Source organism: Lineus longissimus, chromosome 14 (assembly GCF_910592395.1).
Source record: "Lineus longissimus chromosome 14, tnLinLong1.2, whole genome shotgun sequence".
NCBI lineage: Eukaryota > Metazoa > Nemertea > Pilidiophora > Heteronemertea > Lineidae > Lineus > Lineus longissimus.
The window spans coordinates 8201734-8273822 of record NC_088321.1 but is presented as its reverse complement, the minus strand read 5'-3'; the positions used below and the strand labels follow the sequence as shown (position 1 = coordinate 8273822).

Sequence of the window (72089 nt, the reverse complement as noted above, 5' to 3'; positions counted from 1 at the left end):
AAACCGCATTTCTAGGATCGGTAAACGTGGAATCTGAGGACGACGATTTTAACTTATGGTCGAGTCGTGTAAAAATTTCTGGTCATGAGCTTGATTGGAAAATCGATACAGGCGCTGAAGTAACATGCCTGCCGCTACGCGATTATCGTGAGAGTTTCGGAAAACTTCACAAGTCCAATAAAGTCTTAGTTGGAGCTGGCAGTAACAAGCTTGATGTTCTTGGAATGTTTCATGCTAAGCTTGCTAAAGGGCAGCACACTACATTGGCAGAGGTGTATGTTGTGCGCGGCCTAGCAAAACCGTTGCTAGGAGATAAAGCGATTCGTAAGCTAAATCTTGTGTCAGTAGTCCGCGCCGTTTGTAAAAGTCAACTCACCAAATGGAAAAAACAGTTCCCAGAACTTTTCGCAAATCTTGGGAAAATGACTGGTGAGTACGAGATCAAGTTGGAAGACAGTGCGAATCCGTACGCAATTTCATCACCACGTAGGGTTCCCATACCGCTCTATAATAAAGTGAAAGCCGAACTGTTACGTATGGAAAAATTAGGGGTGATCTCAAGAATAACTGAGCCTACCAATTGGTGCGCGGGAATAGTCGTTGTTCCAAAATCCAATGGAACTGTCAGGATCTGTGTGGACCTAACCAAGTTAAATGAAAGTGTAAAACGTGAGAATTACATTCTGCCATCAGTTGACTCTACACTAGCGCGGCTCAGTGGAGCCAAAGTTTTCTCTAAGCTAGATGCAAATTCTGGCTTTTGGCAAATTCCTCTTAGCAAGGAGTCGTCCCGTCTTTGCTGTTTCATAACGCCATTCGGGAGATTTGTTTTCAACCGCCTTCCTTTCGGGATTTCATCAGCTCCTGAAATCTTCCAGCGCAGGATGCAGGAGATGTTAGATGGTCTGGAAGGGGTAGTGTGCCACATGGACGATATTCTAGTGTTTGGGGCTGATCAGGCAGAACATGATGAGAGACTCAAAGCTGTTCTTCAGAGACTTAAAGATGCTGGTGTCACACTTAATGAGGCCAAGTGTGAGTTTTCAGTTGACAGGGTTAAGTATCTTGGGTACTTGATCACAGCCGAAGGAATATTTCCAGATAGTGACAAGATAAACGCTATCCAGAAAATGGCAAAACCGCAAAATGTGTCAGACATTAGGCGTTTCCTTGGCATGGTAAATCAGTTGGGAAAGTTTATTCCTAATTTAGCGGACAAAACCGAGCCTCTTAGGTCTCTTCTCAGCAAGAAGAATCAATGGTGTTGGGGGTCATCTCAGGACCATGCTTTCCAGGATTTGAAAGCATGTTTGTCTTCTACAACGGTACTCGGAATGTACGACCCAAGCTGGGACACTGTTGTTTCTGCGGATTCATCCTCTTTCGGGTTAGGTGCCGTGATAAAACAGAAGCAGGAGGACGATATGTGGAAGCCTATTGCATATGCGTCGCGATCATTATCGGACACTGAGAAAAGGTATGCGCAGGTGGAAAAGGAAGCATTGGCGTCAGCCTGGGCCTGCGACCGATTCCAAGTGTATCTTCTGGGTAAGCGCTTTACCCTAGAAACGGACCATAAACCGCTTGTTGCGCTACTAGGTTCGAAGAGTGTCGATGAATTGCCTGCGAGAGTTCAACGTTTTAAACTGCGTATGATGCGTTTCTCATATGACATCGTACATGTTCCGGGGAAAGAACTTTATACTGCAGATACGTTGTCCAGGGCACCTATATCTTCGCCATTGTCTACTGTCGAGGAAGGATTTGCGCAGGATGTAAAAGCGTATGTTGACATGGTTGTTGAACACTTACCTGCGACGGAGAAAAGGCTCGAGGAAATCCGTCAAAAACAGGAAGAAGACGAAGTTTGCCGTCAGGTTGTCAAGTATTGTCAAGATGGATGGCCGGACAGACCATTTGTTAAAGGGGCAATACTGCCATATTACCAGGTTGCCGGTGAACTGACTGTTATGGATGGACTATTGATGAAGGGAACCAGAATAGTCATTCCTACATGTATGCGCTTAGAACTGTTGGACAAAATCCATGAGGGCCACCAAGGTATCACTAAATGCAGAAGGCGAGCCCAAGAATCAATTTGGTGGCCGGGACTCAGTTCACAAATAGAGTCACTAGTCCAGAACTGTAACATTTGTGCTCGAGAGCGGGTAGTTAGGCATGAACCAAATATTACCACCGAATTCCCTAAGAGACCATGGCAGGTTGTTGGCACTGACTTGTTCGAGTTTAAAAAGCGCCATTATCTAGTAGTGGTGGACTATTTTTCTCGCTATATCGAAATTGCTAAGCTGACCGAGCTCTCGTCGGGGGCTGCTATCAATCATCTTAAATCGATCTTTGCTAGACATGGTGTGCCAGAACGGGTACGTTCTGACAATGGCCCTCAGTATTCAGCGCAGGACTTCGCAGACTTTGCCGATGTGTACACATTTCAACATGTTACAAGTTCCCCGCTTTACCCGCAAGGGAATGCAGAAGTTGAACGCGCTGTAAAAACTGTTAAAGAACTAGTGAAGAAAGGCAAGGATCCATATTTAGCTTTGCTGACTTACAGAGCTACACCACTGTACCATGGGTACAGTCCCGCCGAACTTTTGTTTGGGAGACGTCTTCGTACGAACTTACCGCAACATCCAAATATGCTGGCGCCAGCATGGCCAGATCTAAACAATCTTGTACAAACAGAACAGGATTATCGCATGAAAATGGCAAAAAACGCAGACAGGCGTGATGGTGTACAGGTGTTGTCAGATCTTTGCGAAGGAGAGAAAGTTTGGGTGTGCGATAAAAACATTCCCGCCATAATCACGGGAAATGCTGAAACACCGCGGTCGTATACTCTGGAGACTGAATCTCCAGGACAATCCAGCTGATGAATCAGTGCAGGAGAACATTTTGCCTCCCCCAGAGAGACAGAGTATTGTGTTGCCAAATGCTGGACAATCTTCTGAGAATGGCCAGAATAAGTTTCAATCAGATCAAAGTGTCTCTAGCACGACTGTGAATAATTCTCCAGGACGATCTGCTAGTTGTTCTGATCAATATGTAACCAGGTCAGGCAGGGTTTCAAAATCTGTCATTAAACTAGATCTTTAGGGTGTGAGAGTGACCGAGGGTTAATCTGAAATTTCAGTGACATTTCATAGAGAAATCTAAGTAATGATTTTCAAATAGTGCTTTTGTGGTATTCTCTCTATACTTGAGGAGCATGTGATTTCATATTCGGATTAGTTGGAAGTTATCGAGTTAAAATGTTTATGTTTAGAGTTTCAATATCTTTAACATAAGTAGTGTTTACTCTCCAACGTATTTTGGACTTTCGTTTGTCTTAAGTATAGACAGGAGTCAGTAGTAGCCGAGTAGGATTTGAGATATATTTCCACAGCATTTTAGTTTTGACTTAGTTAAGCTAATTTTCTACGTGTTTGTATGTTTGTACACATAGTTTGCCTAGACCAGACTTTAGGTTGTGATGCATCCTGGGTTATTGGAAATTGGACTTTCAAAGGACTGAAAGGGGGATGTAGTGTAATCTGAATAAATGGGTCATAGAGTTTGAGGTGCTGCCACCTCGTGATAGATTAGGGTACTGTACAAAATGGCTGTCATGTTCTAGAAATATACTTCAAGTGTTCAGAGTTTAAATCCATCGTTATCTTCTTTCGGAACGCCCATCGGCAACTGAACAGTTGACAACGGAAATTTTTTGATAATCGACAAATTGGACAGACATTGATATTTCCACTCTTTTCAGCCAACTGGCAGAACAATCTCAAAACAGGCCCCCTATTGCCGAATTAGCAGAATTTAAAATTAATATTTTCATCGAATAATTTCTTTATATCTGTATGTAGACTTGCCACAGCAAATATTTTTTCAATACCTCTCCAAGTCCAAATATGTACTTGGTAGTTGATAAAGCTTGGAATCAGTGAAACCATGTAATCAGTGATAAACCTTGGAATAGTCAGTACTAAACCGTGGAATCACTGTGCAAGTACCGCGTGAAATCGGGCGCGTTCCTTCCATGATTTATACCCTCCCAACTGCCAATCTCGTCCCAGCTGACTTTATTGATAAGCCCCCCTTTAGGAGGGGCTCTTAAGATACACGTGTGTGTGGGAGTATATACTGATTTGATGAGAAATAAAGAGAGTAAATATTGTATATCCTACAAACAATTTTTTTTGGTATTTTTCTGAATTAACTCCGTTGAGTTTACCGATTTCTCCGCGATCTTCCGGTGGTGGTTGCTATCCCATTGATTGAAATTAATTTAAATTAATTTAAATCTTCATGGGAATTCGCTACATCATATGCCTAAGAAATTGGCCAATTATATTAATATTTTTATTAGAGAAATATCCGTCCTAAATAATGACAGAAAAGGGTGGTTTATTTCAATTTTGTGTCGACATGATCGAGGTCACGTGACATAAAAACAAAACAATCGCACACACCCGTCCAAAAAAGGCACTTTAAGAAAAACAAATACGTTTTTCCAGCTTAAAACCACACTGACGACTAAGTTATATTGGTCTTCTGCCCAAATCTGAAGTATCAAAATGAATCACAAACTAAAACTAGCTCTATTTAGCAAAAGTTGCGTGAAAAATTCGGGTGAGCGACATTCTGCACCCTAGCGGCCAATAATTAAACTACTTTCAGCCGTCTGCTCCGGTCTCGTTAGGGAGTTTTTCCCAAATGTACGCGATGATGACGTGCCCCATTAACAGGACGTAACATCTATTTTAAAATGCGTTTCCAAAGTGAATGCATGAGGACAACCTATTTGTGTCGTATATCACTGGAAACGCCCGATTCCCGTGAATAAGGACAATCACAATGTATTACATTACCAAAACAAAAATGTGTCGCAAGGAACTATATAGATGGTCCCATCGCACCGCCCCCCCCCCCTCCAGCAGTATGACACAGAAGGGCTAGTTGACTGTCCACCGGGGGGGGGGGAGCTTCCCCCCAACGCACTGGTAAAAACCTATGTCGACGGAGGGGGGGTTTGGGGGTGTCCCCCCATTGTAACAGCTGTAGTTGTTAAGACCCCCTTTAGGAGGGGCTCTTAAGATACACGTGTGTGCGGGAGTATATAATGTAAATGAAGTGAAATAAAGAGAGTAAATATTGTATATCCAACAAACAATTTTTTTTGGTTTTTCAAAATGGCGCTGAATAAATAAATCAGACCAGTTGTAGCGCTGAATTATAAATCAGACCAGTTGTAACAGGTTACGAGAACATCTAATTTAAATCTTCATGGGAATTCGTTACATATGCCTTAAAAATTGGTCAATTACATTAATATTTTTATTAGAGAAATATCCGTCCTAAATAATGACAGAAAAGGGTGGTTTAGGCCCTATTTCAATTTTGTGTCGACATGGTCGAGGTCACGTGAGTCGTGACATAAACAAAACAATCGCACAGACCCGTCCAAAAAAGGCACTTTAAGAAAAACAAATACGTTTTTCCTGCTTAAAACCACACTGACGACTAAGTTATTTTAGTCTACTACCCAAATCTGAAGTATCAAAATGAATTACAAACTAGAACTAGCTCTATTTAGCAAAAGTTGCGTGAAAAATTGATCAGGGTTCGCCAGTCTACCTCTCTGGCTGGGCACCACCTCCACAGCTGGGAACCTCTCTGACCAGGCACCACGGATGCGCATGCTCCGTTTGGATCTATTGCGTTTCCGTTTTGATCACTTCCGGTAACGCAGGCACATTGAAGTTGAGGAAAATATAGTGGTGCCTGGCTGTGGAGGTAACCTGCTCTCGACCATTTCAAGAGAAAAGACTATGAAATGTTCTGTAATTAACACAGTTTGCCCAATATTGAACAGATTGGGTTATTGATCAGTTTGGAAGAAACTTCTTTGAAATATTCAATATTGGGTGGATTGTGGTAATAACATTTTACTTAAAAAGTCAAGAGTGGTATTCATTGATTGTAGTCACAGTGTAAAATGTTCAATTCTCATCAGGAGGTTTTTATTAATTGATATGCGAATGTGTCCACTGAACAAAATTGTTGTAATTCAAATGATGTCTATTGATTGATTAATAAATACATCTTTAAAACTAAATCGTGTGGTCATTTCATTACTTGGACCCTTCAGCCTGGAAATTCTTCTTCTTTGTGTTCATTTCCATCTAACAGACTCTCCAGACTTACTAGTAATCAGAAGCGGAGTTGGTGTTCGTCAGCCGGTCAAGTCTCCCTCCTCAACGCTGCAAGCGTTGGGCATCTTCCCAGGATGTGCTCTACAGTCATTGGCTCGATCTGGGGGGTGTCGCTATCTCCTTACTCCTAGACAGAAGCCTGGAACAAGCTGGACATCGGGCAGCAAACCCAATATTAATGTGCTCAGAACACTTCTCAAGTAATTAGTGTTTCAGAGTGATCTATAGCCTATACCTAATACAATAGTGATGGTTTCGGGCAGGGCTTAGATGAGGCTTAGAGTAACGAGACTAGTATATAGCAGGCCCGGGAAAGCAGGGGCGTAGGTAGCAGAGGGGGGGGGGGCAAATGCCCCCTCCCCCGAGGTCACCAAAATATGTGTTTTTGGCCAAAAGATTTCATAAAGGGTCATTTTGTCCCCGTGAGAGCCTTTTGCCCCCCCCCCGCCAGACCAAAAAGCTAGCTACGCCCCTGGCCCTGTAGGTGTATAGTATAATTTACTCTAAGTAAGGGCAGGGCAATAAGGAAAGGTGCTATGCTGCATGTAGGCCCTATTATATTCTATAACAAAGAAACCCAACATATGATTTAAAGGTGCCGGTGTAATAGAATCAGATGCCCCCTGATATTAAATGCCCTCAACAATAGAACACCGGCACCATTCAATAGGACTCTGAGGCCAAGACCCTTCATCCGAAGAAGAACAATACAGGCGGGCATCAGGAAAGGAAGGGCATTTGATTCTATCACAGCGGAACAAAATATCTCCCTTTTCCCACAAGAACTAATATTCCTCACAAAGGAATTCTAGACTGGACTTAGATTCATGGGGACCAGCATTTCATTTACACCCGCACGCGGAGCATGAGCTGAGCTACTAATCAACCAACAGCACCGCCATTTCTTCAAACGGTTGGAAGTGATACTACCAGTCACGTGTGGTTCCTGGTCAGAGAGGTTCCTAGCTGTGGAGGTGGTGCCCAGCCAGAGAGGTAGGCTGGCGGAGGGTGTTGGAAAAATTCGGGTGAGCGACATTCTGAACCCTAGCGGCCAATAATTAAACTACTTTCAGCCGTCTGCTCCGGTCTCGTTAGGGAGTTTTTCCCAAATGTACGCGATGATGAAGTGCCCCATTAACAGGACGTAACATCTATTTTAAAATGCGTTTCCAAAGTGAATGCATGAGGACAATCCATTTAAGTGTCGTATATCACTGGAAACGCCCGATTCCCGTGAATAAGGACAATCGCAATGTATTACATTACCAAAACAAAAATGTGTCGGAAGGAACTATAATTACTATATGGATGGTCCCATCGCACCCCCCCCCCCCCTCCAGCAGTATGACACAGAAGGGCTAGTTGACTGTCCACCGGGGGGGTTTGGGGGGAGCTTCCCCCCAACGCACTGGTAAAAACCTATGTCGACGGAGGGGGGTTTGGGGGGTGTCCCCCCATTGTAACAGCTGTAGTTGTTAGAGCTTGCACTTAACATATGCTCGTAGGGGGGTTCGGGGGAGCTCCCCCGACCTAAAGGGGGGCTCACTAAGTCCTTGACTTTACATATTAGAGCTTGCACTTAACATATGCTCGTAGGGGGGTTCGGGGGAGCTCCCCCGACCTAAAGGGGGGCTCACTAAGTCCTTGACTTTACATATTAAGACCCCCTTTAGGAGGGGCTCTTAAGATACACGTGTGTGCGGGAGTATATAATGTAAATGAAGTGAAATAAAGAGAGTAAATATTGTATATCCAACAAACAATTTTTTTTGGTTTTTCAAAATGGCGCTGAATAAATAAATCAGACCAGTTGTAGCGCTGAATTATAAATCAGACCAGTTGTAACAGGTTACGAGAACATCTAATTTAAATCTTCATGGGAATTCGCTACATATGCCTAAGAAATTGGCCAATTATATTAATATTTTTATTAGAGAAATATCCGTCATAAATAATGACAGAAAAGGTGGTTTTATATCAATTTTGTGTCGACATGGTCGAGGTCACGTGACATAAACAAAACAATCGCACACACCCGTCCAAAAAAGGCACTTTAAGAAAAACAAATACGTTTTCCCTGCTTAAAACCACACTGACGACTAAGTTATATTGGTCTACTGCCCAAATCTGAAGTATCAAATTGAATCACAAACTAGAACTAGCTCTATTCAGCTATAGTTGCGTGAAAAATTCGGGTGAGCGGCGTACATTCTGCACCCTAGCGGCCAATAAATAAACTACTTTCAGCCGGCTGCTCCGGTCTCGTTAGGGAGTTTTTCCCAAATGTACGCGATGATGACGTGCCCCATTAACAGGACGTAACATCTATTTTAAAATGCGTTTCCAAAGTGAATGCATGAGGACAATCCATTTAAGTGTCGTATATCACTGGAAACGCCCGATTCCCGTGAATAAGGACAATCGCAATGTATTACATTACCAAAACAAAAATGTGTCGGAAGGAACTATAATTACTATATGGATGGTCCCATCGCACCCCCCCCCCCCTCCAGCAGTATGACACAGAAGGGCTAGTTGACTGTCCACCGGGGGGGTTTGGGGGGAGCTTCCCCCCAACGCACTGGTAAAAACCTATGTCGACGGAGGGGGGTTTGGGGGGTGTCCCCCCATTGTAACAGCTGTAGTTGTTAGAGCTTGCACTTAACATATGCTCGTAGGGGGGTTCGGGGGAGCTCCCCCGACCTAAAGGGGGGCTCACTAAGTCCTTGACTTTACATATTAGAGCTTGCACTTAACATATGCTCGTAGGGGGGTTCGGGGGAGCTCCCCCGACCTAAAGGGGGGCTCACTAAGTCCTTGACTTTACATATTAAGACCCCCTTTAGGAGGGGCTCTTAAGATACACGTGTGTGCGGGAGTATATAATGTAAATGAAGTGAAATAAAGAGAGTAAATATTGTATATCCAACAAACAATTTTTTTTGGTTTTTCAAAATGGCGCTGAATAAATAAATCAGACCAGTTGTAGCGCTGAATTATAAATCAGACCAGTTGTAACAGGTTACGAGAACATCTAATTTAAATCTTCATGGGAATTCGCTACATATGCCTAAGAAATTGGCCAATTATATTAATATTTTTATTAGAGAAATATCCGTCATAAATAATGACAGAAAAGGTGGTTTTATATCAATTTTGTGTCGACATGGTCGAGGTCACGTGACATAAACAAAACAATCGCACACACCCGTCCAAAAAAGGCACTTTAAGAAAAACAAATACGTTTTCCCTGCTTAAAACCACACTGACGACTAAGTTATATTGGTCTACTGCCCAAATCTGAAGTATCAAATTGAATCACAAACTAGAACTAGCTCTATTCAGCTATAGTTGCGTGAAAAATTCGGGTGAGCGGCGTACATTCTGCACCCTAGCGGCCAATAAATAAACTACTTTCAGCCGGCTGCTCCGGTCTCGTTAGGGAGTTTTTCCCAAATGTACGCGATGATGACGTGCCCCATTAACAGGACGTAACATCTATTTTAAAATGCGTTTCCAAAGTGAATGCATGAGGACAATCCATTTAAGTGTCGTATATCACTGGAAACGCCCGATTCCCGTGAATAAGGACAATCACAATGTATTACATTACCAAAACAAAAATGTGTCGGAAGGAACTATAATTACTATATGGATGGTCCCATCGCATCCCCCCCCTCCAGCAGTATGACACAGAAGGGCTAGTTGACTGTCCACCGGGGGGGGTTTGGGGGGAGCTTCCCCCCAACGCACTGGTAAAAACCTATGTCGACGGAGGGGGGTTTGGGGGGTGTCCCCCCATTGTAACAGCTGTAGTTGTTAAGCCCCCCTTTAGGAGGGGCTCTTAAGATACACGTGTGTGTGGGAGTATATACTGATTTGATGAGAAATAAAGAGAGTAAATATTGTATATCCTACAAACAATTTTTTTTGGTATTTTTCTGAATTAACTCCGTTGAGTTTACCGATTTCTCCGCGATCTTCCGGTGGTGGTTGCTATCCCATTGATTGAAATTAATTTAAATTAATTTAAATCTTCATGGGAATTCGCTACATCATATGCCTAAGAAATTGGCCAATTATATTAATATTTTTATTAGAGAAATATCCGTCCTAAATAATGACAGAAAAGGGTGGTTTATTTCAATTTTGTGTCGACATGATCGAGGTCACGTGACATAAAAACAAAACAATCGCACACACCCGTCCAAAAAAGGCACTTTAAGAAAAACAAATACGTTTTTCCAGCTTAAAACCACACTGACGACTAAGTTATATTGGTTTTCTGCCCAAATCTGAAGTATCAAAATGAATCACAAACTAGAACTAGCTCTATTTAGCAAAAGTTGCGTGAAAAATTCGGGTGAGCGACATTCTGCACCCTAGCGGCCAATAATTAAACTACTTTCAGCCGTCTGCTCCGGTCTCGTTAGGGAGTTTTTCCCAAATGTACGCGATGATGACGTGCCCCATTAACAGGACGTAACATCTATTTTAAAATGCGTTTCCAAAGTGAATGCATGAGGACAATCCATTTAAGTGTCGTATATCACTGGAAACGCCCGATTCCCGTGAATAAGGACAATCACAATGTATTACATTACCAAAACAAAAATGTGTCGGAAGGAACTATAATTACTATATGGATGGTCCCATCGCACCCCCCCCCTCCAGCAGTATGACACAGAAGGGCTAGTTGACTGTCCACCGGGGGGGGGGGGGGGGTTTGGGGGGTGCTTCCCCCAACGCACTGGTAAAAACCTATGTCGACGGAGGGGGGTTTGGGGGTGTCCCCCCATTGTAACAGCTGTAGTTGTTAGAGCTTGCACTTAACATATGCTCGTAGGGGGGTTCGGGGGAGCTCCCCCGACCTAAAGGGGGGCTCACTAAGTCCTTGACTTTACATATTAAGACCCCCTTTAGGAGGGGCTCTTAAGATACACGTGTGTGCGGGAGTATATAATGTAAATGAAGTGAAATAAAGAGAGTAAATATTGTATATCCAACAAACAATTTTTTTTGGTTTTTCAAAATGGCGCTGAATAAATAAATCAGACCAGTTGTAGCGCTGAATTATAAATCAGACCAGTTGTAACAGGTTACGAGAACATCTAATTTAAATCTTCATGGGAATTCGCTACATATGCCTAAGAAATTGGCCAATTATATTGATATTTTTATTAGAGAAATATCCGTCATAAATAATGACAGAAAAGGTGGTTTTATATCAATTTTGTGTCGACATGGTCGAGGTCACGTGACATAAACAAAACAATCGCACACACCCGTCCAAAAAAGGCACTTTAAGAAAAACAAATACGTTTCCCTGCTTAAAACCACACTGACGACTAAGTTATATTGGTCTACTGCCCAAATCTGAAGTATCAAAATGAATCACAAACTAGAACTAGCTCTATTCAGCTATAGTTGCGTGAAAAATTCGGGTGAGCGACATTCTGAACCCTAGCGGCCAATAAGTAAACTACTTTCAGCCGTCTGCTCCGGTCTCGTTAGGGAGTTTTTCCCAAATGTACGCGATGATGACGTGCCCCATTAACAGGACGTAACATCTATTTTAAAATGCGTTTCCAAAGTGAATGCATGAGGACAATCCATTTAATAAGTGTCGTATATCACTGGAAACGCCCGATTCCCGTGAATAAGGACAATCACAATGTATTACATTACCAAAACAAAAATGTGTCGGAAGGAACTATATGGATGGTCCCATCGCACCCCCCCCCCCCTCCAGCAGTATGACACAGAAGGGCTAGTTGACTGTCCACCAGGGGGGGGGGGGTTGGGGGGAGCTTCCCCCCAACGCACTGGTAAAAACCTATGTCGACGGAGGGGGGTTTGGGGGGTGTCCCCCCATTGTAACAGCTGTAGTTGTTAGAGCTTGCACTTAACATATGCTCGTAGGGGGGTTCGGGGGAGCTCCCCCGACCTAAAGGGGGGCTCACTAAGTCCTTGACTTTACATATTAGCAATTTGCCAGTAGTTCCAGAATCAACCTTTTTGTGGAGGATGACGTCATCATTGAATGCATTGGAAATGTGTTGTTGTCGTTAAAAAATAAACTTATATTCATGACGGGCCGCCATTTGCAAATATATAATTATTGCTCTTCGATGAAAGCAAAAGTAAGCTTTTGTGATTGTTTTGTATTCCATATACTAAAATAAAACGTTTTTATTAGAAGAATCATTTGTATATATAATGCTCTGATAATGCTCAGTAGATATGACAAACATGCACACGGGAATCACTAAAAAATGTGTCCGCTTAGAACTGGTTACATCACGAAAATATCTCTACATCCCTCGATGTGTACATGAATATGTACGAAATCGCTCACAGCGAAGGGATTTATTCACATTTTTCATCTCCAAACCCGGCTAAAACCTTCGGTGATAAACCTTCATCTACGTTTCTGCGGATAAGTGCCAGCCGGTACTGCATGATGTAGTCAATCTTCTCTGTATCACCCTGTATGATCACACCGCTCCGTAGTTCAAATAGGCCCCGTTTGGTGGCGCAGTAAGCGGAGCGCTGATTGGTCCATATAATGGGTGTGTGGTGGGCGTGTCGTGACGTGCATGCCTATATTTGGGAGATCAGTAATGTACACTGGAGGCGAGGTATGACTGGGTTGTTCTAAAATATAGATTATTTAATCGGATATGCGACTGATTTCTAAACTACCGTCAAATTCCGATCTGATCATGTAAAAATAAGCTCCAAATATTGATTCGTAACCACCTTAGGTTCAAATGGCATTATTTCATGTTTTTATGCATTTTTAGGACTGATTCCAAGGTTTATCACTGGTTTCAAGGTTTCACTGGTTCCAAGCTTTATCACCTACCGTACTTGATAGTTAAAAACACCCTCGCGTCTAATTGATAGGTTTGGACCTATGAATATTCATTGATGGCATTGTCTCGTATCTTTGCGTACCCTGAGAGAGGTATACTCAATTTTGCAATAATTTGATGAGCCACAAAATCTGTTGTCATGTAGAAACAGTGGGGACATGTAACGACCAAATACATGAGTCATGGGTCATAATTGCCCACATGTGATCGTTGCGCATGTAGGCGATGGTGTAAAGATGTTTCCAGGAGCTACGCACGGCCATTTTAAATTTGTTTGAAGTAGTCTACAGATGAAGAGGTTGAAAGTGCAAGAAACGAAAACATTCGTAGTATCCTGATAATGACCATTTATAGTAGACCTATAGATGTTGGCAGCCATAGCTTGAAAAGCAATTTGTACCTCGTAATTGGTGTCACCAGAGTTAAACGGGCAGGTGTCTGGTCATTCTTTTTTACGACACTTTACTCTCCTGTTGGTTTCTAACTATTATTGTTTGGGCTACGAGAGGTGGTTGGCCTTACGACATCCGGTCGTTGGGAAGGACTACCTCCTGTAGATCCACCGTTTAAGCCGGTGTGAAGTCAGATTATCCTTCATTAAGGCTGGCTACTGCAACATATAGCTAGTTTAATCGCCCAGGCCATGTTTTGGAGTTTGACTGCAAGCTGCATTCGTAGGGCATTGGAGTATTTTATGGACAAAGAGATATCGTCCTTTTTGCCACCCCGGCATGAGTATTTTCTGGTATGGGCACAGTTGACATGGAAATGTCAAGTTGTGCAGGAGTGAGTGGAAGCGTGACTCTAGTGTTATTTCGACCTGGCGTGAGAGCGTTTGTATTCAATACCTTTCTCCTTTGACAAGGATTCCGGTTATTTCTTATCTTTTTCAAGATGGTCCTTAAAATTAGTAAAGTCTGTTCCCAATCGAATGTCATTAAACACCAAACTCAGCTTCTGACAATGAGGAAATAGCTGTTCCGTTGATGGGCCGCTATCTCTTCTTGTTAGAGAGACTTATTTCGCATTGCTACTTGGCCTCTGAATGATTATTCGACGTCTGATCACAATGAAACAGGACAATCTTGAAGGAACATAAGAATCAATATGAATCCTTGTCAATGGGGAACGAAATATAATGAGGGGGGAGGGGGCATACGTTCTGCACGGCCATTTGCCCCTGTTAATTTCTATTATGACGTTGTGTGTATGCGTTTGTGTGTTGCATTTCCTCTGTCGATTAACCCGATACATTTTAACGACTAAACCGTGATGAAACAACCAGTCGTTTAACACTTTGGCATGTCCAATAATGGGCGCCCCAAGTTTGGATGTTTTTCATTTCGAATTCTAATATCGTGATTAACATTTGTTTATGAAAAGCCTAGGGCATTCAATATTGATAACATGACATTTGAGCTAATGCTGTCAACATCTATAATGCCAATAAATAATGCTACACACATTCTACATCACATGCCTACTACATGTATTTCTAAACCACAATTTCACCAGAGTCAACTCGTTTGTTGGGTGAAGTTTAAAAATAGTGATAAGTGATGATTTTTGCACACACGCGATTCGGGATAGCTCATTAAGCATGTTAAAGCAACATGGCTCAGCAAAAACAAGATTAAATACTTTTTGTTCTAGTATATGTAAACGTCAACGAAAAAAAGATGCATGTTTACATGTCGGAAGAGAAACACAACATGGTCGCCATACAGTTTCCATCAAAATTTAAATTTGGAAATAATGGAATAATAGGAAATTGTTATGGAATTAATTGTAAGATTATTTATACACAGCAGTTTGTTATTTTGGATGCGGTAATATATGCCTGATGGATCGTATCAAATTGCGTTGTGGCGACATCAATTGGTATGTGAAGAGCACGTGATAAAACAAGTACAAAGTATCCTGGCGAGAGGTATACTTTACTGAGAGGGGAAATAATCAACCATTGCAATAGGATATGATCAGAATTATTTCTGATCTCCCGGTGAAAAACGAAAATCTATCCTGTGATAAAGGAGCCTCAAAGAATTGTGGTTAACACTGCTGGCTATCACGCAATAGGGCCCAGGGTGGTTCGATCCCGGGGATCGAGAACCTAGGATTCACTTCCTTGATAAACCTGACTGGCTTTATAGGAACTGAAATTCCAGGCTCTTCACAACACGTAAAATGCATAAAATACTTGAGAGTCTGTCGGATAGGACTACAAGTTGTGGTCCCTTGTACGAAAGTGTCTAATGTATGCCAGGACAGGTAAAATATCCTACATATAGGTGGACTGTAGTCAATAGGGGACTCCAAAACAATGCCAAAAATCCAACAGGTTTACGACCCTGGTAAATTAAATGATGATGTGATATGATAGAGTGACCCGTCAATAAGAACATTGAAGCCATACCCCTTCAAGCACACGCCCTTATTTACCTTGAAGAAAACAGGATTCGTTTCGGATTCATCTTTTCATTGCACCAGTTCGGTCGGACTCACTAAACAGGCATTATACTCACACCGGTGTAAAAGAAATGCAAGTCCCCCCGGAATCTAAGTCTGGTCCTTCTGTTAAAGTGAATAGAGTCGCCGAATTCCTCTGTTGAAGATTATGTAGCTAACCCTAACCAATCCATTAACCACATTCGTTGACAATACACTTGTATGGGGATCTGCATTCCTAGGACGTCCATTCCTTTTACACCTGTCAAGATTCAGTGGACATCCATAAAACAAAGGCAATTATTATTCGCCCGACTGTCGTGTCTTGACTGAAGATTTTCTGCGTTATTGACCCGACTAGAATATAATGTATTTGCTGGTCGACAGTCGTGTCTCGAGTCAAGATTAAAAGATTCCCCGCGCTATTTGCCCGACTACAATATAATTTTGATTGAAATTGGGCAAAATTGGTGACTTTTTGTCCAACCGACAGGCCCGCTTAACCTACATCCGCCGCCATTGTTTCCCCTAAGGGGCAGTATCATGCCCCTAGCGGAGAGTTGGGTAACCTTGTCAGCAGACTTGCGCCGGACGGCCGGGTGAATATTACCAAATTTCTTCACTCGAGATACGACGGCGTCAGGTCTGGAGCGAAAAATTTCAGTATTGGTCACCCGACCGTCGTGTACACAGGACCGATTTCCTTCACTCGAGATCCGACGGTCGGGTCAACAAGATCGATTTCCTTCAATGTAGATCCGACGGTCGGGTAAATAATACCGGTCTAAAACAAAATGAACGTTACGTTATGCCGACGAGGTTGCTGTCAATCTGAAGAAAAATGAAGTTGACTACTACACCTCTCTGGATGCTCCCTGGCTTGATAGCATGAAAAAAATGCACATCAGTTCTTTGCCCTGATAACGGTATGACTTTGACAGGACTTATTCATGATCATCGATCAGGCTTAATAAGGCACAACAAATGATGAACGCTTGAATTCCAACTAACGTCCTCATTCCCGTCTACTTCAGACGGACATGGCGTAATAATTATATGGTTCAGTTTTCATCTAACATGCCTCTGTTATTCCTGTCATATAGATAAGAGATAGGGGGAGGGGGTGTTCTGACAATCAGTCACATTATTAATCTCTCGTGTAGTAAGCGCCGTGGGTCTCTCTGATCTAGACATGCTAGAAGTTTACCCCAATTCGTCTTCGAGAGGGATGGTCACCTGTTGTCGGGGAGGGGGGGGGGGGGATCTCCGAAGGCTGATTTGCGTACCGGCACCAATCGTCTAAGGCGTACATACTTGATCTAAGAGACGCTGATCATTCGCTGCAGGGCTACTGTTGAAGAAATACATTCTGTACGATCAGGCCAGTTGCTTCAAGGTGACGATTACGACTTGAGCGTATTCCTATATCAAGTGCGTGTTTCATCCATCACCAACTAAAATATGAACTGTTTTCTAGAGCTTGTTGTATGCACCAGTTAAAGAATACTTTTCAAGCTACTCACTATGCTGCAAATGTGCAGAGATAATCATGCTATCCTCACTCTCACCCTATTTTCAGATCACATTATTTTCTTATTTACCGATTGATCTACTTCAGATTGATAAACCGCTGAAGTACGCACAGATTGCCAAAGAAGCTTCTGAAGTTCCAAGGATGGAGAATATCCGAGACAGATTAAGGGTGAATATAACAGGACCTTAATATCGATACAAAACCTAGCGTTTTGTTTTAGACGATACTGTATTTAGATTAACCAGAGTCTTTCAAATAAGGAGTCGGGTCACGGCAAGTTTCCTTTGATCCCACAGCTCTCTCGGGCAATTAACTGGAAGCCATGATGATCATGAAGTCATTTTTAATTCAGCTACAAAAACTGAGCTGAGGTGCAAAACAATGATGGAACGACCAAAATTCCACGAAAAGTGTTTACTCTGTATATGATTACACATATGATTTATCGGGTTACAAATACATACAAATTTAAATTTAATTGATGAGAACGATCTTTAAAAAATTGGCAGATGTGTTGATCAGCTGCTAATTGCCAAAGATAACAATGATCAAACCACAATTAAGCTGCATGCACTCTCATCTCTTTGCAATTTTTTTTTTTTTAGATAATTAGGTTGTAGTCTATGGCAACATATTTTTTATACTGTAAATTGTTTCTGATGAGGTGACTCAAAAATTGATGTACACATCATAAATGTTTGTAAGGTCTCAGCCAAATTGCCTGTTCAATAATATTGGAACGGTATACCTCACACCACTTTGTGCTTATATGTGCCAAAACAAGCTCAATAAACTAGACGCTGGGCTTCAAAATTGCAAAACTATCAAAGATCCCATTAAATAACAGTTATATTAAATTAGAAAAAAATTCATTGACATGAAATGGGATTTCTAAACTTGTGAACATCTAACCACAAAAAACGAGACGTTTTGCATTTTTTCATGTTTTTTTTCTCGTTTTTTACCGCGAACGCGAAATTAAACCTGCTATAAAACTAGTTGTAGACGGTCAAAATTAATAAGAAATGAATATACTAAACTGCTAACCACAAAAATATGTGATGATGTGCAGTAGAAAAACGCATTTCGAAAAGTATTTTCAAACCAGTGCCATCACTTCTCATCAATCAGTCGAAAAGCAAAATGCGAAACATATCGTTTTTGATATAAATGTTATCGTTGACATTATATCTAAATAGTTTTATAGAGATGAGTGACTTTGAAGCAGGCGTTTGCTTTAAAACGGGGTGTTTGTAACGGCCATGTTCAGCTGATCGTAATTGTTCAAAGTCCAGTTGTGCGGAATTGGCTTGGGTGTACCACGTGACCCATGTCCAAACGCGCGCCTTTCGGAACGGGCGGTGGCTTTGATATTGAAGCCATACGGTCCCTAGTTGCCTGATTCTTTATTTGAAAGACTCTGGATTAACTTTATCATGGCGGGTAAGGTATTGGTTTGGTTTATGCCTGTTTCGCCTATTCCTGTTTCGCCTATTCCTGTTTCGCCTATTCCTGTTTCGCCTACAAAATTCCTGTTTCGCCTATTCCTGTTTCGCCTATTCCTGTTTCGCCTACTTTCCAGTACCCCTACAATAAATCGACTCTCCCAGGGGGAACCTTAGGGATGCATGTCCATTTTATGGGGAAAACGTGAGGGGACAATTGGATGATGTTAACGATGTGATGACAATTTGACTAATCAAATGCCATCAACTTTGTTAACAAACCATGCCATGACCGTTTTGAAAGAGTCACCTTGAAAGCGGGGACAGTCCGGGACTTATTTGACCATATGACCATACTGACACACAGTAAAAACTAATAGATTAAGTAGAGTAAAGCAGTCGCTTATTTTATAAAAACAGGAATTCATGACTTTTTGATAAAAATACATAATACTGTACATTCTCAAAATTATTTGATCAAAATCAGCTGTAAAACCCATGTCATAGTAAAGAACAATGTAGCTATAGGTATTCTTTCTATTACGAAGCCAGTTACTGACTAAGACAAAAGAAAGAGAATCAACAATATAAAATGCAGGCCTAAGAAACCTTTCTCAAATCTGATGAAAGGGTAAAATTTTCTTACTATTTTATTTCTTGCCTTTTAAAAAAAGCTAAAACATAAGCCGATGTAAGCTATGTATAATTTTCCAAAGTTATTCCGAATAATACTGAAATAATTGACATGTCGCTAAATCCATTATTTCAGACTTTATTCTTAATGATAGCCTTTAACACTATAATAAGGGACGATTCATATTCCTACGTCTGTGGGGAGGTTAGCAATACATTTGAATAGGCGAAACAGGAATAGGCGAAACAGGAATTAGGCGAAACAGGAATAGGCGGAACAGGAATAGGCGAAACAGGAATACACCATTGGTTTACCTTTGCAACACAATAGAAACAAGGCCCTCCAATTACAGTGTCGGAGGGGTACAATCAGATAAAAATAATAGATGCGGGCCTTACGCCCCTCAAAATGAACTAACCTTTTGTGTATTTCATTTTTATCGTCATTTCCTCTCTGAGTAAGAATGTATTATCCTTGGTCAAACCGATACCTTCAGCCACCGTGCTTATGATGAAAATCGTATAGAAGCAATGATTAGAAGAAATGATTCATGAAACACTCACCTCTATTAACGTTTCGTGTTTAGTTGAGTTATTTTGGCATGTACGCAACGGTTTACTTGGTTTACAAAAGGCTTCGAAATACTCACACAACCCACTTAAGGAATTTCAAAAATGCCTTCGAGGATTTGGCAACAATGCAATGCCATCATTGATATTTCTTTCGAAAAAGTGCGGTTTAGTCAGAAACCACCGCGAATTTGACGAATACAAGGTTACTTATACACACCACGACAGCAATCTTGGAAGGCGTTACCATGAACATTTCAACAATGTTGCAATAAAAAACTGCATGATACATACCTTACAATTTAAAATATTAAGATTCATCAAGTAAGCGGCACCGTGATGAGCCAACAGGCTTACCTTCTACTTATTTCGAAACTGGTGCATTTCTAAAATGGTCAAATAAATACCATTTGTTTACTTTCATGGGTGACGTTCAAAGCATTTTGAAGTAATCCGATATTATTACTAGTATTCACACGTTTTACATGTGCGTATAAACTATTTCTCATCACGTGGTTTGGCAGTCGACTAGTGTAATAAGTGTCCTTCCAATGTGTTAGTATAGGCTTCACATGTTATAACTCTCGCTTCTTACTCTTTCAGGGACTTCTAATGGTAAGGACACAGCATACAGCTTTGTAACAGGATTTAGAGATTATTTTCTTAGTGAAAGGCGTTTTCATGATCACTATAATCGTTGTCATAAAACCACAGAGTGTGTATGGTCTCATTGGAAATGTTAGTAAACATTACAGTTGGTAATGGTTCCCGGAATGAAAAATAAAAATAATTCAATAAATAATGAATGCACTGGTGTCCGATATACTAGGTGTACCATGAACATAAAAATTACTTTGATGGATAAGGCCTGAACTCACGGTGCAAGCAATCATGGATCGTAGTTGAAGTGAATTCAAAAGTGATTTAAAATGTCAACGATGAGTTCACCGGAGAAAAAAATAAAACAGCAGATTGCAAATACCCTCCCTCCAAGTTTGAAAAACCAAACCTTTGTTAAGAGTTGAAATGCAATAACAAACGGACAATATTTACCTTTTAAACTCTTTGACAAGCACTATACATATACTCATCCGTGCAGTCAATTATTTTCAAAAATAAATACCTCATGGTCGTGTTTAACTTCAAAATATTTCGGAACATCGTCCTTGTGTTAGAATTTCGTACCCATGACCACCCAATATGATCAATATCATATTCTTTGTGGCATATCAAATAATGCGCTGTTGGCAACCACTATGAGCGGCACAACGTGCAAAATCTTCATCCCCTGATGGAGAAATTGATGATCAACGTGAAAAACTAAATGATCAAGTCAACTTACCAATACCACATCCATGATATGACGAACCTGTCTGGCTAATCAACTCATGTCTTGGTTAGAGGTGGGAACGGCCAGATCACCGGTTTGAATGCTCGCAGATGTAAGTTGCGATCCACGTAAATAACTGGCCGCGGAATTCCGTTTAAAAAATCGGACAAATCAGCCATTTGTATCAGCTTCTTTGTGCTCCCGAACCCATTGTTTCGCCGTTAGCCGATCGCCTAGTGGAAAACTATGCCTACTTCATAATGCAATGGTCTGCATGACTCGATTTGCTATGGTCACACATCCGTCTATCTTTGGTTTATGCGGTGTTCAACCGCGAAGTTTCTTTACAGAAGTTCGTGAACATGAACCATTTTGCCGATTAGCAGAGCTCGCCTATATGATAATATTAATCATGAGACCCACTTTTGGCAACCGTTCTTGGAATCTATCCTCACTTTATTATTTGAGATCACCGTGGATGCACCTGATTCAGGATATGTTAATCGTAACGAAGCGTTTTCTGTTAGGGTTCGTCTCTCTGTATGAAGCGCTCAGGATACGTATCTTCATATCCCAAGATATTTTGTTGAACATTTGTTAACGATGCTTCACTACATGAATGTATGCACCTGCGTATATCTCGGCCGCGGAGATATATTGTTAGCTCTTAAACCGTCTCGCCATATCTCGTCATGATTTTTATTGACTGCATGGTGGGCCACTGGGCGATGCGTGGTCCTCCCATCATTCGGGTCCATATTTTTTGTCATATTTTTTTCATGGGACAAGGGCATGATCTCTGGGAGTGGTTGACACCAAGACAAAACCATTAATCTGCAGGACAAATACGTTTCTCGGTCGGTGATGCCTGAGGTCAGTCCCCCACCACCTATCTAGTAAATACGGCCCTGTTTTTAACCCGGAATATAAAATTAGTTTCTGCATTGCCCATGTCCTACATAGGCATCGGGATCAAGGCTAATGCCGCCAGCCCCTGCCCCCGCCACCCCCCCCCCCCCCCCGGGCCCCATCCCCGCCTCCGCCCCCTACTAGCCTTTTCAGTGTGTGTTGCCGCTGTTGACCTGGCGCTACCCCTTAGTAGTAGCGTCAATAATCAATTATTTATTCCAGTAACAGATGGAACGCTCCATGGACTTGCTGTTCTTTTGCCCGGCTTCAACCCTTATATTGTGTCCTTAGACAAACCGGAATCACCACCCCGATCATACGTATACAGCCGCACCCTGATCCATTATAGGCCAGATGTACGAACCCTCCGGAACGGGGCTGTAGGTGAGGAGTGATGGGGTGGGGTGGGGGGGGAGGTGGTAGTGGTAGAGAAAGTGGTCTTGTACAACATATGCTCCTTCCAGTTACTGGATACCACAGTGGCCACCCCTCCCCCGAAAGCTAGCTACATTGACCACAAGCACGACGTGTAGTTAATAAGAGCTGAACAGCCCCCAATAGCCTGACATCTCCCCCCCCTTCCCGCCCACTGACAACACAAAAATAATGGTGTTGACAGTGGGTGATTTGGGGTGCGATTAAGCACTTCGTCCGGGGCGTCCGGGTACGTTTACCGACCCGACTGTAACAACGATGTACAATTTCTATTGAAGAAGATACCACAGATTTTCTGCCAACCTCCTGGCGAATGAACGGAACTATTTTTTATACTGAATGTCTCTTGCGAGGCATAGTTTCGTAAGTCACTGATTTCATTCCTTAAATTTTGGCAGTATTCTGTGCGAGTTTGGTTTTAAAGATTGTATACTTTCAATTCATTTTAATGGTAATAATTCCTTCTTTGATTATTTTCGAGCACGTGGATTACCTTCCTGATCATCGCGCACTAGCGGGTTGCGCAATACCAAAATTATCATCAAACCGAAAACGAGGTTTATGCTTCAATACTTTTCGCAAATCCCGCTTTTTTACCGTGTATTTACCTGTGTTTTTACTCCTGCACTCTACTTCGTAAGTTTTTATTCCATACCTGGCCTATTACTAAAGAAACCAAAATGTCCAAAAGTTCGTTTCGATCTGTAGAACGGAACGACTGTGACATAATATTGGTCCACGTGGTACACTGGTAGCACTAGCGTACATTTTTAATGTTTGTACAGTAGTAGGCCTATGTGCATGTGTGTGTTGTGTATACTGTTGACCACCCACCATATAAGGCATCCCAAAGCATTCCCTTTGCCAGGAAGGATTCTATTGATCAAAGATACCGAAGAGTTGACATTGCATAAAAGTTGTCGTGAAGTTAAATCGCATAACCTAGGCCTATTTGCTCTGCATGGTAGGCCCAGGAGATGCGGCATTTTGTGAGGGAGACGCCCTCTATATACACTCTAGGCTATATTATATGTCATGTCATGACTCTTGATTTTCTTGGTTTCTTCAAACTTAAGCAGTTTAAAATGAGATAAATAGGCTATAACATGTTAAGAGGGAATAACGTTATCCCCCTGAACATGTTCGATCATGCAATTAAGTACCAAAAATCATTGCCAACAGCAGCGGTAGCCTTCAGTCAACTTTCAAGATCCATTTTGTGACAATATTAGGAATTGCCTACTAAACCTAGCTATAATTATTATTTCTGTGTTCTTCCCAGGCCCTGGTGAACCCAGACACCCAGTATCGTTAACCATTAGAAGTTACAACACCTTTCTTCTTAATTGCTCCTTTCCACTGTTTTGTAATCTCTATCTGTGAAGCTGTTAAGCTGACGGTGACCCCTTTTATGAACTTCCTGATAAGCAGCTAGTTACTAGGCCCCTGCCCTAGGCCCTGGTAATCTTGTATTGATAAAGCTGTGTGCTGATTGGTTGTTTCTTTAATTACTGAGTGCTAGTTGGCTCAGAGCCTGATATTTGGGCTGGGCTATTTACCCATTAGGGGTGTGTGTAATTAGGTATAAATGATGATGTTTAGATGTTTTGAGTAAGTCCTGGCAGATCCAGAAATCCATCCTCCGCACTTCATAGCTAAACAAGATGTTCTCTTGAAAAGTGCCAGAGCATTTTAGATCACGATTAGTTGACTTCACAGCCTTAATCTCATAGTATGGTAAGATTCTTTCATATCAACTCTTGTTGATACTTTGTTGTGCACATAATTTTATAATGTTTCAGTGTCGGTTGTAGATAAGAAGTTAGAGTGACGTGGGTAATAAATAATGTAAAAAGATATATTCGTTGGTTTAGTCTTTGGGTTTGAGGTCAGAGTTGCGACGTTTATACGGTGACAAATATATAAGCCCTTTACCGCTACACATTTCTTCATTTCAGAATATGTCTTCCTAATCTCGAGTAAAATTCACAGATCATCAGCGAAAGAAATTAATTCAGTATTACAAAGATGGTTTGAAAACTACCAAAAATATAATCATAGCAAAATTGAAGAGGTTGCGAAAGAATTGGGTTTGGTGTACAAGAATGTGAAGGTATGTTTCATATTGAATCAGAATAGTTTTTGAAGATTTAGGATTTAGTTAAATCAAAATAATGTGAGGGCTGTCTCTGAAAATATCACTTCTGTGGGATTGCTGAGACCTGTTTGTCCTAGAAATATTTGACATTCTTTTTCATCTGGATATCTAATCTCCACTCTCAATGATACTCTTGGCACTATTTAAATATGATAACCATATATTGTTGATGATTGCTTTCACTACAAAAACAATTTCTTGTACCAGAAATCTGCAATTCTACACTTTTCAGGGGTACAATTGAAGACTGCAGAATAACATGCGCAATGATTTGTTTTATTTCATCAATTTCAGTACTTCATTTAAAAATAAGATAGGCCCTCCACCTCAAAGACACCTGTTTGCCTCGGCACGATAAAGAAGAGAAAACCAAGCGCATACAACATATTTATCGAAGATAAAATAGAAACCATGAAAGGTGAATATTTCTCCTCATTTCAGGAAATTAGTGTTCAATTGTTTAAAAGTAGTATTCCATGACCAGCAACAGTTGTCTGGTGCTGGAAAAGACGTAGGATAACTTGTGAACCTGTCAATCTTCTATCCATCTGGTAAACCTCCTGGTGAACAATTTCGGGCTTGGGCCAAGGAGTGGAATGCCCTTTCTGCCACGGCCAAAAAAGGCTACCAAGATAAAGGGAACTATTGGACGTACGACCAACGAATGGAAGGGAGAGGATGGCCAGGGTAGAATTTCTTTGGAGAAAATTGGATGAAGCTCTAAGTACTGCTATTTTACTTCAAATACATTTTAAGCCAATTGCTTACCCAGTATGGCACCCAATTGTGTAGTACTTTAAGATGTGTTGATGTGTTCACCATTGAAATTGTGAGTAAGATATTGGTGGCAGTGCTCTCAATGCAACTTAATGCAGCCTTGTGCCACAACCTTTGTGTGCCATCAGATTTCTGCTCCTGATCTCTCTGTTGCAGTCAGTGAACAATACTTATTAATATTATTGCATAATTCTGAAACCCAAAAATATTCTCAGATTGTCTAAAATACTCAGTTGCATGAACAATTAGGCATATTGTGAAAAGTTTACATGACCTGTTTAAGTTCTACCCTGCTTCTTTTCAGAGCTTTTTCTTTTATTTCTCAATCCTGGCTGTTTTCAATTTTGAAGTGTCAAGAACTGGGGACTTACGGAACGGATGTCTTCCTCCTTAGTTGAGACGTGAAGTCGGGGAAAGATGTGGCCCTGGGCAATGGAAAAGGAAAAGTCTTCCTGGGAGAGTGCCCCAGTAATGTGACAAATTTCCGTCTCAACTATAGATCTGGTAAGCACTGTCTAAAGTTTGTTCACTAATCATTGCTAGTCGATTTCTAATTGCACCTATGCGTCATTGAAAAGGAAATGGTTTGCTTTGTGTAGAGGAGCTCGTATGGTACTTATTAACCTTATTGCACAATGATTGTGTTCAGGCACACATGCTAACTAGGTCTTGAACCTATCAGTTTATTCCTATTTTTAAAGCTTATGGTTTGTCTTCTTAAGTTTTATTGCTGCCATATTCTAAAATCTTACAAATTATTGTCGTCCTTAACTTTCAGATGTATTGTATACCCAGGCTGCAGTTGGAACCAGCACTTTGGGTGAAACTGAAGACCTTGAAAAGAAGGTTCGAGAGGCCCTTATATTGCATATTGACGCACCATGTTCATGCTACTTCAGTATTTCTATTTTTCCCAAAGTATGTCACATTTCTATTTATTTTATAAAAAAATCTTCCATTGTGAATTTTATGTGAATTCCGGTAATTTATTTCATAAAAAAGCTAAGTAGGTAAATTGGTAAAGATTGCTTGTCACTACCTTTGATATTTTGGTTGTAACGATGTCATCAGTGACAAATTGAATCAAAGATGAATTGATTTGCATCACTTGTTGAATCCTATTCATTGTCAATTTAAATTCATATATTTTGTATAACTGGACAGGCGCTTCCACTGGTAGGGCTCGTTTCCCTTACAGCGATCACCACAAAGGGCTCTATGGGGAGCACGGGGAAGGCAAAGATGGCAGAACTCCTGGCAGTGATTACGTATTTAAAGTTTGTGTTAAACATGTAAGTTCAATTTTCCAAAGTCATGTCAGTTTTGAGGAACTTTCACAAGGCGTGGTTGTGTGCGAGACCATTGCTGGATCCTTGGGCTTTAATTACCAAAAAACTAAGCAACCGATGTACCTCTGTGCTTTTACATGCACTCTTCATATCTAGTACCTTACCTGAACAACCACATGATGCTGCTGAAGAAATGTCATCCGACACCTCTGTAACGACCAGCAGTCATTTTTATATTTGGCACCTTGAGTGCTCTTTTGTTTTAGGGATTGTTTATGGCGTCACTGGTTTTGGTGGTCACCAACCATTAGCTTTTTGGAGAAATTGACACAGACTAGTTTTTGTATGGACAAAGCTTGTAATTTTGGACAGCTAACTGCTACTTAGGGTCCATATATAGGAGGTAAGAGTTAAGTTAAATAATTCTATAAGTGTGGTTTTGAAAACCTATTGACTCATATAGTATGATAAATAATTACTTTGAAAGTAAGGCGTGGTCCAGTACTCAGTTTGGCATGGTCACGTGATGTACAGGGCTGAAGTCTTGATTGTTTTCATTCTGTTTAAACCTAAACCTTGTAAGACAGGCCTATTTTGTATCATTTTACCATATTCTCAGTACTGAATGTGTTGGCTAACTTGTAAGTGTGTTGGAGGCCTATAATTTGAAGAAATACCTGTCATACTGTAACTGATCCAGCTTAGTGTAGATGGCAGCACCATCTGGTCAAGACCAAAACGTTCGAAGACAGTGGATGTGACTTGAATGTGACAATTTATTTTATAACCTTTTCTCTATTGCACTAGTAGTCCACGTTGTAACGATTGTATTTTCAGGTTACATGACTAAAGAGACAGAGAGACAATAAACAAGAGCTGAGATCAACTTGATGAGCTGTCGTTGTCGTTGGTCTTTCGTTATGACCTCTAGGTGAGGGTCCATGTTAACTACATTTGCTAGTAGTAGATTGTAGAAGCATTATCACACTGACCTGATCTTCAATGGTGACAGATACTTCCGTCTATGTGATAAATATCATAACACAAATGTCATTAAAAGGGCAATGTCCACCTAATTGCGGTGCCCTTTGTTAAATTCGAGGCCAGTAAACATTTATTTACTACAAAAACTGAGAAAATGGGCACCAATATTTGCCTAAAAAACCCAATGATTTTAAGCTGGTATCATGCGACATTGACATCTTTGCTTATTAGCCTCTTCTTCATTAAGGGTTGAAGTACTTGGTTCGTGCATTTATGTAAAACAATGACACTGTGTTACATGTGCAGTATGCCACAGGTACCGGTGATGGATGATGAAGACACCCTCAGCATAGATGAAGAAGAATCTCTACCATTGACAAACACCAGTGAAGTTCAACCCAGTGGCAGTGCTACAGGTAAGCATTTATATTGAGGTGTTATTTGAAAACGTTCGGTTTTGTAGTGCAATGGTCACCACTCCGCCGTCCCAGTAACGTCAGAGCATTGCTTACAATTCTTTCTTAACTATTTTTATCCAGCTATGCTCAATCACTTTGCGGGAGGTGGGGTTGGAGTTGCTCCAGTTTTACCCTTGCATGTACTACGACCAGCAGTATTTTCAAGGAAATCTTCCATTCAGGTAAGTATATTATCTGTACCTTTACAACATATTATCACCAGGAGCAATTTTGAAAAAAGATCTGTTGGTCAGATACTGTAACATCTTTACATTTTTTGTCTGACTAGCTGTGACAATGTGACCTTAGCCCACTGTGTCATTTCCTCATTCATTCATACATGTACATGTGCACTTTTGTGTTTTCGCATAATCTGGAAGTAGAAGAATTAACTATGGCATGTTCTGTTTTTCTTGCTCTGTTTTTTAATAACCTTCATCTAGAAAAAGACACAATTCATCTTCATAATCTGTTCAATGCAATCAGAGTCTTGGTGAACCATTGAAATTGTACTTTGGGCAATTCACAAAATGCAGCATACTTCGAAGATACTTTTGTTTACATACTGATATACCGATCATTTTACAATGTCTTTCAGGATAACGAGGGCAGTACGTTCAAGAAGTCGGTGAACCCAAGTAAGTACAATGTGCTGTGTGGAAAAATATCAACATTGTTTCCTTTATGTGTTGTCATCAAGCGAGATGCCGCAGAAAACTACAACACTGCCCCTTCTAAACTTGTCAGTTGTTATATTTCTGTCTGGAACCAGGTGGTGGAAATCTTATACCAATAGTTATCACTTTTCAGGTACTGCTCTCTATTTAGGAAACTTAATTGGACTGAGGGTAAATATTCAAGACATACATAAAACAGTATCAGATTTCAATAGGCGGGTAAATGTCCGCATATCAAAGTTTTATTTTTGCAATTTTGAAACAAAAATCAAACTTTTTTACTCATATTGCATGTCACTCTATGGTACAGTCCTGTGGGATTTAAATACTAAAGTAGTAAGCGAATTATATACAGCATGGAGAAAAGCGGTGCGGAAATTATGTAGACTTCACCCTCGGACTCATTGTGCCCTTTTGCCACTAATATGAGATACCTCTTCAATAAAAACATTGTTACAAAACAACTGTTATCGTAAGGCTGTAAACAATTCCAATTTCTATGTTAATCTTGCGAGTACGCTTTCTTTGAATGGCAGTGGCTCCAATGTATCAAATACACTCTCACACTTGGCTAGTGAGTCAGATATACCCAGGAACCACGTTCCTCTAACTTTCAAGGTACCTTTAAAGGAGGAGTTTTATAGACTGCAGCAAACTGCTGCTGTTATCAGATATTTTTTAATGTATAGACACACTTTTGAGGATAGATATCGATAATATGAATGTAATTCTTGGGGTACTCTGTACTGGGTAGCCCTGTTTAAATGTCTATGCCTTATATGTAGGGATTGGGAGGGTCTTTCATTTCTTTGTCATCACTTTTTGTACTTTTGTTGCACTTGCACTTTTGCACATTTGTAGTGTAATTTAATTTACATGAATAAATATGATTATATATATTAACTGGTGAGAGACATCTATTAGTTTAGGTACAGTGGTACCATGATTGGTACTGGCTGACAGTTATTTTCATGATAAAGGCAACTTTTGAATAGCACTTTTACCATGTGAAGTAACCATTATTGGGCTCATCATTATTTTTCTCATCTTTAGGAGTCAGCTGGGAGGAGGAATTGGGAGTTCGGATGAAGAACACAAAATCCAGGGTTGGCATGAGAAAGAAGAAGTCAGCGAAATTGGTAGGTGCAGAAGTATTTTCTAAATTATCCTTATTCATGTTTAAAACATTGATTTGATCATTGTTTTTAAATCTCTTCATTAAATAGTTACATTATATTGATCGCAATTTGTTGCTCTTCTTTCTAACCTCACTACAAACATTGAAACATTTTATTCAAACCATTTCTATTCACTCTTCTAGGATGCGGATGAGCAATTAAGCGAAGATGTAGCCAAACTTACAGCTTCGACCTCAAGGTACATTTTAGGATTCTTATTCCTAGAGTCCAACCAATGGTAGATTATTCCATGCATCCAATCTTAATCCAGTATGCACGAAGTGTTTGTGAAATGGTTTAAATCACATATTTGGCCTAAAAAATTATCCCTTTTTTGCAATAATAAGCATCAAAAGTCATTTTACCAGTACAATATATGACAAAGAATTATGAATTCCTTCAATGAAATAGTGATATACAGGCAGCTTCAATATTGTAGCAAAAACATATTGTTGTGGTTGCTGCAAGAAAGGTCTTAGGGGATTTGGCAAATACAGCAGAACTCATCATTAAATGTCAATGAATGCAATTTTTGTTCTGGTATCTCTTAACAACTTTTTCCAAACATATTTCAGGTATAGTCAAGAAGATCTACAAGCACCGAAAAAATAAGGGTGTTCTCGAATATCGAGTGAAGTGGGTTGGCTATGACGGTCCACAAGATGATACATGGGAACCACTCCGCCACCTCACGAGTGAACACTCACAAGCAATGCTGAGAGATTATCGGACTTCTTCAAGTGCCAAATAAGCCAGTAGACATGCAGACATGATGAGTTGTTTAATTATGCGACAATGTTACTACACAAAATCGCTTTTCAAAATCATTTGTGACAATGACATGTACATGTAATGTTGTTTTCTGTAAATAAAGCAAGATTTATTTTTCAATGATTTCTTCGTGATATTTTTGTCATGGTCTCTGTCAACATTGATTAGTTTTATGTATGCATTGCTGTACTTGAGGCAACTGTCAGTGGAGAAAAGAGCTTTTAGTGCACAACTTCGAAATAGTTGGCTCAACAGTTCATGGGAGAACGTCACAACATGAAATAATTTCCTTGTCAGGAAAAGGATACCTGTGTGTACATTTAAGGTCTGTTTAGACTCCTGGTGCAATGTAAGAACCAAAATCAAACAGTGCTGAATACTGTCTGCCACTGTCTACAGTCAATGTTTGTGATTGGTCTAGGGCTCTTCATATTCAAAGCAACTCGGACTTCACTACATTTTAACAGCTTTTTTGCTCATTGCTGTCAAAATATTTCACATGAGCAGGTGCCAATGTGAAAGTGTCAGTTGAGGGTGTTTCCACTAAAATCCACTTGTGTAGACGCATCACTTGTGCACATCTAGGCTTTTCTCCTACAGACACACCCTCCTCTGTAAAATTTTCCACAAGCTGACTGGAGACAAAATTTACAGTGTAATTTGCCAAATAATTGGTACAATGTTTCGGAAGTAGAAGACTTCTTCCAAAGCCAGACAGACTGTGGACTAGTCTCAACCTTGTCCCGATTGTCCTCCAAAATGCACATTGTCACCTAAAAAATCTGTTGTAATTTCCGGTTTTTGGTCACAGTGTGGTAGCAAGTGAACACAGAAAGATTCTCTTCTTTGATTTGGCATGCCATTCTCCTTGTAGCTCTGGTCTGTGTTGGTTTCCACTGTAGGCTATAATTGAAAGTATCAATACTCGCCACTGTGTAATAAAATTCAAAGGAAAACACAACATATGACTCAAGTGAATTCAAGTGTTTTTATTGAACAGAACACTTCGAACTAGACAAGTCACTATGACAACTTGTGACCAACTAGGAAGGCCAGACATATTGATAATAACAACATACAACTAGTATTCATTGGTAAAAAGATATCCATCGTCTACATGTCAATTCAGCAATAAAACCACACCCTGGAAATTTTTGTAGGTGTTTTAATTTCGCAATTCTCATGGTCCAACTTGACCAACAAATGTGACATGTGCAAACCATAACTTCATATCAACCCATTCATGTATTCATGTACAGGAGACTGCCGGGTTGTGTTTTTCGATCGATATTAGGTTGGATTATCGTACATTTGGGTTTCTTTATGGAGTTTTTTGATTAGGTAGGAACTTCTTATGATTCTGTTGTTTACTACAGGGCCTTTTTATGAATTTTCACTAAATTGCTGAGAGGGTTAATCCTGTCGATACCAGGGGGTTAAAATGAAAATGAAATCATATTGTAGGTATGATTGTTAGCTTCAAAATAACTTGTAGTACTTCATTCTCAACTTTTTGTATCTCTTTTGCCAAAAGTCTATACACTATAGGAATACCTGGAAATCTTCAGGGAGATGCTGGAAAAGATTTGTAGACTCGCAGGAACTAAAGGGTTAAGACCCAAACTCGTCATACAGTTTGTAAATTGTATGTGACCTTACAGGCCAAGTATTCTCAGTCAAGATAGAACCTCCAGGTGGAAAACAAAGTTCTCCAAAATACCATCCGCCAATGTCAGAGGGATACATGTACTGTCTTTTCAGTTAGAGTCACACATTATTATATGTCAAATGATTCGAGGTATTCGTCAAACAGCTCAACATCTGGCCTTGCTGCAGATCTTGGACTCACACATTTCAGACAGAATCTTTCCAGAGCTGGTAAATTGTAATCCGTGATTTCATATGCCCTACAATATTTCACAACCAAGATTCCAAGACAACCGAATGCATAAATGTTACTTGCAATTGAAAATGGCTTCTCTCTGCGCAAAACCTCTGGGACAACAATATTGTCCGGCAAGCTTTTTTGTTTGCTTCTCTGTGAGAATTCGGGCAGATTCGATTCTACAAGAATTTTTCCAACTGCACAGAATGACATCTATGCCCTTCTCATTTGCATCCAGCACAACATTATCAGCCTTCAAGTTGTTATGCAAAAACCGTCTTTCGAAGAGGTGACTGAGGTGAAAGCCAAATGTGACCGTTGCTTTCACCCATCCCCTCCCACTTAAATGGGAAGGAAAATCCAAAAAACAGTCATTTAAGCTATATACAGTCGCCGTAATGTGGTGGACTGAAGTCACCAATGCCGGTTTGTTATCCTTATAGTATACTCCAATTGGGAATGGGGTAAATGTAGCCGTCAAGGCCAGAAAAGTTCACACGACCCGTAATTCCTTTTTAATGTTCGGTAAACTGTAAGAAAACCATTTATTTGTTAATCATTAACAGGTATAATGTACAGGTATTGGCTAAGAAAAAACTGAACAGAATATAATTTGAGAAAAACAAGTTTAAATAACTCACCAATTCGTGGCTAGTTTACTGGGTAAAAAATACACCGCTCCAAGGGCATGGCAGAAGACTAACTAAAATAGGTTCCCTCATGTGCACCCACAGCTCAGGCCCAGGTTAATTATATAAGCTATCTCATTAGGCCTACTATTATTACAGCAAGTCAGAAAGTCCACAAGGGCCTGAGCCATAACTGCAACAAAAGGGGACCAAATGTAAAATATAAAAAAGGTAACTTAAAGAAAAAGTAATTTGAATAAAAATTGAATGAAAACCTTCACAGCCACCCCCCTGACAGCGTTGTCTGACAACGGTGTCTGAACAACTCCAAACGTTAAGTACTTCAAACTTATATACATACCGGTATTAAACTATATACAACACGTGTTTATCATATGATTACTGTTTGACATTCTATAATTCAAACAATATTATCCTGTTCTACCAATCAAACTATCATTTAGAACAGTGTTACATGTAACACCAACATTTGATGAAACTTTCTAAATCTTTGTCTTCGCTTGTTCAAGGAGACATAGCCTTGCTACAGGTCGCATCAAAATTCCATCTTTTGTTTTCACTTTCACAACTCTAACTCGTCCATCTGCGCTAGGACAGATTTCAACAACTCTGGCAAGGGGCCAATTTCCACGAGGTTCATTATTGTCATTTAGCATAACTACATCGTCAACACTGAGGTTGGGAACATCATCAGTCCACTTTGGAGTAACAGTCAATGTAGGCAGGTATTCTTTTTTCCAACGACGCCAAAAATGGTCTAAGAGAACTTGTGTTTGGCGCCATCTTTTTCTACTACACATATCTGAATCTGAGGACTCCACAATTTGTGAAGTGTTGTTTGGAATGCCAAGTAAGAAGTGAGCAGGAGTTAAGGGTTCCAAATCATCAGGACTAGAACTAACATGAGTCAAGGGACGGCTATTCAAAATAGCCTCAACTTCACAAAGAAACGTGTGGAGGGTATCTTCAAAGACACAGTGATTTGTCAGGACAGCATCAAGCGAACGCTTGACTGAGCGTACTAATCGCTCCCATACGCCACCCATATGTGGCGCCTTTGGTGGAATGAAATGCCACTCAATACTTCTTTCAGCGAGACTCTTGTGGACTTTGTCCGAATCAATACTAGCTATTGCCTCCTTAAGCTCCCTGTTTGCTCCCACGAAGTTTGTACCGTTGTCGCTATAGATATGCCTCGGTGAGCCACGACGAGCGATGAACCTTCTAAGTGCTAAAATGAATGCATCAGCATTCAGTGAGGATGCTAATTCTAGGTGGACAGCACGAACTGACAAACTAGTGAGGAGACAAACCCAACGTTTCTCTCGACCACGGCTCCGCTTCACCATGATTGGTCCAAAGTAATCACAACCTGTATTATACCAGACAGAATTCATTTCAAAGCGAGCCAACGGAAGCTGAGCCATCTTTGGAACCCTAGATATTATGCGACGCCTATGACAGATGCGACAAGCCTGAGTTACACTTTTCACACGTGCACGAGCGCACGTGATCCAGTATGTTTCGCGTAACCTAGCAATAGTGTGCTCAGCGCCTGCGTGATTTACGCCGATGTGTATTTTCAGAATCAACAAAGTGGCTATTGGATGCTTGCCAGGGACAATGATTTGATGCTTACTTTCATATGGAAAGGGAGCATTGGTCAAGCGACCACCGATCCTCAGAACACCATCAACCATTACCGGAGTCAGTGATTTCAACGAACTGTCACGTGGTAATTCTTTACCCGTGGAGAGTGCCGAAATTTCATTCTCATAGTATTCGGACTGTGCACATTTGATCCAATAAGTTGTCGCTGCCTCTAGTTCAGAAACTACCAAATTACCACTGCGACGAACTTGGTTTCTCAAATTATGACAAAAGCGCATGCACCAAGCAGTCACACGCAACAATCGAGGCAAGTTTGAGAAGCTGGATACATCAGCAAGAGGAGTCTCGTGAACAACCAGAGCGACAGAGACTTGCTTCAATTCACTGTCATTCGATTCCAACACGGGAACATACAGCTGTTCCGGCCACTCATTTAACCAAAGAAACTCTGGACCACGAAACCAACGGTGATCAACACTCAAGTGATGCAACTGAAGACCTCTTGAACAATCATCAGCTGGGTTCAAGACACCCGGTACAAACCGCCATTGAGTTTTTTCTGATTTGGATCTTATCTCAGACACGCGGTTTGCAACAAATGTCCTGAGCCTTTTGGATTCACTGTAAATGTATTGAAGCACAATTAATGAATCTGTCCAAAGGAACGAACTTCTGATATCAAGATCCAGCTCTCTCAGAACAGTTTCATGCAACCTCACAGCCAACACAGCACCTTGGAGTTCAAGACGTGGCAACGTAAGACATCGGTCCTTCAGAGGAGCAACCTTAGTTTTTGACATGACAAGAGATCCGTACAATTCACCACTTTCTGATGATACAAACAAGTATGAGCAGGCCGCGAACGCAGACTCAGACGCATCACAGAAGGTATGCAACACGAACGTTTCCGGTACAAACTCACATGGCCAGTAACATCGAGGGATATGAAGACCCGGGAGCTCACTTAGCTCTTCACACCATCGGGTCCAATCACTGGAGTCCGCATCACTTACAATGTCATCCCAACCGTAACCTTTCTCCCAGAGACTCTTCATTATCAACTTTGCCCTGAGAACGAACGGTGACAACAAGCCCAAAGGGTCAAATACGGAACTGATTTTGCTCATGATTCCTCGTTTGGTGCAGACATTTTGAATCACAATTGACTCGAAGCAAAACACATCCGATTTCATATCACAATTGATACCAAGTGTTCTGCGAGAGTGCGTACCATCCAGGTTCAAATCTACAACCGTTGAGATTCCCAGGCTATCATCCAGATCTTTCAAAGCGCTCAAAATTTCTGGACAATTTGAAGCCCAAGCTGTCAATTTGAAACCACCTGAAGCAGTGATCTTAATTAGCTCCACAACAAGATCAATAGCTTCTTCAATTGTACACTTGTACAAAGCTTTCAGCATGTCATCAACATAGAAGTTGTGCAATACAGTATCAATCACCAAGGGACTAAACTTATCGATGTGGTCCAACGCACAGCGGCGCAAGCAGTAATTGGCGCAGCATGGAGATGATTTTGCACCGAATATGTGCACGACCATTTGGTATACATCAGGAGGATCATCACTTTCTAAGTCATCTTTCCAAAGAAACCTGAGAGCATCCCTGTCATCTTTGGGAACCAAGACCATGTGAAACATACTTTCTACATCGGCGGAGATTGCGATGGGACCACATCTAAATCTCATCAAAATTCCGATCAAATTATTTAGCAGATCAGGACCCACTAACAAGTGATCGTTCAAACTAGAACCTGCATACACAGCAGCAGCATCGAACACTACTCTCAATTTGTCAGGCTTTTTTGGATTGACAACTCCATGGTGTGGCAAGTAATGTGTACGGTCACTCGATTGACTAACCTCTTCCGGGGATAGTTTACGTGCAAAGCCCTTAGAAATATACTTATTGATCACATCTCTATACTTGTCGCGAAAAGTAGGGTTGTTGTTCAGTTTACGTTGCAATTGTTCAAAGCGGCGCTCTGCTTGTGGCTTATTATCTACAAGATCCGGAGGTTTCGACCATAACATGCTGACTTCATAATGACCGTTCTCTGTAATACGTGTTGTTGTGTCAAGCGCGTCCTGTGCTCTTTTATCTTCCATTGAATAGGGGACATCTGTTGCATCGAGAGTACCAAAGCTTTCGGTTTTCCAGAACCGTTCAACACTCTGTTCCAAGTCGGTGATCTTGTTGATCAGAAAGTTGTTGACACTCACATCATGTTCATTACCAGAACTATCAGGTTGAGTACGATCCACACCCATTACAGTCCATCCCAAGGGGGTATGTACGGCGATTGGCAGATCTGCAGGGCCTTCCCGAACTTCTAGTTGTGTGTGGGCCTTGGTAACATTAACCCCTATCAAAACCTTTATGTCTAGCGAGTCAGGCGCATGTTCCAAGTTCAAATGTTGTACATGTGGCCAGGATGAGAAATCTGCATTGTTACCAGCATGAACCGAAAGACTAAAAGGCTCACTGAAAGTCCACGCTTCTTTTACTCTAATTAGTGGTTTGGAATCATTTTTGGGATCACTCAACCAAAACGATAGACACTTGGACTGTTGTTCTGATAGCTTGCCACCAACGCCACACACGCGTAACTTTGATGAGGGACCTTTCAAACCAATACTTTTTGCAAAATCTTCTTGTATGAGTGTAGCCTGACTACCACTATCAAGTAACCCGTATGTATCAACGACCTGTCCACTGGGAGTGTGAATTCGCACCGGCAATGTCTGTAGATATACCACTGATTTTCCTTTTTTCATGAAACCAACACCAACGGAATGGACGTCTGGCTTGCTTCCCTCCTTTGGCACACCTGCTTTAGTGTGATCTGATGAGAAACTACTTTGAGCCAGCTTAGGAGCCAAAAAAGCTTCATGAAGGATTGTAGCATGCGATTTGCCGCAATCTTTAACTTTGCATCTTATCTTGAGGAAACATCCACTAGACCTGTGGGTAGTTTTGGTACACAGAAAACATCTGCCCTTTTCCTTAAACCAGGCTAGACGCTCACTTGGCGTTTTACGGGAAAATTTAGCGCATGAGTCCAGCCAATGTTCACCATTGCAAAAGACACAGTATTTCTTAACCTGGGTATAGGGTGTAGTCAATGTGGTTACCGTTTTCTTCACCTCATGTCCCTTCTTAGACTTGTCAATACTCTGATAACACGGCGGATTTGACGAAAACGATGTAAAACGCAAAGCATTCTCTTTAGACTTCAGCCATTGATAGAACAACTCAACTGTTGGGTTTCCTTCGCCCTTCTTAACTACCCAATTCCCCCACGATTCTTGCATACTGTCCGGAATTTTGGAAGTCAAATCACACAGGAGACCTTTAGCTTGTAAATCTGCTTTGTAGCCCATGGCTTTAAACATTTGAATCAACTGAGACACATTTGTGAAAAAAGTACCCAAATCGCAAATACCGCGTAACTTCGGCCACTGGCGTACCTTTCTAATGAAGCCATCAATTACCAGTGCTGGGTTACCATATCTATCCCTAAGTTCAGTCATTGCTTTGGGGTAATCCTTAGCGTCCAGTAACAGACCAAATACCTTGCTGCGTGGCTCCTGGCCTAAATACGTTTTAAGATAGCCTAACCTTTGCCCGTCAGTCAATGCGGGATTATCATGAATGAGGTTTTTGAACGACAGAAACCACTCAGGCCAGTCAGCCGGTTTACCACTAAAAACTTCTATCTTAAACTCAGGCAAACCTGGACCGTAGTGAACAAAAAACGGAGGATTCTGAACATTTGACTGAAAAGGCGCAGGTGGTTTATACACCTCCTGCTGTTCATGATTAGATCTACAATCATTTTCATGATGGGGATCCTGGATCCAAGAATCAACTTTAGTAGCAGATCTTAGTACAGGTGGTTGCACTTTCGCATCAGCTTTATAAACATTTTCATGCAACTCAAAACATTCGTCTATAGTCATCATAGACACACTATCAGATTTTGAATTCAGTTCAAGTTCCTTCAGGTCATAACTAGCACGCGCGGTTTCTAGACGTTTCTGAATATTCAATTTGCGTGTTTCAAGTTCAATCTGTTCTGTCTCCAGTTCAGCACATTTTGTCTCATAACGAAGGCGCAGCTCAGCTTTCTTTAATTCAACGGAATTACATGTGGCTCGTTCACTGGATGACGAGTGTTCACGGGGTTGACTACCATCAGGAACTGCCAGTGTGTCAGGTTCGTCAAATTCATTGTCTATTTGTATACGGACGTCCTTCTTAGGGGTTTCGAGGACCTTCCAGGCGGTATCAAGGGCCTTAGCTGTTGGGCGTATCTGACGACCATACCGAGTTTTATGAGTAGCCATGTGTACTATTTAAAACTACTCACCTGCCACGCCCTGCACTGAAGCTTGAGGAGCGGTGTCCGTATTTGGTACCAACTGGTTTCCTAATACTAAGAATTGTTTACTGTAGCCGTCAAGGCCAGAAAAGTTCACACGACCCGTAATTCCTTTTTAATGTTCGGTAAACTGTAAGAAAACCATTTATTTGTTAATCATTAACAGGTATAATGTACAGGTATTGGCTAAGAAAAAACTGAACAGAATATAATTTGAGAAAAACAAGTTTAAATAACTCACCAATTCGTGGCTAGTTTACTGGGTAAAAAATACACCGCTCCAAGGGCATGGCAGAAGACTAACTAAAATAGGTTCCCTCATGTGCACCCACAGCTCAGGCCCAGGTTAATTATATAAGCTATCTCATTAGGCCTACTATTATTACAGCAAGTCAGAAAGTCCACAAGGGCCTGAGCCATAACTGCAACAAAAGGGGACCAAATGTAAAATATAAAAAAGGTAACTTAAAGAAAAAGTAATTTGAATAAAAATTGAATGAAAACCTTCACAGTAAATGTGGCATTGATACAGGACAGCACCCGAAACTCTCGGTTGACAACGGATGCATAGTTCTCATCACTGTATTGCTTAGCAGCGAACCTATTGACAGTGTGGCAGGCGGCTTTGTATATTTGGCAAGTGTCTCCAACTTTTAATACTTTCATCAGCTTTACATTGATGATAGGAACAATGACGTTGTCTATGTCACAGTCTGAATTGAAAAAGACGTTGCTAAAAACACTCTCTTCAACCTGCTTGGCAGCATATGACGACACTTGCTCCGCCATTCGAAAGTGGGTACAAATTTTGTGTCGTTCATTCCGCACTGAGGCCATGAATTGCACGTTGTTGTACTGTTCATATAAGTATTTATAGCGCCTGTCTGTCTACACAAGTTCATCTTTTAGCCTGTCACACTTGTCTTCAAGCTTTTCGTAGTCACTTCTCAGTTGTCTTAATTTGGAACTCTGAAAAGGCAAAGGAGCAGCTGTAACCACAACACCCAGGCTCTGCTCAACCAGTGTCCAAATTCTCTCTAGCATTGCCCAAAGCAGACATACATGTAAAGTATTAGGGGTGCTCCTGTATGGTGAGGTTTTAACATGCTAATCCCCACTTAGGCCACAGCACTGTAACTGGTCCAGCCTGATGATGTGCAAATAGTAATAAATGCATCTTGCATTTGAATCTATACTGATTTGTGGGAAGTTGTTATAACGCTGTGTTTAAACTTAAGTTTTTTTTAACAAGGCCAACTCTGTGAACTTACTTCTTGTGACGGACATTTTTCTGGTGACCTTCTCTCTGTGGAACTTTGCAGACATAACTTCCTTCTTTGAACAGTTATGGCTTCTTTTGTAAGAGTTGAACTACCAGTAGGCGCACCGTGTGACTGTAATAAAAGAAGATACTCATGAGAACAATAATAATTGTGTTCATGTCATACATAGCCTAGCCAGAACTTTGATCCTTGTCTTTACCAAATGTTTCATTTGGCCTCTATGTTTTTCGGGACTTAAATACCATATTTCATGTACTAAATGCCACAACAAATTTGTTTGAACAGCAAAACCTCATCATCATTGCATCTAGTATTGGTGTCGAACTCGTCAATGCCATCATCTTAGTTATTGAAGGAGACATACACCACTTTAAGTTGTTATTTACTCTAACGACCTCAAATTGAATTTCATCTAGTTACATGCTTTCTTGATAAAAATACAGGTACTTACGGCAAATTTTGATATCCATGCTTGTGTATATGCGCTAGCAGCACAATGACTCTTATTTGGTGAACTTGTTGACACTACAGCTTCCTGAAAATGAGATCATCGTCATTAATTCGTAGATGTAATAATGTTTGGCAATTGTTCAGATTTTCATACAGTTCATAAACCGTTAGAAATAATGGCAAGGACATCTCTGTCCTGATTATTACCAAGTCTTTCATTCTAAGAAATTTACACTTACATTTAACTGTTCCTGTGTTTCAGTATCTTTTTTCTGCAGTCATCCTGATGAGAAGAATCAGCAACAGGTGCCTAAAAGCATATATCAACATGCTCTTATTAATTCATATATCATGTCAACACTTTTGATGAACTGACTAATTGAGTCTGGTAGCTCAACAGAGTATAAGGAAATCCACACCTTTCGGAAATCTTTGCAATCCATGTTTTCCATGTTTCCATGTGCACAAAAAATTCTTAATTTTAGGTGTTTTTACTATAATAGAGATCTACATTAGTGGTTCCTCCATTCATTTGAAAATTTATAAATCTAACCTGATCTAAAACAACCCTTAGCAGCAGAGTATGGCCACAACATTTACTAGCTTTTGAAAATACAGATACTCACAGTAGGTTTCTGAGTACTTTCATTGTCCAGAAGGCTGCCATCTTGAAAAGAACAGCTAGCAACTTGATCCTGTAGTGTAAAAAGACAAAAAGATTGATTACCATGACCTACCACTACCATAACTGTATCTCTTGTTCAACTGAATAAACCGGCCTCCATCGATTAAAAGAATTCACATTGAAACAAAAGCGATTGGTGGTATAATCTAGTCAAAGAAATTAAGCATCACTGTATGAGAGTAAAGGGGAATACAAGTAAGGACAAGGAAAGGAATAAGTTCCCTCAAAAAAAATCATTGATTCTTACTTCAACTAATTGAGCCTTTTTTCTCATCTGTTTGTTCTTTCGTAACCTCTTTTTCTTTTCTGTCCCAGGAGAAGGGAGGGACCGACCCTATAGGAAAGGGAGGAATCAATCAATTATTCAGTTGCCATTTATACTTTTTACTTATACATTTTAAGCTTTCAATATTATCAAAATCTAGGTTGACGACGAGATTTTGCTGAAATAAATCAATATTTGTTGAACACGTAGGTGATTTTTTGATGCAATCATTTACTAAAAATTTTTAATCGTCTCAAATCAGACTGATTTTAAACTGGGGTAAAAGTTCTATTTATCATCTCTGTTGTACATTACACCTTGTGTCAGACAACAGCTTGTGACATTCTGAATTGGCTGACGGTCTTGTCGTGCGCCATTAAAAACTTTAGTTTCAGTTATGAGTCATGTATCAACCCCAATTATAGCTGGCACCACTAAATCGTAATACAATGTACATGTACCATGAGAAATGCTGCTATCTAGTCAATGGTGTGGCTTTAACTAGAGACACCAGTAACTTTGAAAATATCAACATTATTTCGAAAAAAATTCAGATTAACTAGTATGGAATCTCAAATGTATCATTGCTGATACATGAAGGTTTAACATTGTATCTAATTTGGATAAATTTATGATCAAATAATATAATTCGGGTATAAAAATAAATGAAATGGTCCAGGGACCATGTGCTCACCTGTGTCGAAGGGGAGGCTATGGAGTCAGTGATTCTGACATTGGTAAAGCTGTATATATCATTTTATGGTCAGACCAGCAATTGTCAATGATCCCTGTATGGTGCACATTATGTGCATTTGTAAATACAAGGTCTAATTTGGTGTGGTAATCAGTTGTTGACTTTTGGCCCCCTATTGGCCAAACCGTAAATCGTATGACGCCACGATTCAGTCTCTGAGTAAAGGTCACCCAAAGGTATATATGTACCAAGTTTGAGTTCAATAGCCTCAGCGGTTACAAAACGTGCCACCATTGACTAACAGCGGTGCCGTCGGCGAACTTTGACCTATCTTACCTTGAAAATTAGGTCAAATCAAAAACCCGGTGGATATGTGATGTCCCATTAGTAGAAGTACCTACCATATTTTTTTCAAATTTTTCGTACCAGTAATAAGGGAGAAAACGCATTTCTTCATTTTTTACCTTTAGCCCCCTGGTGGCCAAACCGTGAAACATATGAGACCGCGTTTTGGTCTCTGAGTAGTGGTCACCAAGGGGTACATGTGTACTAAGTTTCAGTTCAGTGGCTTTGGCGGTAACAAAACGTGCCACCCATGTCTAACGACGACGGACGACGGACGACGACGACGGACGCTGCGTGATGGTAAAGGCTCACAGGTGAGCCAAAAAACCTAGCATTTTCATGATTTATGACAGGATATATTGAGCTATTTATATGGGGCTACAAATACCCCGAACCAAAGGGCTACAAATACACCTTGGTCAGAAGTGTCTCTGAAAATTTACCTGTAATAATGACAATAAATGCCGCATACAACATTCTCCACACTCAATACTGATCACCTGAACCAAGTTTCAAATACATCAATGCTCTGTAAGTGTGGAAAATTCAGACCTGTAAAAAGTTCGATCCCAACTTTTTTTGTGCATGTGTCCGATTTGTTTACTTCTTATAGCCAAAGCTCTTACATAACATGTTGCATAATTCAAAACTAATTATGTTGTGATACTCAAGAGCCACCTCTTTCATATCCATGCTTGGGTTGGCTGAATTATTCCACGGTTACCGGAATATGAATCAAAAACATTGCCAGGGGGCTACAATTAGACCTGGGCTGCAAATACCCCATTTTACCTTATATACATTTTTTTTTTACCTTAAACATGAAGACCTCAAAAATTGTAGCTACAATCAATCAGATCCAAATAATCACTCTCCTGAACTGCAGTTAATCCCTCTTCTATCTCATGATCGTCCCCATCATCACCATGCTGCTCCTGCTCTTCCCCCAAACACTGCACCCTTTCAAGGAAGTCACTGACCTCTTCCTCAGGAAGGCCAAGTTCACTAGTGGTGATGCTTTGATGATTGTTAATGACAGATGCAATAAATGTCTGCCCAGGAAATGGCAATTCCACATTGCCCTTGCATGCCTCATAGAATTCATTGTGAAGTTCTTCTTTAGAAATTGCCTTAGCAACTACCATTTCCATCTGGCCCTGTGAGAGATAGTCCGATGTTGCACAGGCCAACAAAACTTGTTGTTGCTTCCGAAAGACGCGGTCAACATTGACCATCTTCTCCAACAACAAGCACCATTCCTCAAAAACTCGGGAGTGGTGGCAAAACAAGTCAACAGCTTGTTCTTTAAGGTAGAATGGCACACTATCATTAGGACCTACAATTGGTGCTTCTTCCTGCCTAAGTAATGTCCCTTCAACGCATCTTCGTAAACAAGTGACTCTGGTAAACTCTCATCCATGTCCTTTGTGTTGAAGATTTCCAACATCTTCTTAATATGCCGATTGGTTCTGTTGATGTTTTTCTGCAGTTTAATTGCAATAGCCTGGCCATCTGTAATGTGAGGGGATGAAGGATTTGAGATCAATTCTATAAATTCATCTATAGATTGAAGAATGGACATTGAAATGAAAGCCAAAATTGAACCAGCTGAATTTTCATCACTCAGGACCAGGAATTCAACATGGGGTCCAAAGCTAACAATGAAAAATAACACCAAGAGTGCCATATTTGAAATTAGATTTCCAGTCAAAGGTCATCTGGTCTTTGGGTTCATTACAACATTCAGAATGGAAGCGATTCACTGCAAACTTGCCACTGTTTATGATATAAGATAAAGAAAACAGACAATGCACTAGTTTATCGCCTCATCAACTGGTGAGCCAACAAAAAGGTTAAATGAATGTTTCTACGTACCGGCATAATTATTTCTTTACCATTTCGAGATGCAGCCCTCTCAACACTGTGTTTGTTGACAGAATGTAAGATACTGGCCTTGCTGGACAGATCTGAAATTTAAGTATATTTGCAGAGGTAACGGTTTTGCAAGTTTTGAATTACGAAACCAATTTCCACCACACTTGGTAGTTCATCTCGGTGGATGCCAGTTTGCCAATGGACTGACTTTTAATCTGATGACCTTTTGCTTTGAAATATCTCATCCTTGGTTGTTTGGCCTTGTTGATACCAGTGAGCAACTGGAGCTACAAAATAATTGACAAAATGTCATACTATGGCAAAAGGGCAAATTGCAACCAAACTTATGCACCGGACTCCACCTAACTTTTTACTGGCCCACTGATGCTATTTCCTAATAATAATGATGATGATGATGATGATAACTAGAATTCCGAAATTTGCTGGTAGCAAATTTGATAGTCCCCAGGTAGTCGTCATGTCAACCGAGTAGAAACCGAGTAACAAACTCGACTGTAGTCAAAGGAGGAAAGCGAGGAGGAAGCAGGAGGAAAGCGAGAACATTTTGCGCCGTCGTATTCCGATTTGACTGGTTAGTGGTGAAATCTGCTTTTACTTTTGCAAATTATTCGTTTTTCTAGTTCTAACGTTGTCTGAATTAAAGATGCTTTCCCAATGCTTGACTGGTCTGGCAAGAGGCATTGCCAGGAAAACGTGACGTCATTTTGGTCATTCTTCTTACCGCACGCCCTCCCTCTCCGTAAAACTTCCTGACGTGGTGTGAAGTGGGAGGGCGCACAATGGGAACCACACTGCCGCGATGTTAATAGTTCCTATTTATAGAATTCAGCGGCAGAGATTTTAAGCACGGTAAAAGTAGATTAACTCGGCTAATCTCAATGGATTTTACCCAGGAATGTTTTCAAGGCGAGAGAAACATCTGATTTAAGTACTGCGCTTATTAGATTTCATGTTCATGCCGAAGATTGGCCTAAAACGTGGACGAAAAGAGTGCATTATCGAGTGTTGGAGAGGTCACGTGATTGTACGAGACACCTGAGCGAAAACAATACTGACTCCAGCTCCCAGAGGGAGGAGCTGGAGTCATAAAAACGCATCTAAAGCATCGAAATATTCTGAGTTTTGAAAATGCGATAGTCCATGAATCGAATTGGGTTTCTTTATAATACCTCCATCGCCCCATCGCTCGACCAACTCCTGAGATGGAGAATAATGACGTCATTATGACGGGGCGGAGCTTATGCTAATGTATCAGCGTCTCGCCTCTGCGCATGTCACAGCGCATGTCAGATTGAATCGCGGCTTCGGCATGTTGGGAGAAGACGGTATCATATCTCAGCAAAAAATGCTTCAAAAATATCGAAATACTCAGGATTTTTAAAATACTTTTGCGATAGTCCATAGATGGAATTGGGTTTGGTGGTGTAAGGGTGATTGATTTCTGGTTTATTTAGCCGTTTTGCTGGACTACCGCAATAAATGTGTTAATTTGGTGGAAGAAAATAACAGTTTCGAGAATTCCAGTGATATCAATATAGTCCCCAGACGGGATCTGGGGCCTATAATGATATTAATAATGGGTCTTACCTCGTCTCAGTCGCTGACAACTAGCAGGAATCTGTGCCTCTGCAAGCCAGAGTTCTACCTGACTTTCTGACACTAAAAGAGATAAGGATACACTGTTATTGGAACAAAATAAGTGCACAGACATGCCGTTACTATTTGTGAAAATGTGCTTCAATGTGTTTGGATTGTGTAATGGCATGCACTTGGTAAATACTCACGGTTACTCAAATAAAATGAAATTTGCATCAGCATGCATATCACTGCATCGGCAAAAACAAGGCTTCAGATGTAAGCCCAGGAAAAAGGAAATTCTCTATTACTGAATGTTATCTTTGGTTGATCATAATGATCCACAAACACAACACAAAGTCTAAACTTGAACAGACATGAATGATTAGACTGCCAGGGATGAGAAAAGATGCTTTGACCCTCTTTATCAACTTTTACATGTTTCACTGATGCCAAGCTTGAATTATCCCCAGATGACTGACTGCTGAGAACTGATCTAAGGAGTCAGGCTTGTAATATGCTGCCACTGGTGTTTAGTGTGTTGCAGCTGCTGGAATAAGAGAGAAATGCACATACCTTCAAGGAGAGCTTTCAATTCCTTTTTTGTTGTTGACATTACATCCTCAGCTTTCGTCAGCTTTGACGCCAGATACGGACCTGGAAATTATAACAGATATATTCCAAGCACATACTTTGAATTTCAATAACATCCTTGTAGTACCTGATGGTAGATCACAGATATTTTTGGGTATTCAGAAGGATACAAAGAACACCACAAATTTTCATTTTGAGGAATCAAGTACTCAACAGTGCAATTGAAAAGTGATTGAATACTGCTACATGAAGAAGGATAAGCACATTACTTTGTCTTGTCAGTGCCAAGAAGAAGTTTATACTATCAGCTAAGCTAAAGGTCAACAGTTATGCATCCAATTAGATATAGCCTGACCACAAAACAGCCTAAAAGTTCCCATTCTAATTGAGGCTAAATGCCATCAACGCCACCTGAATACCACTCTGTGTAACTGTTTAAAACATACCGATCTTTGAGACCTTCTTGTTTGTGTAATAGATCATAGCATCATTAAGAACATCTATCCTGTGACTGGGGGTCATTTCTTTCGTTATCTTTGAGAAACTCCGCAAAAAGGACCACAGACATTCCAGTGTCTCACCGTCTGTTAACCCAACACCAACAACTCGCCGAGGACTGTACCTAACCTATAAAGAAATCAAAGAGCAGTGTCAGTTGAAGGTGTTGATCCAAAGCCCATTCAGTAATCAGTCTGCACATGTAAAAGAATGATAAACTCTGAAACAACACAGCTAGGGTGATGTCACTTGACTTACTCCTTCCAAAACCAAATGCAAATACAGTGGAGCGTGTGTTTGTTATGATACATGCGAAATATTACGCAACCAACCAGGATTATTTTCCATATACTGAGTGACCAAGGATGATCACTTTCCAAAAAAATATACTTTGTGAAACAACCTACCTTACAAGGTAACTTGTGGCCATAGCAGTGAAATATAAGAATTGCCAGCTTCAACCTATCTAAAAGACTACCAGAATCTGAACGCTGAAAAGGACAATGATTATTATTAGGGTAGGAAATTGTCAAACTAACATGAATGCAGGCTGATCCAACCATCTCTAGCCTGTGATGGGAACACCTTTTGATTCCAAGTTAAAGAGTTGATATAATTTGCATGCAAACCTTAATGAAATGGCCAGGGCCATTGTGCTCACCTCATGTGGAGGAAAGATGGATAAAGAGCATGGTATTGTGTCATGTAGTGTTAGGTTTGATGTAGGTCCAAGCAATTACAATTTCCCCAAAATGGCCAATTTACAGTACATTCGACCTCTGTGACCTTGAAAAGTAGGTCAAATCAAAGAAGACCCGGGTGACACATTGAATGGTTGTTAGAATTAGATGTACCTATGATATATAATTGGTGCCAATCGGGCAAGTCATTACTAGGAATAATGGCATTTTGAAGAATTTAGGATTTGGCCACCTCCCTGGAGGCCAAACGGCAAATCAGATCGCACCAAACTTCGGTACCTAAGATCACCTGACTAAGGGGTACATGTGTACTTAATTTGTGATCAATAGTCATTGCAGTTAAGAAACGTGCCATAGTTACGGCCTGACGGCGAATTTACGCCATTTGACCTCTGTGACCTTGACAAGAAGGTCAAATTAAAAACCTGTGTGACATATACTGTATGGTGGTTAGATGTACCCATGATATCAAATTGGTGGCAATCGAGCAAGAAGTTAAGGAATAATCACACTTTTAAGGTTTTTCGATTTTGCCCCCTGGTGGTCAAATGGTGAATCATATTGGACCAAACTTCGGTCCCTGAGATCACCTGACTAAGGGGTAAATGTGTACCAAATTTGGTATCAATAGTCATTGCAGTTTAGAAACGTGCCATCGTTACATCCTAACGGCCAATTTACACCATTTGACCTCTGTGACCTTGAAAAGGAGATCAAATCAAAAACCCGGAGGATATATGATGCACCTTTGCTAGAAGTACCTACCATATTTTTTTCAAAATTTCCCGACTACTATTAAGGGAGATATTGCATATTTTCACTTTTAACGTTTGGCCCCCTGGTGGCCAAACCATGAAACGAATCGGACCGAAACTTGGTCTCCAAGGTGTCATTACATAAGGGTACATGTGTACCAAGTTTCAACTCAATAGCTCTAACAGTTACGAAACGTGCCCTGCTAACGGACGACGGACGACGACGACGACGACGACGACGACGACGACGGACGACGGACGCCACGGTATGGGATAAGCTCACCTCTGCTAAGAGGTGAGCTAAAAATCAAGAAGCTAATTCTTATCCAAATATTGTATCGAAGAATGGGTTTTTGATCTGCCACTAGATGTATCTTCATAAAGCTTTATCAAAACACCATACAGAATGAAATGGCCAGGGCCATTGTGCTCACCTCATGTGGAGGAAAGATGGATAAAGAGCATGGTCTTGTGTCATGTAGTGTTAGGTTTGATGTAGGTCCAACCAATTACAATTTCCCCAAAATGGCCAATTTACAGTACATTCGACCTCTGTGACCTTGAAAAGTAGGTCAAATCAAAGAAGACCCGGGTGACACATTGAATGGATGTTAGAATTAGATGTACCTATGATATAAAATTGGTGCCAATCGGGCAAGTCATTACTAGGAATAATGGCATTTTGAAGAATTTAGGATTTGGCCCCCTCCCTGGAGGCCAAACGGCAAATCAGATCGCACCAAACTTCGGTACCTGAGATCACCTGACCAAGGGGTACATGTGTACTTAATTTGTGATCAATAGTCATTGCAGTTAAGAAACATGCCATAGTTACGGCCTGACGGCGAATTTACGCCATTTGACCTCTGTGACCTTGACAAGAAGGTCAAATTAAAAACCTGTGTGACATATACTGTATGGTGGTTAGATGTACCCATGATATCAAATTGGTGGCAATCGGGCAAGAAGTTAAGGAATAATCACATTTTTAAGGTTTTTGGATTTTGCCCCCTGGTGGTCAAGTGGTGAATCATATTGGACCAAACTTTGGTCCCTGAGATCACCTGACTAAGGGGTAAATGTGTACCAAATTTGGTATCAATAGTCATTGCAGTTTAGAAACGTGCCATCGTTACATCCTAACGGCTAATTTACACCATTTGACCTCGTGTGACCTTGAAAAGGAGGTCAAATCAAAAACCTGGAGGATATATGATGCACCTTTGCTAGAAGTACCTACCATATTTTTTTCAAAATTTCCCGACTACTATTAAGGGAGATATTGCATATTTTCACTTTTAACGTTTGGCCCCCTGGTGGCCAAACCATGAAATGAATCGGACCGAAACTTAGTCTCCCAGGTGTCATTACATAAGGGTACATGTGTACCAAGTTTCAACTCAATAGCTCTAACAGTTACGAAACGTGCCCTGCTAACGGACGACGGACGACGACGACGACGACGACGACGACGACGACGACGACGACGACGACGGACGACGGACGCCACGGTATGGGATAAGCTCACCTCTGCTAAGAGGTGAGCTAAAAAGGCAGCAACTGATTACTGAAATAGATGCCAGCCAAACTAGTTAGATCATTATGAATATGATAAGAACTAGGCCTATGCCAGGGGCATGATCTGCAACTGAATATTTACTGAAATTCTTACAGCAACTATCTGCAACAAAACAAACCCACAGCGTGTGCAGCAGGCAGCAATTTTTCAGTTTTAGTGATTGGGTTATTAAAGGTTAAAGGTTGAACAGTCAATAGGGATTGGTGTCAAAATATCTTCTTCTTCAGTGTTTGCTCTGCACTTGGAGGTGATTTTCTCCAGGGAGTATTCCTCCTCCAAGGCAGGATGATCATTTATACGTGACACTACGGTTATGCGCCAATTAGATAAAGGGAAAATAGTTGCACATCAAACACTCTTTCAGCTAAACCGTACTTGAAAATCACAACGCAAAACATTTCCGAACAGTCACATGTATGACAATATTTTTGAAATATCACTTTGATACAACACATCTTAGTCATATTGACTGAGGAAAACAGCAAATCAAACCGTTACCTCTCTCCATGTTTTAGGCTAAACATAATGACGGGCACTTACATGACGACATGCCGAACCAAAAACTGCTGTCTCATCCAATTTTTCGTATCGACTATTTGTCCTCAAAGTATTTCCACCCTTGAAATTGCTGCAAGCCTGAAGATTAAAAATGCAATAACAGTACAATGGAAAACAATGGTTATCATTCAATAAATGCCAATTTTAAACCACAATGAAAATAAATGTGGCACATAAAAAAACTGCAAACTTCATAATCTATTTAACAAGTGGAATCATGAAAATGGATAAAATCAGAACATTAAGTGCCAGTAATTTATTTGAAAGCGCATTGTGCGAACAAATACATTGAGAATAAGCTTCTAAGGCATTCAAAATGATGCTGACAATTAATAGGTTGATTAACACGATCTTACGTCGCCAGCTTTCTTCATGCTTCCGTTATGTTTTTGAACAAACTCATCAACCTCACTCTGATTAGAAAAGAAGTGACCCGCATGCTTCGGCTCGGAAAAACTGACACCAGACGACTTTTTCCGCACAAGCCCAAAGTTACCATCCATTGAAATTATCACTGGATAATCATCTTCCTGCAGTAAAAAAAAAACAAAAACATACTTTATCAAAATTGGACACTAAAATGATTTAGTCAAACAGACACAATATTTTTTATAAACACTTCTTGCAATCACAATCCTACACTTAGAAACAAGTTGTTACCCTAAATTCCCATCAGCAAAGGTCAGCAAAGGCCCATAGTGACACCCCAGGACAGGTCAAGTTCTTGTCATTTCTGTTGAATATCTTTTGTCTGCAGCCAATTTTGTTCAGGTGGGCCACCAAAACATATTCAATCTTTGACCAATAAACATGCCCCCATTATGGAGTCTTTAAAGGACCACCATTGGAATCATTACCACGTTGTTGGCTGAAGAGTCAACCTCAACTCCACAGTAGCAGTAACAGTGCATATACACAATGGACATCAAATAATAATGATTATCAGATAGTCTTACCATTGGACAAGCAGGACATACTGTTCCATCACCAAAATCAGGGCAGACATCACGGAGATAGTCACACTGGTATATGAAAGCCCTGTATTCCTCGAAGCTTTCATTTATCAGGACTCTGTAGATATTCTGGATTGCCTGTGAATTTAGAGAAATTTGAATAAAGATCAGCACTGGATATGCATCCGCCCAAGTCTGGTTTAAAGCCATAAAGGGGGATACAAAAGATTCGTTTTATTAAAATTAAAAGATTACTTTTGGCTCCAAGCCTCCAAAATTCAATCAGGCAAAAATAGTAAATTTCACAGCAGCGATTTCAATTTTATTAAATCTTATTGGAGGGACAAACAATAAACACTGTAGATAACAACTAGGGGTGGTCGCACAACAACGTTTCTGAGTCAGTGAGACATTGAGATACTATACAATACATGTATTCGAAGTAAACAATATCAATGCGATACATTGGTTTCTGTCAGTGGGGGACCACTTAGTTTTTATTAATTCCCTGGCCTTAGTCTTAGAGTCTCAGTGTAACCAATCTTTCTTTTTTTAAATTCATGACAAAGACATACAACCCACTTACCGGGTCTTCAAAATGAACATAAGGACTGTATAAGTGCTTGAACGCTTCACAGAAGTCCATGACAGGAATTGTTCCTTGAAGATATATTACCCGCCGCAAATCCATGAAGTGGAAATGAAAACACATGCATGGTTTCTTTGGAGACGAAGGCCACAGGTGATGACGTATCAGGGTAACAGACTGGTTCACAGAGGCAAAACCGGAAATTCAATCGATGATATCGTCCTGAAACAAAATGAGATAAGTCGAGATGAATGGAAGAATAAGTTACAAACTAAAAGCAGTCATTAGGCTTTTTTGGTTCTCTTCACAGGCTTGTTGCTACAGTACAAACAGCATTATGCATTAATGAAAACAATGAAAGAAGTTGGTTTCTTCAAAAATGGGAATAAAAGAGCTAAGGTACAACAAGTATTTAAGATTGTATCTAAGAGAGAAATTTTCAATGCAAACCTTTATCATCAACAACGACCAGGGGCCGTATAAATGCTGTAGAGCAGGAATGGGTATGTCTCCGGACAACTTTTTCACAACTACCCCTGGGTACAAATGAATTCCAAGTTCGAGCCTGCATAGAAAATGATTCAGATTGGAGGGTGATATATCAACCAAGCAAATCTGTGCATACCCAAATTGATTTATACATGAATGGACTAATCATCGTCCAGGGCTTTCACTATACGCTCCACAACTTGCTGTCCTGGGGATGGAAATTCACCAAGCAAGGGGGGCAAATGCCTTAATGGCCTCCCTTTTTACCTGAAAACTTTTTTGGTTTTTTATCGTCTCCTTTGTAAGGCCATCATGAAATCCAACTAAAGGATATTTGATCACCAGTTGGGGTTTTTCTTTCACTGCAAAAACTATTCTCTTCTAAATACATTGTATTTACATCCTACATGCATTATTGATCGACCAGTTTTGCCCTCAACTTGAAAATAATACAGTAACAACCATATAGCTGTTTCAGCAAAACTGAAGCATTGAGATTTGGCAGAACAACAATACATTTCTGAAGGAATTGATTAAATTGTTTTTGGTGTCCCGAAACACAATTACTGAAACTGAAATGTACGATACAAATACGTAGTTATCTGACATGCAGCAAAAAAGTTGCATTATGTCACAAAACACAGTATTAGACACTGACCTGCCATTTGTATCGTTGGTGAAACAATGTGTGTTTATGCACTTCTTCAACACAGCTGCCGCAAAGAAAGAAGCCAACATAACAGTCATCACATCGATACACGGATAACAATCGAACACTGCACGCTCCACAGTTCATACCAGGAACAAGCGACTCTTGGAAACTAGTGAACATTCCATCATGAATAGCATTCCAGTTCTCAAGCTGAGAAACTTTTTCTTGACCATATCTGCTTCTTTTCTTTGGCTGTGCAGTGCCCTCATTGTGACGAATCGAAGGAATTACTAACGAGAACGACTGGATGTTAGTTCCAAAACTTTGTTTCTGCAAAATAAAATATAATACAAAAATAAGTTCACTTTGTCATTGAATAAGCAATTCCCATAACACATGGTCCGACAGGTGCTGCCACCTTCACAAAGATGGACAATCTACGAGGTCACCAGAGAAGTCTCACATGGCACATTATGACTTTCAATCATGAAAAGTCCATAGTTCCCAACCAAGATCAGTACAAACAGTTTACCAGCTACCAGCATGGCATTAAAATATAACGGGAACTCACAAATATTACCCGAATATTACAAAAGAGACTTCGCCCTGGAACCAGTATCCAAGAATAGGGTAACCGGAAAAACGCCGACCGACCGACCGACCGACCGACTGACCGACTGACCGACCGACCGACCGACTGACCTGCCAACCTACCGTCATATGCAGTATCCCTTTCGCTTCTCTATAGCACATGTATCTGTGTAGTGCCCAGCGCAATGGACGTGATGGAGTCCGACGTGTCTGACAGCAGCATCTCCAGTCAATTATACCGGGAAAACGAGCCCACGCGGTAAGGAACTGATAACGATACTCTAAAGATATGCTTTGTCTACATGGTCGGTGGATATAAAAACATGATTTGGGCCTAGTATATGCACTGTAGTTTTTCTACTCGAGTGTCTCGACCGATGCAATGCATGAACTGCAACGCGCAACATGCATTTGTTGTCATTCGACCAGCTTACGTGCGCTTGTTTACAATTTCATTTCATATGACCTGCTATCGTGGATTGGATATATCACATTGACTTATGAGTAGGTTGGCAGGTCAGTCGGTCGGTCGGCGTTTTTCCGGTTACCCAAGAATAGGCCTAATGTATCAATACACACATCAGCGTGCAACCTGACCGAGACAAATCTAAATGATATCGATAGCCATCACTTTCAAGTGTGTTTCATGAGCCCTTTACTCAATATTGACCAACATGATAGGGCAAGGGGGATTCTTATACATTTTATCTTATACCTGGAGTTGCTCTCATCCAGTTTCTCACACAGAGAAAGGTCAAAACCCTCCAACGAAAGAAGAAGACAAATCCGCGAGGACCCTCTGAATCTAAAATGGCGAATGACGTAGTGATGTACCAGAGATGCAAGCGCGCGAAATACAAATGACGAAGTACCAGAATAAAGAGCGCCTTAATTAAAGTAATGATAAATGCGTGAAAAATACTGTGTTTCAGAACACTCATCAACTACAGTAGAACAACATTTATTTTGAAATCAATGAAGCTAGAGCTAAAACAAAATCAGGGAGAGGGATGAGATGATATGATAGGCAATTAAGTATATCATCAAGGAGAGTTTCAATCAGAAAAAATTATTCATGGATGGGTCGTTAAGTTTCATTTGAAAATTGCCAGGATACAGATTCAAAATACATGGATATTTTTTTAGTGAAACATGCGAATGACAGGTATCTCGAGAGGACTCAATGTTTGTATACTGGAGTGGAATATCCAACAAAGAATTGAAACCTGGTCAAAAATCATATATTAGAGTGTCAGCAATCAATTTTTTAGTAGAATATGATTATCATGAGTGGAGTAGTCGAAGAATTTTTTTTTCTTTCTGAATCCCAGTGAATGGAAAAAACAGCCTAGTTTAAGAATAGAAAGAACACATGCCCCCTCTTGTCAAGCAAATTACCTGTTTGTTCAATGTCAAGAAGATTCCCTTCTGGTTCATATGATGTTGTAGGACAGGGCTGCACATTGTCAGCACTGTTGTCAATACCAGGAATTACCATATGGGGTGCAGGAAATGGTACCTCAACTTGGTTATACTTTTCGTCTTCTAGGGTAAAAACAAAGTCTCTTATTTTCCTTGGCCATTCTTATGCTTTGGAATTAATTCCAGACAAACAAAAACATACGAGAGACCAATTTTATTTGATTATAGCTGATATATTAGTACATAGATCAGTAGCTTAGTGGCTAGAGCAGAGGCTCATAATAAGGATGTTACATTGTGCAACTTTTGGATTTAGACCACCACTGTTTCTTCATTTACATTCCATCGGTAAGACAATCACAATTATACCGACTTGCCGCTTTCTACCAAGGAGCATAAACGGTGCCAGGCCAATGTTTTCCCAAAGAAAGATGTTCAGCAACCACCCCAATCCTGGAGCACACATCACACCAGTGTCTTCGGAGGTGGAATCCAATGATGTCTGTCAGTCGGAAGATAAAATAGAATGCAGTGCATGCACCGCCATGCAGCATATACCGGTATTCTACTTCCACTCCAGCAGCTTCTGCGATCACCACAACTGCAGTAAACCGCAGGCCACGTAAAAACGACATTAGGTGTGGCTAAGGCCTATGCGGCAGCCTGCCCTGGCTGTCTATCAATCATGCTATGGCACTGCGCGCCACTGTTGTGGCCAATCCCATACAATGGGCGTACCATCATGGCATTGTCCAAAGTCTCCTTCTTCCGGATTAAGATGTGTTCTGCTTGAGGTCATTTGACTTGGCCAGTTTCGGCAATTTTTTCGAAAAGCCCTATGCCAATGGCCATGTGGCAATGGGAATGCACACGATGAATGCATGCACTTTGTACACACAGCTGGCTCTGAAAGCATGCGCCGACACGACACACGGAGGCCAACGCTACATACATAACAAGAGATCAGTATCGAAAAAGATTTCTTCTTACCTACTGCAAATGCTTAATAATCTATAACTGTTGATCCGTGATGATCAGAGCGAGGGCATGGTCGATCACGGAGGGATGAAGAACATTGATTTGCTGGTTACATCAGCTCCCCCATGTACGGATGCGTATTAGTGCCAAGTAAAAAAAAAGTTTTGGTATTAATGAAGAATGTTTTTAAATTACGTACGTACGAGATAGTATCACGTAATAACGCGATAATTCGCACTATTGCGTACGTACGTGATACTAACGCGTAATTACGAGATAACTATCACGTTATTACGCGATAACTAACGCGTAATTACGAGATAACTAACGCGTTATTACGCGATAACTAACACGCTATTACGCGATAACTAACACGTAATTACGCGATAACTAACACGTAATTACGAGATGATTAACACGTTATTACACGATAACTAACACGTAATAACGCGATAATTCACGCTACTGCGTACGTACGTGATACTAACGCGTAATTACGAGATAACTATCACGTTATTACGCGATAACTAACGCGTAATTACGAGATAACTTACGCGTTATTACGCGATAACTAACACGTTATTACGCGATAACTATCACGTTATTACGAGAAAACTATCACGTAATTATCACATAGTTATCTCGTAATTACGCGTTAGTATCATGTACGTACGCGATAGCGCGAATTATCGCGTTATTACGTGATACTCACTCGTACGTACGTGATAAAAAAACATTTTTTTTTTCATTTATGCCAGAATTTTTTTTTTCACTTGGCACTAATACGCTTCCGTACCCATGCGATTGGCATTGTATGTCAATCAGTGGAGTCAATCAGCAGAGCCGGCAAATGACGTAATCTCGCGAGACTAGTGTTCTTTAACTAACTGACGAGGGCGAGGCCAATTCCCGGACTAAAATAAGAACATTTTACTGCTGCACTCGAAACAGAGATGGACTTAATGTCAAAAAAATTTCTTCAAAACGAATTGCTTTGTAATATTTTGCGACCTACTTTTAAGCGCACGTTCGTTGATTCCGTATGTAGTGGGCAGGTCTGCCCAAAATAATGCAAATACATCACTTATCAGATTTAAATCCCGCCAAAAAAATAGAAAATCAAGATATTCAAGAAATTCTTGAAAAATGATGGCAGTACAATTATTGGCACAATTATTATTGAGCATACAGCTGCACCAGCGCGTGGATGGAGAGAATACCGAAACGACGGCGGAGGATCGGAGCCAAATCGTTGACAGCGGTAACAGAGAGACATAACCACACAACCTGCGCTGGGGAGATTGGAAAACACGTTGTTATTGTCGTCCTTATGGGTCTATGCCTGCGGGTCCCGCTGTAGGTCAGAAAGAGAGCCCCTCTTGGACAGTCATGACTCGTCTGGATTTTAAAACAGGCTTCACTCATCTTCAGCTTAAAAGAGATAGGGGACGGGAGGGGGAGACGACAGGACTATTTCTGGGACTGCTTTTATACTTATTCACAGACACGTTTGTGGCACCAGAACACTTCCACCCGCATCTACAGCCTCATTGCGGAGGGTACGTCAGACATATGATCAGGATGGTGATCCGGTCTCCTGGGCCCGGTCTGTCTGATGACACAAAATAAGGGTTGGGGTGAGGAAAAAACCCATCGAACCCGGATGAGTGGAGCGTTCCATCTTTTACAGGATAACATTTGATTATTGCCGCCACTAAACAATTGGGCGTGGCCGGCAGCGTCAGGCCAACAATGTCTGCAACACACTGGGCAGGGGCAGGGGCAGGGTTAATCAGCTCAACGACGCTACGTAACGTTTCCTACCCTCGCTTGATATGGATCTCGCGAGACTAGAGTGGGGCAGGGACAGGGGCAGGGGCAGGGGTAAAAAACTAATTTCATATTCCAGGTTGAAAACAGGGCCGTATTTACTAGATGGGGTGGGGGGTGTATAGTACCCCCAGGTATATGGCCCGGCTTAACCCGCCGTCCATGAGGGAATTCCTTTATGGCCCAGTGGTTGGCGCGTTGGCCCCAGAGTGGAAGTTAAGCAACGTTGAGCGCGGTCAACCTTTGGATCGGTGACCGGCGCGTACAATATATCTGGCAGACCTTCCCACGCGATGCGAGCTCTGGATTTGTAGTTCGGTACTGAGACGCATGAAGCGCTAAGTAGGATCGAGGACGATCCATCTCTGTCCGAAGGGGGGGAATGATGTGTAGTACCCCCAGGTATATGGCCCGGCTTAACCCGCCGTCCATGAGGAATTCCTTTATGGCCCAGTGGTTGGCGCGGTGGAAGTTAAGCAACGCTGAGCGCGGTCAACCTTTGGATCGGTGACCGGCGCGTACAATATAGGGGAGGGGGGGGGGGGGGGGGGGATTGACCTCAGGCATGGCCGACCGAGAAACGTGTTTGTCCTGAATATTAATGACTTTGTCTTGGTGTCTCAACCACTCCAAGAGATCATGCCCTTGTCCCATGACAAAAATATGACAAAAAATACGGACTCGAATGATGGGAGGACCACGCATCGCCCAGTGGCCCACCATGCAATCAATAAAAATCATGACGAGATAATGGCGAGATAATAACGTTTAAGAGCTAACAACATATCTCCGCGGCCGAGATATTTGCAGGCGCATACATTCATGTAGTGAAGCATCGTTAACAAGCGCTCAACAAAATATCTTGGGATATGAAGATACGTATCCTGAGCGCTTCATACGGGGAGACGAACCCTAACAGAAAATGCTTCGTTACGATTAACATCTCCTGAATCAGGTGTCAAAACAGTGACCATTCCAAGAGACCCTAGAAAAAAACATGTTCGTTTTGGACCTAGAAGTTCAGGATTTTGCTATCTGCCCATAGGCCTTTCACCAACAAAAAGTTCAGGCAAATCTTAGACAGTTATAATATCACCCTCTAATAGAAATCCGCCTGATTCTTATAAAAACTGGCTCTTAATGAACACAAGTACTTTTAACAGCACATGGTTGTGTTCCATCAAGTTTCTTAACCGTTGTGTCAGAATTCTAGTTCTGGTGAGTGTGTTAATTGGCGTCAATGTCGTGCCATAGTGGCCTCTCTTCTATGCCCCCTTCAACTCTTCGAACTGCATATTAAGGGATCTGCACTAATCAGCCTGTTAGGACGCTTTCACTTTTTCATTCAGAGATTCCCAATGCAGCCTGCCTGCCTAATTTTGGATAGCATGTATCTTCTTTCGGCTTCATCTCGTTTCTGATCTAGGTTGATAGTTTCACTTTATAATGCACATGGCAATATCTTGGGTCGAGTGATTAAACCAGTATGATAGTCCATACCTCTACAAACACTACAATTGTGGAAGGCTATAACAAGCACCAAGTACGGAAATCGATCCTCATCCAGACTGACTAAATTCGAGGATTGAATAATAAGTAGAGTGTATTACTAGAGGAAGAATGGGTCATATAATGCCGACCCTACATGTATAATGCAGGAGAAGCTGAATAGCCGCAAATTTTGCAACATTCTCACACTAAAACGCGTCACGATTTCGTTCACCTCATCATGTTTAATGAAATACCGCCTCTCTATGAATCCTTTAAAGCATATTGGGCGACCAAGAAAAAATGCAACCAATGCAATTGTTGATGAAATTTTATTTTCATTAACAGGGCAGACACTTGTATTCATGGAGGAAGTGTGGTACATAGTCCGTACTGAACTGTGCAGCTGTGGTAAATACATGACTGTGATGGGTGAAAGTGGATTTATTCTTCAATCTTTAGTGGATTCTTAATCTACAGAGCCAGGCCATAACAGGGATATACTTTTTGATAATTGATTTAAGGAAATATTGTTTCACTGGCCAGTTTAGAACTTGTATTCGAATAGGCCCATATCAGTCCGCGAGTGACGATTTGATGGCAATGCTGTACACCAATCAATTTTTCTCAGGCAATCGGTATTGGAATGTTTTGAATTTTTATTATTATTTTGATCAAAGCTTCTATATAACACATATAAAATACACGAAATCCGCTTTTAAGCTTGAATTTTCGAAGTCTCTTTGCTGAATCGCGCGTTGCCCGCTGCAAGTTTATTTTATTTCGTATAGACACAAAAACACTACAACAGAATGTTTAGCAGCATAAAATCGTTGTATCTCAAAAGATCAAAACATCAGGAACTACTTAGATTTTATTAAGACCTGTCTAATAATATCGCAAATCTGAACAGAAACTACACAAGGTGTGTAAAGTAATCGGAACAACCACCCATCCCTTTTTTCTCAGGGTTTGTATACGACATAGGAGTAAAAAAGCCGGATCTCAGGAGAGAGGATACGCGTGGCCATAACAAAAAAATAAAATCAAGTCATGAAGTCCTTTTCATAAACTTTCATTTTGTGATGTTTGCAAAGTCTATCGTCAGGTGATCTGCTAATGGTGAATGAGCGGGATCGAGAGAACAGATTAGCTAAAGTGGTTGATTGGTCTGATATTTTTGATAGAATTCAGCAGCAATTTATTCCTTTAAAAAATGTGGATCGTGACAAGCAGTTGCGATGTGGCTGTCCCAACCACGAACCAAGGCCTCAGATGATTAACCACACATGTTCGCACCATCCTTGAAATATTGCTTGACTTATCCATCTGCTTTCTGCAAACACGACTGATTTTCCCGTCGGTGACGACGATTTTGCAAGACGTGCCGCCATGTTACTGACGTCAAATTAACTGGCTGCCAACAGCGCAATATTTGATATCACACAAGTCATATGATATTGAGCATCAAATTGTGGGAACAATTGTCATGGGATATGAATATGATCACCGGATCTTCTGGTACACGATGTATGACATAATATTGTGTCGACGGGTGTTTTAAACAAGGTGTGTGAAGATTTAGGGCCCTAATGATACTTAAAAAAATAAGATATTAACAGTTAAATACTTAGAGCTCAGGTTTAAGTAAAGTCCCCAGCAGGTACAAAACTATATCTCTGGTTAAAACACCACGACCTAACCAGGTAAAAAGAGCCGAGAACCCACAAGGTTAACACATGTGACCTTGGTGAAGAAAACGTAAGGCTTATTGGTGAGCATTGACTATTGTTGATTTGTCGTGTGTAGGCAGGCCATGGTTAAAAACAGGAATATTTACCCAAAAGTGTAGAGGATATGCTACACAACGTATCGCCGCAAGAACGATGTGGAGGAAGCGCCTCTTTTGCCGACAACTATAATTTTATTGTAAATGGGACATGCCCTTTTGAAGTCATCGACATAAACCTGGGTATTTTTGTACCAAGACAGTGCTGCGAAAAATTACTGGCATTATAGTCAGAACCTATAGTCATTATCAGCAGGTCTAGGTTTTGACTCTTTGAAGGACCAATGGTTTTATTAAGGCCAATATAACTAAGCTGTCGGCTGCCCAGTTACATCCTACATTAAAACACAGGTAGTTTCCATTAACAGAGTGCACAAAAAGGAAAAATTCAAAAAAAAATCTTACTGAACTATCATACGTTTCCGATGTTGACTCTGAGTTAGCTCTCCATGTGTCGATCTTTTTGTGGAACAATGCACTATACATTGATCTACCCTAGGCTGATGGCGTTTGATTGCCCCGCTACTGCGACGATAATGGAATGACGTTGCATCATATAGCGGGGTGACGTGAACTCAGATCTCGGCGCGCACTCACGTGGCGGGAAAGGCATTTTGTACCAGGACTTGTGCGTACTAAAAATGACGAATAACACGTTCTTCTACGATCTAAAAGTTGAAAAAAAATTGGAAAATCATCAAACACGTTAAGAAATATAGTGTACTGATGAACCAGAAGAAGAACACCCATACTGCAGTAAAAAGCCGCCGATTCCTTTAAAAGAATAACTTGGATACTTCGCCTCAGTGTCGTAAAGCAAGAGATGCAACCTATTCTCAGTGCTTCTCAACTTCCCGCCCCCCTAAGTTAGAACCAGTAGGCATAGGTGAAATGGTTTGAGTCTTTCCGTTTCTAAATCTTTCCCCTGATTGTCTCGGAGCGCTGATTGATCTTTATGTTCCCTCTTGAAAAGTCATGTATTGTTTGGAAACAATGAAATATGGGGAGCAACCACTTAAATGTCACATTGGCATTACTGATCTTGAGTCACTTTGAAAGGTAATCAACGCGAAAAAGCGATTGATGCCAATATACCACAACTTGACATATGGCTTCTTGTATACGTCTCTGGAGTCAATTTCTGTGAAAAGTGAACTTTTGTTCAGTAATTCTTTGAAATTTTAGTTTTATCAACAAAACATAATTATTCACCAGAACCAAATTCCTTTTTTCTACCCTGATTACTTCATTAAAGTTTGTAAAATGCCTCCCTCCATCATATGGAACCAAAATAAAACTTATCCCTGGATCGAAATGCTAAAATGGCCAGCCAATATATGCATATGCCAGGAATGATATTGTAGGGACCTAGTGCCTCTGATCTTGATTTCTTTTAGAATGACAGCCTCAACAATATACTGACTAGAAGAGAAATTCTTGCTAATTAGGTTTATTGCTCTCACTTGACTTCTACCAGTAGTGGTCCTCACCACATGCAATATTACATACATATAAAGTACATGCCAAGATGGCGTATAATACCACTGACATGTGCTTACACACTTAACCTAAAACCCCTTTTGTAATCTCCCTTGATCTTCTCTTCTTAAATCCTTTTCTTCTCTCTCTAACTGCACTTCTCTGTTAGTATATCGCTTCTCTGTTCTTACTTCTATGTTATCTTTATTCTCTTCTCTCTACATCTGTTAACTTCTCTAATCTTCTCTGTAGCCTCTCTCGTTCACTTCTCCTAGCACTCTCCCCCCCCCCCCCCACATGGTATTTTAAAATAGCTTAAGGGTTATAGCATGACCTTAGTGATCAAAATCACCATCCCCTGGGTAGTTCCTGCCCCTCAGGCAAAAGTGGCACAGTGCCAACGAATAACTCAATGATTTTTGACCAGATAGATGTGCTTTCTAAATATAGATTAGTCAGGTGGCGGGGTACACCACATATGACCCAATATATTATACAAAGATGTTATACTTGAAGATTCATAAAGATCAAACATATCCCCCCCCCCCCCAAGTAAATGTAAATACATTGAGTTTCCCCCAACTTAAAATATTTGATTCCTCCCAAAACAATTATATATGCAAGTTTTGGAGTGCTTGCATCTCCCCTTCTCTCATGAGATCACAATCCAAGATGGCTTCCCATCCAAACAAATAAAAGTTATGAGCTTACAAACTCATTATTTACGCTCTTTGAAATAGAGCCAACCCACAACGGATTATAAAAACACTTTTAAAACCAAGTGAGGATCATAGTACCCAAACGTGACAGCTTGTAACAAAATATTCATGATAAAAATAGTCTGGAAAGTATTGAAACGAAATATCCCAAAAATGTACATGCCAATGTATATTTATTCGCACTGTACCTACACATTGCATAAGCTTTTCCCCATGTAGAAGTGTAATAAAGAAATACGAGACCAAGGGTATTTTCCCTACACTTGCAATGCGGATCGGGTAGAATCCAAAACTAGCAAATATAATCGACTTTCATAACTAGGATATAAATTTGTGATGCGTAAAATGCTTATTCAAATTGCAATGCTTATTTGTAATCATCAAAGGCCAAAGCGTTAAATAAACGCATCGATTGTCCTCAACATATCATAGGAGAGAGAGAGCCCGTCCACGCAGGACACTCGATAAATGAATTGCTTGTGGTGCGCATAGTTGGCAACGGCAAAAACTAATCCGCCTCCCATTTCATTGTGGAAATGTTGAGCACGTTGATCATAGTGTCGGACTTATCGCGCCCCCTGCTAACCAACATGCAAATTACCGGTTAATAGATTATACTGTCGAAAGGTGTCGAAAAACTGACGAAAGGTCTCGGAATTCAAGAACTCGAGACTTTACGAGAGGGATCGCCACTGAGCGTGTAATCCGATTAAGCGTCCCTGCACTTTACGAGTGATTGAGTTTTCCGAGAGGAAAACGAGAGTTAGTGTTCGTCGTGTAGTCTTCGATGCGATATAGCATGTTGACATAAAATTGATCAAGGTGATTTTTCTACCTTCCCAAAAAAGTCATTTTTCTGGAGTGGATAATCCAGAAATATGATCCAGTTATTTTTTTTGGGGGGGGGGGAAGTTCACTTAGATGCTTCATACGTATCGTACCGTACCATAATATTTGTTTGAATCATTGTTATCAATGAATTATCACGAGTTGAAGTTGGGCAGTTTTGCGCCACCTTAACTGTTCAGGCCAGGTTTGGTCTTAAATTCCATCCACGCGCCGTTTTCGGGCAAATTCTCTTACTACGATGACGTGATTTTTTGCTCATTAACATAATGTTAGGCGGCAATTTTGAGAAGATTTGGCACGGTTCGGAAAATGCTTGGTTTCTTTTTTTTCCTGCAAACCACTGCTCAAAGCCGCTTGGCACAGATTAAGAATGACCTTCGCTTAGGCCTAACTACAGAGTAGCCGGGACAGTAGTAGCTCTGTACATTATGTACACTCTGTCCCTTTGAAAGACAAGGATTCATTGTCTAAGGTTCATGTACAATATGTCCCAATCATGCTGTGCAAACATCTGTTGTCTATGGCATAAAGATTCACTTAAAAAGTGTGGGAGTGAGGGTCATGTGTCCCCCATCAGATGCACTACCTTATGAATGTCAGAGAGTTATCATGGGATGTGAATATTGCATGTACCAGGCTACAAAATAAACATTTGTGGTACGCTGTCAAGGTTGTGACCGGGCGTTGTGACAAATGTTGGAGACAGTCCCAAGGTTATGTTTATTTCCTGGAGAAACTACCATGTACGAAATAGTATCATCTCCTTGATTGGACAACTTTGGAGTCCTGCTGATAAAGACCGTTCTCTGGTTGACCATAAGTGACTATGGCCATATCTTTTATTGGTATCCTTCACTGGTATGTTTGAGACACCAGACAATAATTGGCTCAATCAGGTATTCAGAGCCAACTTGCAGTGTTAACACATGGAATTCTCTTCTGAAGAGCAGGACTATGGTGGAAAGTCGTTCCACACTGTTGCTTTAGTTCAAACGACAGGAGCGGCCAAATTTGAAGTAACCATGAATTCATGACACTTTGCTTCCATTCCACATTTCCTCCATTTGCTTTCTCAGTGAAAACAATTTCAACCTTCCAGCAGCTTTTTCTACAGCAATGGTCATAAGACACGCCAGATGTCCTGTACTAGATGGACTAGGTTCAGAAGCAATATGTCACAACCTAATACCTCATAATGTGGAGGTCACCGACAGTAAATTAGTTGTTCAGTCTCCAAAGAGGATAGTCTGAGAAAGACAATGTAACAACCTTTTGTTACATAAAGATGGCTGTTCAGTCTCTGGTCTCGTGAGAAGGAAATCTGGGAGGGAGAAAGTTAAAACCACTTTTTTTCTCTTCTCTCTGTCATCAGATCCGATAAATGTTTAGAGAGGGCACAATGGTGTGCAAGATTCTGTCGCAGTACTCTGTTCATTTTGTCATACTTACAGTACACGGGATGTAGGTGGAGCTTGCAGCTGGAGGGCCAGAGAAAGGGGCCTATCCCTTACATTTATATTTACGAGGGACAGTTGGTAGGAGCAAGGGGATCAAATTAGTAGACATTATGCGACTCGTACTCAGAGACAGTCGTCATGATGCACCGAGTTAGGGACCTTGGTTCTTGTTAATATTTAAGCTGGCTCCTGCCTATAGTTTCCCTTTGATGCTCTTGTCTATCTATATCATTCATTTCATGCAGCTGACTGAACAAATTAACAGCATAATCAACCGTTGGTTACATGAGCATTGGTTACGTTGACTCGACTCGACTCGACGACACTGAGACAGCTAGGCCTAGACTAGAGGCAAACAAAGAAGAAAAACGTGCTTTATATTTCTAGAATATTTTTTTTAGAACTATGGGTAAAGTACTTTTAAATTTGTGTGAATGTCAAAGCACCATGATGATGTGCACCATACAGTATGAGAGTATCAGCAGTCTCTGGACTCCATATTTTCTGTGTTTCCTCATATTTCTGTTCAGATTCCCCAATTCACACATGATCAACACAAACTTCAGCTTGAACTTGCGGCCAATGTTTTGATCACGTGACCGCCGAAACTATGTTGCAACTGATGAATCGTACTATAAATCTACCCGCGTGTCCAACTCAAAATTTTGACATTGGATTCCTTTCGCTTTTATCTTTGGACGCCGAAAAGCTCGATTGCTGACATTATCAAAGGATTCTAAAGGGGAAAGATATTTGAAGCGTACTTGGCGATACTGGGAAAATATACCTCGCGCTAGATTTCGAATTAATCTGTGAATACTGTATAACACGGATTTTCGTGAAATAAACCGTGAAAATGTTCCTCGATACCAATTTCATGCAGTCATGTTTGTTTACGACACACGCGCAAATCATTTCCCGCGTAAAAATGATACTTTTGGCGGGACTCGAAAATTACGATTTTTCATGACGCAATTTCCCGCTAGGTGCCGACACTGTGAATGTGGTAAGAGAAATGCTTTATTTGGCGCTGCGATCGCTCCGTGGCCGGCTGACGAGACAAGACCACCATTTTCACTCCAAATTTGAATGACGCCCCCTATGGCCAGGTTTTCAAAATTCAAAATAACTTTTTTTACCAAACAATTTATTCATATCTGTAGACTTGCCACAGCAAATATTTTTTCAATACCTCTCCAAATATGTACTTGATAGTTAAAAAAAATGCACTCGTCTAATTGATAGGCCTGGACCCTCCAACCTATGAATATTCATTGGTGTTATTGTCTCTGACTGTAACTGTTCAGGCCAGGTTTGGTCTTAAATTCCATCCCACACTGGCACGTTGGATAATTCTGTGGCACGGAGTAGGGTAGCCGTGGACTTGCATCTGCGACTCTACAAACGAATTGTGGCTATAGCATTTTATTGCATTTTACATCGGTATCAGAAACGACATATTCCGCGAGTTACGAAATATGATATCTTATAATACCAAGTTGGGTTGTGCCATGCCACTCCATACTGAACTTCCAGTGGTATTGCCTCCGTTACCTCCGCCCGTACCAGCGAAGAAATACGTGTCATTTTTCTGTATATATATCGGGGCATGCAATCACTGCCCTATAATTACAGACTTATTATCTTTTTATTACTGCATTAGGGACAAGTAACTTCAACTGTCTTATTATCCGGGATCTCAATTAAGGCACAGGTTTTTGGGGTCGGTTGAGGGGCAACCTGCTGCGTCTTCTCGCTTCATAAAACTTGATTCAATTACAACTTGATTGCCAAACACGAAATTTCTAGGCCACGTGCTTGATGTAAATGAAGAGAAACCCTCTCATTGGTCAATGACTAAACCTTTTCAAGGTGACTTCGGCAATCGTCCGAAATTTCCGAACCAAACCAAACGACGGACAGTAATAGCACTACTATACCCAAAAAGACTGCATACAAAAGTGCATGCTTTACTTTTCGTGAAGACGTGCGTTGTCTGTAAAGCTGTATAATGTCATTACAGTGATGGTCAAGATGCCCTGTCAATTACTAGTACATATGTATATGTCAGTCATAAACTCCACATGTGTTGCAGTTTATCATTATGTACATACTAAACAAGCAATATCGTATCGTTACTAAATGAAGAAATTCAACTCACAAGTTTTCTGTCTCATTTATTCATTCATAAAAAAATGGTTGTTATGAATTTGAAACACGGACTACATAAATTAACTGCTTATTACCGGACCCATTTTACAGAAGTACCCGATAGTTCTTAGTTTTCCTGAATTATCCTGTACCTTTACCTATCTTTGTGCCTTCCTTCATGATTTTAAAAAGGCAGGAACGGATAGCAGGGCAACGTCAAACTGAGATCGGTATAAGCAGGTCCAGTATTAGTGCATTGAATATCTTGAATACCAGAGGGCATTACAACTAATGGATTTTAATGCGATTGAGAGTTAACGTTCTTGCAAGCGGCAGTACACAGTGCTGCACTCTGAAAGTGAGTCGTACAACTATTGATGAAAGCGGTTTATTTGGACTTTCCCACACATATATCAGGCACACATCTAGTCAGTTATTCTTTTTTTGGATTGTGTTTGCTTTATTTCAAAATGCCGCTTAATTTCAAATCGTTCACAGCAACCTTTTCTGCAACCTTCACAGTGGTGCTTCGGACCATTTTTTGGTCAGGTACACATGTACTCCTGTGTATCTGCAATGACTGCTCTCTAGCCCTGCCTTACCTTTCCTATATTCTTGGACCATACGTTCGCCAGCTAATTTCCTCTGCTCTCGTAGCTCCATCGCTTTTACAGTTCCATTATCAGCCGCCACTGATAATGATAATTGTTTGGGGCGAGAAATATCGAGGTCATCACTAAAAAATGTATTTAGAATGATCGTGTGAAATAATAGTAAAGTGCCAGTATGTAACGCGCCCGTTCATATGACTTACTGGTAACTACTTTGACGATAGATGGTAGCAACGACATCCACTGTAAACCATTCGAAAAAGCCGTATATCAATAAAGAATGCCTTTTCTTTCGAATCTAAGTATTTTCTGTCTTCCTCTCCTATGGGCATGATTGGAACAGAATAGTGAGCATCTTAGATATCGACAGTTGCCATGTATAGCAACCCTTGCGTTTATTACGATAGCAGTCTTTTAAGACACCATCTTAAGTGATGGTACTCAACGAATTTGTTGAGCCTTTTCAGATATAGTATGGTACGTGAAGTGCCATATTTTTTGGGCCGTGAAAATATTGTAAAACCAGTGTCTTAAGTTTTGCGTACGTTTTCGCTCACTTCCTCACATTAATAACGTTTACTAGGTCTATTTTACCAAATGGCCGACACAAGTGGATGACGGAGCAAACCGTCCTGATCGAGGTGTCGTAAGTAAAAAGCAATTACTGTAAAATCTGACTTAAGAATCACTTCTGGGTATCAGGATGTCCAACCCACTTTGGCAAGGTGGGTTGGTTGGTCTATTGTATATGCATGGTTTCTCCAATCATTGTTCAAGACCCAGTGTTACCGGGGTTAATGGGATGAGAGGCGGTACTGCCTGAAAGACACAACGGGAGTTCGCATTTAAGTACGGAGCAAAACGCCAAAGTTCCGAAGAACGGGAATTTATTAGCAGAAGAACAAAGATAAATATCAAATTACAATTTGATATAACTTGGTAACCATGGCATCCCCGGTTGCCACAACATCTTAGACCAAACATGGTCTTTATACATTCCTGAAATACATCAGTATTTAACTACTGCCTCCCTAATGAAACAGAAACAACCGGGGAAGGATTTACTCAACTGCACGGGGTCTTGGTCCATAAAACCCACAGCAGTTGCTTATAATAGTAATCCCCCCTAAAACTAATGATAAACTCAGCTCTAGACGTTGAACATAACCCTAAACATAACTTCAGTAAGCCTAAATAAAAGCGTCAGTAACACGTGACCCAATCTCCACGACAACGGATTAATACCTGCTGCGCGCCCTGCTGCGCGCCCTCTATTGACCAAACTGACTAACTACGACGTGACCAGTTTTGGCCCGATCGGCCCGCATTCAACCCGACTATACGGCTCAACAACAAGACATTCTGCACTCTAAATACACTTTACTAAACCTACGGGCTATTGTTACGAACTACAACACCCATTACTATATCGTTAAAGAGCCAAAACATTCTTATGAAGCCAAAAACCTGGCTCGACCTGTGCGCTCTGACGGCACTCTGAATTCTGTGCGCTGCGCACTTGACGCCCAACAAAATCATCGAAAACTCTCTTAAAACACTTGAAACACTTGGCTAGTCGTGATACACATATTCTAGGGGTCTTTAGGCATAGAATACAGGTAATACCAAGGTACATACCTGAAAGACACAACGGGAGTTCGCATTTAAGTACGGAGCAAAACACCAAAGTTCCAAAGAACGGGAATTTATTAGCATACGAACGCGATCGAATCCCGCGCGCGATTCCCCTGCGCATGCGCGAACCCGGATCCTGCTGCCATCTACCGTTTCCCGAACGAACTGACGAAACATGTGATTTGAAAAGGGCCTCCCTCTGTTAACTCCGTTACACAAGCATCAACAGATTTAGGTTTAGTTTATTGACTTGACTGGGCCTTGGATGGACATGATCATGTAGGCCTAATCGTTATTACTTTTCATAAAAGGAGTTTGTGTCATACCAGAATCGACCAGTTTTATATAACGGGTGTCACAAAAGAAAAATTTATTGTATTTAGTGCTTTATGAAAGCAGTTTTTCATCTAAGGATTTGTTGGGTGTTGAATGTTTAGGCCTATGAAATGCTTGGTTTAGCACGCTTCGTTTTCTCACTCCTTCTATACTGCAAGATGAATCCCAAATGCCAGAAAAGGCTCGTGTCGGAGAAAATCAAGTACTTGCGCGACTTCGAAGAAGCTTTGGTAAATGGTGCTGTCACCTCATTGAAAGAATTTGCGGACCATTATAAGATTATACGCCAAATAGACGCCTTGGAAAATGAGAAGTTGCCGGAAAATGTGAAGTACACGTCTTAACAAACAGGGTGGATGAGGAAGGAAACCCTATACTTGACCACTGGGTATCTGAGGTTCTGCAACCATTCGTGGAAGGAGAGAAATTACTTCTTGATAGTTGACCATTTTCGACCCCACGTACAGGACAGAACATTTTGGATGCGGATTACTGAGATGTGGGGAATTCTGCAGTTGGTTCCAGTGGGCTGCACATACCTGCGGCAGCCGTTAGACCTCACGGTGATGAACGCGCGAAAGGCATGGAAGGCATGAAAGGCATGAAAGGCATGGCAAACAGCAAATACTGATGAGCAGGGCGGATGCGGAATGATTGGACTTTCAGATGTGATACGCGTTGTATATGGTGGAAGTTTAGCATGATCAGGGTGTAATGAACCTTAAACACTGTGGCTAACAGCTAACTTTAATCTTCTCCGATCTGTGTTGGACTCCTATAGAACAACCCTACAGACTCCTGGACCCACCATTTTAGACATTTAAGAAAGTGATGTGTAATTAGCAAAACCCAATTCAGTGAAAAATAAATTAAAATTGGTCTTCGAAATTTTTTTTATTGGAACAACCTGTACAAGTTTTTGTACGCGACCTTGAAATTCAGAAATG

The 72089-nt window shown here is 40.8% G+C and overlaps 3 protein-coding genes across 7 annotated transcripts; 1 reads left to right on the top strand and 2 right to left on the bottom strand.

Annotated features, from left to right (window-relative positions):
• Positions 1–26995: 26995 nt before the first annotated feature.
• On the top strand, positions 26996–30737 carry LOC135499139 (uncharacterized). Its single transcript, XM_064789819.1, has 8 exons — positions 26996–27033; positions 27468–27561; positions 27921–28030; positions 28154–28254; positions 28671–28710; positions 29803–29888; positions 30071–30126; positions 30503–30737. Exons 2-8 carry the CDS (start codon positions 27521–27523, stop codon positions 30537–30539), a joined length of 471 nt encoding a protein of 156 aa, XP_064645889.1. The 5' UTR covers positions 26996–27033; positions 27468–27520; the 3' UTR covers positions 30540–30737.
• Positions 30738–31667: 930 nt separating this feature from the next.
• On the bottom strand, positions 31668–39752 carry LOC135498638 (uncharacterized). Its single transcript, XM_064789014.1, has 2 exons — positions 39488–39752; positions 31668–39376 (listed from the first exon to the last, which is right to left on the bottom strand). The coding sequence occupies exon 2, from the start codon at positions 39209–39211 to the stop codon at positions 33716–33718; it is 5496 nt and encodes a 1831-aa protein (XP_064645084.1). The 5' UTR covers positions 39212–39376; positions 39488–39752; the 3' UTR covers positions 31668–33715.
• An 11-nt stretch (positions 39753–39763) lies between these two features.
• Positions 39764–55200, bottom strand: LOC135498639 (uncharacterized). Of its 5 annotated transcripts, none has more exons than XM_064789015.1 (19): positions 55114–55200; positions 53814–54137; positions 53117–53231; positions 52664–52888; positions 52081–52215; positions 51481–51654; positions 51107–51202; positions 47939–48022; positions 47480–47660; positions 47016–47096; positions 46452–46523; positions 44844–44935; positions 43783–44480; positions 41912–41998; positions 41606–41674; positions 41219–41289; positions 40981–41064; positions 40518–40640; positions 39764–40215 (listed from the first exon to the last, which is right to left on the bottom strand). In XM_064789015.1, exons 4-13 carry the CDS (start codon positions 52787–52789, stop codon positions 44343–44345), a joined length of 1179 nt encoding a protein of 392 aa, XP_064645085.1. In that variant the 5' UTR covers positions 52790–52888; positions 53117–53231; positions 53814–54137; positions 55114–55200; the 3' UTR covers positions 39764–40215; positions 40518–40640; positions 40981–41064; positions 41219–41289; positions 41606–41674; positions 41912–41998; positions 43783–44342. The 5 variants fall into 5 exon arrangements, with proteins under 5 accessions (XP_064645085.1, XP_064645088.1, XP_064645087.1 ...); XM_064789018.1 differs by having other exon boundaries at positions 41623–41674; XM_064789017.1 differs by having other exon boundaries at positions 44309–44480.
• Positions 55201–72089: the final 16889 nt, after the last annotated feature.

Bases quoted from the DNA above. Each gene is read 5' to 3' on its own strand.
- LOC135499139 (XM_064789819.1), top strand. From the start codon at position 27,521: ATGAGCTGTCGTTGTCGTTGGTCTTTCGTTATGACCTCTAG. The intron at 28,255-28,670 runs GTAAGTATATTA...AATGTCTTTCAG, and splicing joins CAAGGAAATCTTCCATTCAG to GATAACGAGGGCAGTACGTT. The intron at 30,127-30,502 runs GTACATTTTAGG...AACATATTTCAG, and splicing joins CTTACAGCTTCGACCTCAAG to GTATAGTCAAGAAGATCTAC.
- LOC135498638 (XM_064789014.1), bottom strand. From the start codon at position 39,211: ATGGCTACTCATAAAACTCGGTATGGTCGTCAGATACGCCCAACAGCT.
- LOC135498639 (XM_064789015.1), bottom strand. From the start codon at position 52,789: ATGTGTTTTCATTTCCACTTCATGGATTTGCGGCGGGTAATATATCTT. The intron at 47,097-47,479 runs GTATGTTTTAAA...TATAATTTCCAG, and splicing joins CAAGAAGGTCTCAAAGATCG to GTCCGTATCTGGCGTCAAAG. The intron at 44,936-46,451 runs GTAAGACCCATT...CTTAAATTTCAG, and splicing joins TTGTCAGCGACTGAGACGAG to ATCTGTCCAGCAAGGCCAGT.